Here is a 72,089-nt window from a genome sequence, read left to right on the forward strand (position 1 = left end):
ACAATACTTCACATACTGTTTTAACACCACTCCTTCTACAGTACATGACTATTGTCCGTATGAATTAGTTTTTGGAAAAACACCAAACATGTTTCAGCAGTTCACAAATGTAGACCAAATCACTCCATTATATAACATAGATAACTACGCTAGAGAAGTAAGATTTAGGCTAGAAGTAGCACATAAAAGAGCTCGCAATATGATAGATATAGCTAAAATTAAGCAAAAAACATTTTATGATAAAAATAGTTTAGATCACAATTTTAGCATAGGCAATTTAGTTTTACTTAGGAATGAAGTGGCCCATAAACTGGAACCCCAATATTGTGGGCCTTATACCATTAAATCAATAGATAATAAAAATAATGTTACTATAGTCGATAATCTTTAAAATCTTTAAAAGAACAAATAGTTCACAAAAATAGGCTTAAGATTTATCAACAATAAGTAGTTTTAAAGACGCGTCTAAACTTAGAAAATTAATACAATATATACATATATATAAAATTAAGATTACTCTTATGTACATATTTTTATCTTAACAATTCAATGTAAAAGAATGTTCATACACAAAAAAGTTGTATGAGCATTCTTCTGAAGAAGGGAGGTGTAGTATGATTATAAGTCGGATATGCCTTAACATTAATATTCATAAACATTTATTGTTTTGTTTTGGTTTTAAAATAATTTATTGTTCACTTATGCATTCACTTTGCTGTGCCGTTTAAATAGTACCATATTTCTTAAAAGGTTCATTACACTTGAAACTAAACGCAAACATAGCTAAATGAATGCTATGTGCGGTACAAAAAATACGTGCGGCAAATAGCACAAACACACTCACTTAACCGACGCACCGCACACACACGCGTTATCGGATTTAAACCAAACTTCACACAAACCTTTGCCAAAGCAACACCAACAATATGTGAAACTTTCATTGTTTTCCTTAAACGCGTTGCTGAGATTACCCCGGACAAATGCACACTTTTTTTCGGCTTAATTTTTATATATATAGATGCGCATATACAGTGTCGAACAAAACAAATTGAGCTCATTCATACTTCGATGTAATTATATTTTCCTAATGTGAAATGTCACTTCAAATATAAATTAAATACCCAGAAATTAAGAGGAACTATTCATTTCTTGAACGCATAAAAAAACTTAACAAATAGTTTACTTCATAAAAATATATGCGTAAAAAACAATACATATGCGATATTTAGAGCGAGAAAACATATTGGAATAACAATAATTAACTAATATTTTATAGCATAACCATTATTTTTTACAACTTCACTACATCTTTTTGGCATGGAAGCTATTAGATTGTTGATAACATCAAGTGGAATATCCAAACAGGCTTGTTTAGCAGCTTCAAATAGCTTATTTTTGTCCCCATTTACTCCTTGCCTGTCTATCCTCCTATCGAGTACCTCCCAAAGGTTCTCAATTGGATTGAGGTCCGGGGATTGTGCTGGCCACTCGAGCATATTGATTTTTCCCGATGCGATCCAATTTGCTACCAACTTCGAGGTGTGCTTTGGGTCGTAATCTTGTTGGAACGACCACGAAAGTGGCATATTCCACTCAACATGGAGAAGCATCACGCTCTCTAGTATATTTTGGTATACAAACCTATCCAAAATTCCATCTTTTAAATGGAGAGGTCCAACACCAAACCCAGAAAAACAACCCCATACCATAATACCACCTGCGCCATGCTTAACCGTACCTTTGCAGTATCGAGGATCTCAACGAGGCTTTTTTGCTACTCTATAACTGTTCAGTCCACCTGCACATGCTCTGCGTTGTACAGCTCGGTTGCTAACCTTTAAGTTCAGCTCTTTAACTATTCTTGCTGCCGACTTCTCTGGATCTTTCTTCAATTCTATCAATATTTTGGAGTCTTCGTGCTGTGTAGTACCTTTGGATCGTCCTCCATGGTGAAGAGTTTCAACACTTTCAGTTTCTCGGAATTTTTTTATAATGAAACTAACTGTTGATTATTTCATTGCGAACTTTTGACAAATATCATTTTGCGATAAACCGTTCTTGTGGTCGTTTATAATCATTTTTTTTTTCAATTGAACTGAATGTTTTTTCCCCGCCATTAGCACGTTTGTTTAATAAAAGTAGAGAATTCTAGAATGCTCAATAGGAAACTACTACTGACTTATTCCAACGCTCACATTGACCACAATAAAAACAAAGTATCTTAGTACACATGGCTTCTACAGTAGCACAAAAATAACGGAATTTTAGTCGCCTACTTCGACAAACTGAGACGAGTCCAATATGTTTTGTCGCACTGGATATTGTATATGCTTGCCTTTTTTCGCATATAATGTAATACAGTCTTATCTTAGAAAATATTTTTTATGGTTTCATATAACAACTGGTTGCATTTCCTTTCTGTGATATTTCTTATTTAATATAATATTTGCAAGAGTAAAAAAGAAATAGCTTCACTAGAAGGTATCAGTCCAATATGTTTTGTTCGACACTGTATGTCTATATGATGTGCATGTGCACTTAAATATATATACTATATATATATAATTGGCGCGCACACCCGGTTTGGCTGTTTGGCCGAGCTCCTCCTCCTATTTGTGGTGTGCGTCTTGATGTTGTTCCACAAATGGAGGGACCTACATATTCAAGCCGACTCCGAACGGCAAATATTTGACGTGATAACGTCTTATAATTCGCTTTAGCCGGCTGCACGCACGAAAAAATGTGTCGTTACCTTGCTCATTTGTCGTTACCTTGCTCATTGTCGTTACCTTGAATGAACTGCAAGCGAAAGCGCGGAACGAACGACAAAGCAAACAAAGCAAACGAACGGCAACGTTCGACATCTTGCTCTCTCCTACTTAAGTAAGCGTACATATGCATGTATATGCGCATATGTACATATAAAAATTCACGTATTTGTATTTGCATATGTCTTCTTATTGATTATTATTAATTTGATTTACTTAAAGAATTTAAAATAAAACCAAGTTTGTTAATAATACCTGTTGTTTTAATGTTATTATTATAAATTTTTTTATTATATATTATATGAAGGAAAAAATGTATGGTAATATTTACCACATACCTTATAAGATATGTTGTATACTAATATATGTATATAAACATGCATATACATATACAATTTCGCGCAATTTTCAAAAAGAACAAATCTTTATGTAAAGATGCATACAAATCATATGGACATATCAAATATACGAATCTATTCCGTACGCAAGCAAATGTAAGCTAATGTGCTTGAACTGCAAGCGAGAGCGCGGAATGAACGACAAAGAGCACAATCGGCCCCCGCGTTCGGCAACGTTCGACATCTGGCTCTGTCCTACTTGAGTGAGCATATATATGTATGTATATGTATGTATATGCGCATTTGTATATAAATTCACATACTTGTATTTGCATATGCCTTCTTCCTGTGTGCATGGTAATGAACCATTTCTCTGTTGAGAATAGGACGATGGTAGAAAAAGTAGGAAATGGAAGGGAGTGTTTCGAGTGTAAAGTGTCTTGAAAAAGGCAAATCAATGATGGTGCCTGTTAGTGCTGTTGACTTATTAACGTCTGATGCACAATTGAAATTGAAGATATCTTTCATGAATTTGATAAATGTTTCGTCATTTTCCACGTTTATGTAAATGTAACTTGACCTATTCCATTGCAATTCCATTTACCTCCTCCTCTATATCCATACAAAATATCTATCAAACAAATAAAATTAAAATTTTGTTTTGAAAATTGCAACCATTCCATCAATATTTTCTTATGACGTTGTCACGTTAAACTATCGTCAGTAAACCGACTTTACAGACAACCTCTTTTTTTTACGAGGAGCTTTTTCATGGAAGAAATACACTCGGAGGTTTGCCATTGCTTGCCGAGGGGCGACCGCTATTACAAAAATGCTTTTCTTAATTTTGATGTTTCACCAAGATTCGAACCTACGTTCTCTGTGAATTCCGAATGGTAGTCACGCACCAACCCATTCGGATACGGGGCCCGCCGCATGTGCACTTGCCACAGAAAATAATATTACGGTAAAACTTCTCAAGAAATCCAGCGCGCATTCATAGGCACAGTGCACAGTCATACGCACATCATTGTAGTAACCTTCAGATATGTGCAGTAACCTTCAAATATGTACAGGAACCTTCAAATACTCTGATTTCAGAGTAAGTTTCTAACCTTGCAGATATATATTCATTTGTTTTCGTGCACTTTTTATCAATTGAAGAACTACATACGTAAAGTAATATACTAATTAACTATTTACTTACTATCGGAGAACATAAAATAATTGTTTCGAAATTTGAAATGTCCGACACAGAACTTTTTTTATAAGATACTTCTTGTTTTCTTCTCCAACTTACTGTATGTTCATGCGCTCACTTGACGCACAGCAGCTGCGGTTGTCGAGCATTTAGAAGACACATTTACATACCCACCATTTATTGGTACAAACATATATATGAGTCGCGACCATTCGACATGACAAAAATTCAATATTTACCAAATATTGGCAAATAATTCTTCGCAAAATATTCCAATATTGAATGTTTTTGAATAGTCGAGAAAATTGGCTAATGGGCGGCTCGTTTAATGAATGCAAGTACTTTGCTCTTAGAACTATTAGCTCGAAGTTATCAATACATTTTTTGATGATGAGTTTTTCTTGTATTGTACAATAGTTGAATCTGTTGCTGTTTCACTCATAAAAACAAAATTAAAAGGGAATGCCAGAAATCTCATAGACAGAGAAACAACAATTTCTGAAATAATTACAAAACTTAACAGGTCGCTTAAAGGAGAATCGGTAGAAGTATTAGCTGCAAAAATAATGAGTATCAGACAGAACAACAAATCAGCTAATAGTTATTGTAATGAGATAGAAGCTCTTACAAAAACCTTAGAAAGTGCCTATATCACAGATGGGTTGTCGGCAGAACTTGCAAGCAGATACTCGACACAAACTGCAGTAAAAGCATTGACCAAAAACTGCAGCATTGAAAAGGTCAAATTAATAATGGAAGATGGCCATTTTACAAATATGAACGATGCGATAAGCAAATTCATTGGTAGCTGTACTGAAGCTACAGGACAACAAAACACAATACTACATTTTGGTCAACGACCATTCAATGGACGATTTGCAAGAAATGGAAGGTTCCAAAGAAGAAACAACTTCCCCAGAAATCAAAATCGTTCAAATTTTGATAATTTAGGAAATAATAATCAAAATAGAAATCGTTACGACAAGGCAGACCAAATTTCAACCGGAACATGACACACAATGTACGAGTTGCCCAATCGGACGAAAACAACTCGGAAAACTAATCTACTCCTCTAAGATACATACGCTTAACCTTAACTTTAGTATTTTTGTACAACTTAAAATAGCAGATTTAAATACAAACATTACACTACTTGTAGATACTGGTGCAGAAATATCACTCTTAAAATTCAATAAATCCACTTTTCAAAAAATAAACACAAAACACATTACAGCATTAAGCGGTATAGGGCAAAGCAAAATCAGTTCTATTGGTACAATATTTTTTGATTTAAAATTTACGAACTTTTTAATTCCACATAAATTTCACGTTATCCCAGATAACTTTCCAATCCCATGTGATGGTATAATAGGCATGGATTTCATGAAAAAATTCAATTGTGTATTAGACTTTACTCAAAATTACGATGCTCTAATTCTGAGACCAGACAATTTAACACAAATTATAGAAATACCAATAACAACAACATGTAACGACGAAATAATTATTCCCGCAAGGTCACAAGTTATACGAAAAATAAACTTACCTAATACCTTGGATGAGGCACTGATTCCAAATCAAGAACCACACCCTGGAATATTTATAGCCAATACCTTGGTAAAATCTGACAACGCCTATATCCGCATTTTAAATACAAATTATAATACAGTATATTTAAAGCAAAGCACCATTTTAACTGAAAATGTTTCGGATTACGACATAATAAACAATGACACAGGTAATGCACAAAGAAAAACGGATATTCTCAACAAATTTACAAAAAAATTTCCTAAAACATACGAAAAACAATTCACAAACCTATGTTCCGAATACAGTGACATATTTGGGTCAGAAACAGAAACAATAACAACAAATAATTTTTATAAGCAAAAGTTAATGGTTAAAGACAAACAGCTGGTATACATAAAGAACTACCGTATACCCCACACACATAAGGATGAAATTGAGAGACAAGTAAACAAACTTATAGAAGACAAAATAGTCGAATCATCATTTTCAGAATACAATAGTCCAATACTATTGGTACCAAAAAAGTCTCTACCGAACTCAGTTGAAAAAAGATGGAGATTAGTAATCGACTACAGACAAATCAACAAAAAATTAATTGCAGATAAATTCCCGTTACAGAGAATAAATGACATTTTAGACCAACTCGGAAGGGCAAAGTATTTTTCATGTCTCGATCTAATGACTGGATTTCATCAAATAGAACTTGATAAAAATTCAAGAAATTTAACATCTTTTTCAACCAACAACGGTTCATACAGATTTACTAGACTACCATATGGCTTAAAGGTAGCACCTAATTCATTCCAAAGAATGATGACAATTGCTTTCAGTGCTTTAAAACCAGAGCAAGCTTTCTTATATATGGATGACTTAGTAGTCCTTGGTTGCTCTGAAAAACATATGCTTTCAAACTTGAAAAATGTTTTCGATTTATGTAGAACACATAATCTAAAATTACACCCTGAAAAATGTTCATTTTTTATGCATGAAGTAACCTACCTCGGGCATAAATGTACAAACAATAAGTACTCGGTAATAAAAAATTATCCTACACCCACAGACGGAGATAGTGCAAAAAGGTTCGTCGCCCTTTGCAACTACTACCGCAGGTTTATTAAAAACTTCGCTGAATATTCAAGACACCTAACAAGGTTATCAAAAAAGGGAGTTGCTTTCGAATGGACAAAAGAATGCAATGATGCATTTGTGCACGTCAAAAGGGCATTAATGAGTCCTACATTGTTACAATATCCCGACTTTAAAAAACCATTTTGCTTAACAACAGACGCAAGCAAATACGCGTGTGGTGCAGTACTTACTCAGGAATATGAAGGAAAACATTTACCAGTAGCATATGCCTCCAAAAGTTTCACAAAAGGAGAAAGCAACAAGTCGACAATTGAACAAGAGTTAGCTGCCATACACTGAGCAATAACTCATTTCAGACCTTATATCTATGGTACAAAGTTTTTAGTTAGAACCGATCACAGACCCCTGTCTTACCTGTTCTCAATGAAGAATCCAAGTTCAAAACTAACACGAATGAGACTTGATTTAGAAGAGTATGATTTCGTAGTAGAATATCTTAGAGGAAAAGATAATCACGTTGCGGACGCTTTGTCTCGCATTACAATCAATGACTTAAAAGGAATAAATGAAAAGAATCAAAATATATACAAAATAGTGACTAGATCAATGTCGAAAAATAACAGCAGTCAAACTACACAGCAGCACAGTAAAACATATGATAAGCCCAAAATATATGTCCCAATTAATAACACTGACGTCAGGAAATACAATAAATTAAAGATTACACCCACACGATGTTACATCAAACGAGGAAAACCTATAACGGCATATATAAAAATTGATGACTTATATGTTAATGGGAAAATTGACTTAGGACAATTCTTCTCTAGGCTCGACGAAGTGGCCGACAAATATGGCATTAATAATTTACAAGTGGCACCCAGCCAGAAAATTTTCGAATTTGTCTCGATTAATGATTTTAAAAATAAGGGCAATATGATATTAAATAAAGTAAAAGTAGCGCTACTGAATGAGGTGACCCACATTAATGATGCTAAAACTGTAATGGACATTCTAAAAAGATACCACGATGACCCTATAGAAGGCGGTCATTGCGGAATTTTCAGAACACTTATGAAAATTAAAAGACATTACTTCTGGAATAAAATGTCAAAAGATGTTGCTAAGTACGTAAAAACTTGCGAAAAATGCCAGAAAACCAAAATAACAAAGCATTTAAAAACCAATGACTATAACACCAACACCTACAGGTATATTTGATACAGTTATTGTAGACACAATAGGCCCACTACCTACAACAATTAATGGCAATACTTATGCAGTCACAATAATATGCGACATGACAAAATATTTAGTCACGATACCCATCCAAGACAAAAATGCCAAGACAGTTGCGAAAGCAATATTTGAAAAGTTTATTCCTACCTACGGTCCAATGAAGACGTTCATTTCGGACATGGGTACAGAATACAAAAATTCAATACTAACAGAGCTATGTGAATTGCTAAAAATAGAGAAACTTAATTCAACTGTTTACCACCACCAAACACTAGGAGTAATAGAAAGATCACATAAAACTTTCAATCATTACATATCGATTGACAAAAACGACTGGGATGAGTGGCTACAATACTTCACATACTGTTTTAACACCACTCCTTCTACAGTACATGACTATTGTCCGTATGAATTAGTTTTTGGAAAAACACCAAACATGTTTCAGCAGTTCACAAATGTAGACCAAATCACTCCATTATATAACATAGATAACTACGCTAGAGAAGTAAGATTTAGGCTAGAAGTAGCACATAAAAGAGCTCGCAATATGATAGATATAGCTAAAATTAAGCAAAAAACATTTTATGATAAAAATAGTTTAGATCACAATTTTAGCATAGGCAATTTAGTTTTACTTAGGAATGAAGTGGCCCATAAACTGGAACCCCAATATTGTGGGCCTTATACCATTAAATCAATAGATAATAAAAATAATGTTACTATAGTCGATAATCTTTAAAATCTTTAAAAGAACAAATAGTTCACAAAAATAGGCTTAAGATTTATCAACAATAAGTAGTTTTAAAGACGCGTCTAAACTTAGAAAATTAATACAATATATACATATATATAAAATTAAGATTACTCTTATGTACATATTTTTATCTTAACAATTCAATGTAAAAGAATGTTCATACACAAAAAAGTTGTATGAGCATTCTTCTGAAGAAGGGAGGTGTAGTATGATTATAAGTCGGATATGCCTTAACATTAATATTCATAAACATTTATTGTTTTGTTTTGGTTTTAAAATAATTTATTGTCCACTTATGCATTCACTTTGCTGTGCCGTTTAAATAGTACCATGTTTCTTAAAAGGTTCATTACACTTGAAACTAAACGCAAACATAGCTAAATGAATGCTATGTGCGGTACAAAAAATACGTGCGGCAAATAGCACAAACACACTCACTTAACCGACGCACCGCACACACACGCGCTATCGGATTTAAACCAAACTTCACACAAACCTTTGCCAAAGCAACACCAACAATATGTGAAACTTTCATTGTTTTCCTTAAACGCGTTGCTGAGATTACCCCGGACAAATGCACACTTTTTTTCGGCTTAATTTTTATATATATAGATGCGCATATACAGTGTCGAACAAAACAAATTGAGCTCATTCATACTTCGATGTAATTATATTTTCCTAATGTGAAATGTCACTTTAAATATAAATTAAATACCCAGAAATTAAGAGGAACTATTCATAAAAAAACTTAACAAATAGTTTACTTCATAAAAATATATGCGTAAAAAACAATACATATGCGATATTTAGAGCGAGAAAACATATTGGAATAACAATAATTAACTAATATTTTATAGCATAACCATTATTTTTTACAACTTCACTACATCTTTTTGGCATGGAAGCTATTAGATTGTTGATAACATCAAGTGGAATATCCAACCAGGCTTGTTTAGCAGCTTCAAATAGCTTATTTTTGTCCCCATTTACTCCTTGCCTGTCTATCCTCCTATCGAGTACCTCCCAAAGGTTCTCAATTGGATTGAGGTCCGGAGATTGTGCTGGCCACTCGAGCATATTGATTTTTCCCGATGCGATCCAATTTGCTACCAACTTCGAGGTGTGCTTTGGGTCGTAATCTTGTTGGAACGACCACGAAAGTGGCATATTCCACTCAACATGGAGAAGCATCACGCTCTCTAGTATATTTTGGTATACAAACCTATCCAAAATTCCATCTTTTAAATGGAGAGGTCCAACACCAAACCCAGAAAAACAACCCCATACCATAATACCACCTGCGCCATGCTTAACCGTACCTTTGCAGTATCGAGGATCTCAACGAGGCTTTTTTGCTACTCTATAACTGTTCAGTCCACCTGCACATGCTCTGCGTTGTACAGCTCGGTTGCTAACCTTTAAGTTCAGCTCTTTAACTATTCTTGCTGCCGACTTCTCTGGATCTTTCTTCAATTCTATCAATATTTTGGAGTCTTCGTGCTGTGTAGTACCTTTGGATCGTCCTCCATGGTGAAGAGTTTCAACACTTTCAGTTTCTCGGAATTTTTTTATAATGAAACTAACTGTTGATTATTTCATTGCGAACTTTTGACAAATATCATTTTGCGATAAACCGTTCTTGTGGTCGTTTATAATCATTTTTTTTTTTTCAATTGAACTGAATGTTTTTTCCCCGCCATTAGCACGTTTGTTTAATAAAAGTAGAGAATTCTAGAATTCTCAATAGGAAACTACTACTGACTTATTCCAACGCTCACATTGACCACAATAAAAACAAAGTATCTTAGTACACATGGCTTCTACAGTAGCACAAAAATAACGGAATTTGAGTCGCCTACTTCGACAAACTGAGACGAGTCCAATATGTTTTGTCGCACTGGATATTGTATATGCTTGCCTTTTTTCGCATATAATGTAATACAGTCTTATCTTAGAAAATATTTTTTATGTTTTCATATAACAACTGGTTGCATTTCCTTTCTGTGATATTTCTTATTTAATATAATATTTGCAAGAGTAAAAAAGAAATAGCTTCACTAGAAGGTATCAGTCCAATATGTTTTGTTCGACACTGTATGTCTATATGATGTGTATATGCATGTGCACTTAAATATATATACTATATATATATAATTGGCGCGCACACCCGGTTTGGCTGTTTGGCCGAGCTCCTCCTCCTATTTGTGGTGTGCGTCTTGAGTTGTTCCACAAATGGAGGGACCTACATATTCAAGCCGACTCCGAACGGCAAATATTTTGACGTGATAACGTCTTATAATTCGCTTTAGCCGGCTGCACGCACGAAAAAATGTGTCGTTACCTTGCTCATTTGTCGTTACCTTGCTCATTGTCGTTACCTTGAATGAACTGCAAGCGAAAGCGCGGAACGAACGACAAAGCAAACAAAGCAAACGAACGGCAACGTTCGACATCTTGCTCTCTCCTACTTAAGTAAGCGTACATATGCATGTATATGCGCATATGTACATATAAAAATTCACGTATTTGTATTTGCATATGTCTTCTTATTGATTATTATTAATTTGATTTACTTAAAGAATTTAAAATAAAACCAAGTTTGTTAATAATACCTGTTGTTTTAATGTTATTATTATAAATTTTTTTATTATATATTATATGAAGGAAAAAATGTATGGTAATATTTACCACATACCTTATAAGATATGTTGTATACTAATATATGTATATAAACATGCATATACATATACAATTTCGCGCAATTTTCAAAAAGAACAAATCTTTATGTAAAGATGCATACAAATCATATGGACATATCAAATATACGAATCTATTCCGTACGCAAGCAAATGTAAGCTAATGTGCTTGAACTGCAAGCGAGAGCGCGGAATGAACGACAAAGAGCACAATCGGCCCCCGCGTTCGGCAACGTTCGACATCTGGCTCTGTCCTACTTGAGTGAGCATATATATGTATGTATATGTATGTATATGCGCATTTGTATATAAATTCACATACTTGTATTTGCATATGCCTTCTTCCTGAACCATTTCTCTGTTGAGAATAGGACGATGGTAGAAAAAGTAGGAAATGGAAGGGAGTGTTTCGAGTGTAAAGTGTCTTGAAAAAGGCAAATCAATGATGGTGCCTGTTAGTGCTGTTGACTTATTAACGTCTGATGCACAATCGAAATTGAAGATATCTTTCATGAATTTGATAAATGTTTCGTCATTTTTCACGTTTATGTAAATGTAACTTGACCTATTCCATTGCAATTCCATTTACCTCCTCCTCTATATCCATACAAAATATCTATCAAACAAATAAAATTAAAATTTTGTTTTGAAAATTGCAACCATTCCATCAATATTTTCTTATGACGTTGTCACGTTAAACTATCGTCAGTAAACCGACTTTACAGACAACCTCTTTTTTTTACGAGGAGCTTTTTCATGGAAGAAATACACTCGGAGGTTTGCCATTGCTTGCCGAGGGGCGACCGCTATTACAAAAATGCTTTTCTTAATTTTGATGTTTCACCAAGATTCGAACCTACGTTCTCTGTGAATTCCGAATGGTAGTCACGCACCAACCCATTCGGATACGGGGCCCGCCGCATGTGCACTTGCCACAGAAAATAATATTACGGTAAAACTTCTCAAGAAATCCAGCGCGCATTCATAGGCACAGTGCACAGTCATACGCACATCATTATAGTAACCTTCAGATATGTGCAGTAACCTTCAAATATGTACAGGAACCTTCAAATACTCTGATTTCAGAGTAAGTTTCTAACCTTGCAGATATATATGCATTTGTTTTCGTGCACTTTTTATCAATTGAAGAACTAAATACGTAAAGTAATATACTAATTAACTATTTACTTACTATCGGAGAACATAAAATAATTGTTTCGAAATTTGAAATGTCCGACACAGAACTTTTTTTATAAGATACTTCTTGTTTTCTTCTCCAACTTACTGTATGTTCATGCGCTCACTTGACGCACGGCAGCTGCGGTTGTCGAGCATTTAGAAGACACATTTACATACCCACCATTTATTGGTACAAACATATATATGAGTCGCGACCATTCGACATGACAAAAATTCAATATTTACCAAATATTGGCAAATAATTCTTCGCAAAATATTCCAATATTGAATGTTTTTGAATAGTCGAGAAAATTGGCTAATGGGCGGCTCGTTTAATGAATGCAAGTACTTTGCTCTTAGAACTATTAGCTCGAATTTATCAATACATTTTTTGATGATGAGTTTTTCTTGTATTGTACAATAGTTGAATCTGTTGCTGTTTCACTCATAAAAACAAAATTAAAAGGGAATGCCAGAAATCTCATAGACAGAGAAACAACAATTTCTGAAATAATTACAAAACTTAACAGGTCGCTTAAAGGAGAATCGGTAGAAGTAATTATTAGCTGCAAAAATAATGAGTATCAGACAGAACAACAAACCAGCTAATAGTTATTGTAATGAGATAGAAGCTCTTACAAAAACCTTAGAAAGTGCCTATATCACAGATGGGTTGTCGGCAGAACTTGCAAGCAGATACTCGACACAAACTGCAGTAAAAGCATTGACCAAAAACTGCAGCATTGAAAAGGTCAAATTAATAATGGAAGCTGGCCATTTTACAAATATGAACGATGCGATAAGCAAATTCATTGGTAGCTGTACTGAAGCTACAGGACAACAAAACACAATACTACATTTTGGTCAACGACCATTCAATGGACGATTTGCAAGAAATGGAAGGTTCCAAAGAAGAAACAACTTCCCCAGAAATCAAAATCGTTCAAATTTTGATAATTTAGGAAATAATAATCAAAATAGAAATCGTTACGACAAGGCAGACCAAATTTCAACCGGAACATGACACACAATGTACGAGTTGCCCAATCGGACGAAAACAACTCGGAAAACTAATCTACTCCTCTAAGATACATACGCTTAACCTTAACTTTAGTATTTTTGTACAACTTAAAATAGCAGATTTAAATACAAACATTACACTACTTGTAGATACTGGTGCAGAAATATCACTCTTAAAATTCAATAAATCCACTTTTCAAAAAATAAACACAAAACACATTACAGCATTAAGCGGTATAGGGCAAAGCAAAATCAGTTCTATTGGTACAATATTTTTTGATTTAAAATTTACGAACTTTTTAATTCCACATAAATTTCACGTTATCCCAGATAACTTTCCAATCCCATGTGATGGTATAATAGGCATGGATTTCATGAAAAAATTCAATTGTGTATTAGACTTTACTCAAAATTACGATGCTCTAATTCTGAGACCAGACAATTTAACACAAATTATAGAAATACCAATAACAACAACATGTAACGACGAAATAATTATTCCCGCAAGGTCAGAAGTTATACGAAAAATAAACTTACCTAATACCTTGGATGAGGCACTGATTCCAAATCAAGAACCACACCCTGGAATATTTATAGCCAATACCTTGGTAAAATCTGACAACGCCTATATCCGCATTTTAAATACAAATTATAATACAGTATCTTTAAAGCAAAGCACCATTTTAACTGAAAATGTTTCTGATTACGACATAATAAACAATGACACAGGTAATGCACAAAGAAAAACGGATATTCTCAACAAATTTACAAAAAAATTTCCTAAAACATACGAAAAACAATTCACAAACCTATGTTCCGAATACAGTGACATATTTGGGTCAGAAACAGAAACAATAACAACAAATAATTTTTATAAGCAAAAGTTAATGGTTAAAGACAAACAGCTGGTATACATAAAGAACTACCGTATACCCCACACACATAAGGATGAAATTGAGAGACAAGTAAACAAACTTATAGTAGACAAAATAGTCGAATCATCATTTTCAGAATACAATAGTCCAATACTATTGGTACCAAAAAAGTCTCTACCGAACTCAGTTGAAAAAAAATACCAGTCTAACGGTTAGACTTGATAGAAGTGAAACCTTCCGTAAACAAACTGAGAGAGAATAAGACGAAAGCAGCATTAGGAGCGGGATAATTATAGATTCATTATAATATTGCTATAAAGTTCATATTTTATTTTCTTCATTTTATCATTATTCATCCTCAATGTTTTCAATTTCAACAAATGATACGAGTGGCTTATGATAGATAAAATATGATACAAATGCTTTGGTTTCGATGTTGTCAAAAAAAATACCCAAACGGACCGAAGAAACAGACTTACAAATTTCTTCCATTTTCGTCTACTTGTATTCATATAAAAATTTATGTCTCTTCCCACCAAAGCTAAATGTATTAGTATATTTTTTCTTGTATTTATTCAAGGCTGAAATCCAAAAAACTGTTTTCAATAAATAATCAGAAATGTCCTACAATGCAAATTTCAAAAAAAAAAAAAATTTTATTTCTTGTGATTCGAACCAAAAATTTTGGATCGGAAGCTCACATTGCTAGCCGCTCGGCAATCGCGCCATACTGTCGGTGTTGGCCTAAAAGTTATTTAGTTCGTCGCTACGTTTATATGTAATTCGTTTCACTTTTTCCCAAATCACTCCCAACGATTCTAAAGAAGTTTTCACTTCAAAAATTAATGTACGAAATATTTATACCGATTCACTTAAACTGACTTTCAGTATCTAAACCAAAAATAGAAAAGCCAAAAAACTGTTTTCAATAAATAATCAGAAATGTCCTACAATGCAAATTTCAAAAAAAAAAATTCCATTTTCGTCTACATGTATTCATATAAAAATTTATGGCTCTTCCCACCAAAGCTAAATGTATTAGTATATTTTTTCTTGTATTTATTCAAGGCTGAAATCCCGGCGGTACTGCAATACCGGGTCAACCCGTGGCAGAGGCGGAGCAAGCCCATAAAACACTCCGCGCATTTCAAAAAATTAGTTTAACATTTGTTGTCCTCCGATGGAGGATCTATCAGATGTTAAGATGATAGGAACAGATACCACACTACCTACTTCAATAGATTTTCTAATAAGCCTTTTGAGAATTTACACGCTCACAAAAATTAATGTACGAAATATTTATACCGATTCACTTAAACTGACTTTCAGTATCTAAACCAAAAAACTGTTCAATAAATAATCAGAAATGTCCTACAATGCAAATTTCAAAAAAAAAAAAATTCCATTTTCGTCTACATGTATTCATATAAAAATTTATGGCTCTTCCCACCAAAGCTAAATGTATTAGTATATTTTTTCTTGTATTTATTCAAAGCCGAAATCCCGGCGGTACTGCAATACCGGGTCAACCCGTGGCAGAGAAGGAGCAAGCCCATAAAACACTCCGCCCATTTCCAAAAATCAGTTTAACATTTATTGTCCTCCGATGGAGGATCTATCAGATGTTAAGCTGATAACCACACTACCTAGTCAATACATTTTAAATAACAAACCTAATAAAACTTTTGAGAATTACACGCTCACAAAAATTATTTATATCAACATATAATATAACGCTTCGTAACTAAATAACTTTTAGGCCAGCGACGACAGCGTGGCGCGGTAGCCAAGCGACTAGCAATGTGAGCTTCCGATCCAAAATCCTTGGTTCAAATCACAAGAAAAAATAAAAGTTATTTTTATTTAGTTCGTCGCTACTTTTATATCAACATATAATATAACGCTTCGTAGCCAAGTTGGTCGCTTTTTTCGTTTCACTTTTCCTCAAATCACTCCCAACGATTCTAAAGAAGTTTTCACTTCAAAAAGATGGAGATTAGTAATCGACTACAGACAAATCAACAAAAAATTAATTGCAGATAAATTCCCGTTACAGAGAATAGATGACATTTTAGACCAACTCGGAAGGGCAAAGTATTTTTCATGTCTCGATCTAATGACTGGATTTCATCAAATAGAACTTGATAAAAATTCAAGAAATTTAACATCTTTTTCAACCAACAACGGTTCATACAGATTTACTAGACTACCATATGGCTTAAAGGTAGCACCTAATTCATTCCAAAGAATGATGACAATTGCTTTCAGTGCTTTAAAACCAGAGCAAGCTTTCTTATATATGGATGACTTAGTAGTCCTTGGTTGCTCTGAAAAACATATGATTTCAAACTTGAAAAATGTTTTCGATTTATGTAGAACACATAATCTAAAATTACACCCTGAAAAATGTTCATTTTTTATGCATGAAGTAACCTACCTCGGGCATAAATGTACAAACAAGGGGATACTTCCAGACGACAATAAGTACTCGGTAATAAAAAATTATCCTACACCCACAGACGGAGATAGTGCAAAAAGGTTCGTCGCCCTTTGCAACTACTACCGCAGGTTTATTAAAAACTTCGCTGAATATTCAAGACACCTAACAAGGTTATCAAAAAAGGGAGTTGCTTTCGAATGGACAAAAGAATGCAATGATGCATTTGTGTACGTCAAAAGGGCATTAATGAGTCCTACATTGTTACAATATCCCGACTTTAAAAAACCATTTTGCTTAACAACAGACGCAAGCAAATACGCGTGTGGTGCAGTACTTACTCAGGAATATGAAGGAAAACATTTACCAGTAGCATATGCCTCCAAAAGTTTCACAAAAGGAGAAAGCAACAAGTCGACAATTGAACAAGAGTTAGCTGCCATACACTGAGCAATAACTCATTTCAGACCTTATATCTATGGTACAAAGTTTTTAGTTAGAACCGATCACAGACCCCTGTCTTACCTGTTCTCAATGAAGAATCCAAGTTCAAAACTAACACGAATGGGACTTGATTTAGAAGAGTATGATTTCGTAGTAGAATATCTTAGAGGAAAAGATAATCACGTTGCGGACGCTTTGTCTCGCATTACAATCAATGACTTAAAAGGAATAAATGAAAAGAATCAAAATATATACAAAATAGTGACTAGATCAATGTCGAAAAATAACAGCAGTCAAACTACACAGCAGCACAGTAAAACATATGATAAGCCCAAAATATATGTCCCAATTAATAACACTGACGTCAGGAAATACAATAAATTAAAGATTACACCCACACGATGTTACATCAAACGAGGAAAACCTATAACGGCATATATAAAAATTGATGACTTATATGTTAATGGGAAAATTGACTTAGGACAATTCTTCTCTAGGCTCGACGAAGTGGCCGACAAATATGGCATTAATAATTTACAAGTGGCACCCAGCCAGAAAATTTTCGAATTTGTCTCGATTAATGATTTTAAAAATAAGGGCAATATGATATTAAATAAAGTAAAAGTAGCGCTACTGAATGAGGTGACCCACATTAATGATGCTAAAACTGTAATGGACATTCTAAAAAGATACCACGATGACCCTATAGAAGGCGGTCATTGCGGAATTTTCAGAACACTTATGAAAATTAAAAGACATTACTTCTGGAATAAAATGTCAAAAGATGTTGCTAAGTACGTAAAAACTTGCGAAAAATGCCAGAAAACCAAAATAACAAAGCATTTAAAAAAACCAATGACTATAACACCAACACCTACAGGTATATTTGATACAGTTATTGTAGACACAATAGGCCCACTACCTACAACAATTAATGGCAATACTTATGCAGTCACAATAATATGCGACATGACAAAATATTTAGTCACGATACCCATCCAAGACAAAAATGCCAAGACAGTTGCGAAAGCAATATTTGAAAAGTTTATTCTTACCTACGGTCCAATGAAGACGTTCATTTCGGACATGGGTACAGAATACAAAAATTCAATACTAACAGAGCTATGTGAATTGCTAAAAATAGAGAAACTTAATTCAACTGTTTACCACCACCAAACACTAGGAGTAATAGAAAGATCACATAAAACTTTCAATCATTACATATCGATTGACAAAAACGACTGGGATGAGTGGCTACAATACTTCACATACTGTTTTAACACCACTCCTTCTACAGTACATGACTATTGTCCGTATGAATTAGTTTTTGGAAAAACACCAAACATGTTTCAGCAGTTCACAAATGTAGACCAAATCACTCCATTATATAACATAGATAACTACGCTAGAGAAGTAAGATTTAGGCTAGAAGTAGCACATAAAAGAGCTCGCAATATGATAGATATAGCTAAAATTAAGCAAAAAACATTTTATGATAAAAATAGTTTAGATCACAATTTTAGCATAGGCAATTTAGTTTTACTTAGGAATGAAGTGGCCCATAAACTGGAACCCCAATATTGTGGGCCTTATACCATTAAATCAATAGATAATAAAAATAATGTTACTATAGTCGATAATCTTTAAAATCTTTAAAAGAACAAATAGTTCACAAAAATAGGCTTAAGATTTATCAACAATAAGTAGTTTTAAAGACGCGTCTAAACTTAGAAAATTAATACAATATATACATATAATTATATAAAATTAAGATTACTCTTATGTACATATTTTTATCTTAACAATTCAATGTAAAAGAATGTTCATACACAAAAAAGTTGTATGAGCATTCTTCTGAAGAAGGGAGGTGTAGTATGATTATAAGTCGGATATGCCTTAACATTAATATTCATAAACATTTATTGTTTTGTTTTGGTTTTAAAATAATTTATTGTCCACTTATGCATTCACTTTGCTGTGCCGTTTAAATAGTACCATGTTTCTTAAAAGGTTCATTACACTTGAAACTAAACGCAAACATAGCTAAATGAATGCTATGTGCGGTACAAAAAATACGTGCGGCAAATAGCACAAACACACTCACTTAACCGACGCACCGCACACACACGCGTTATCGGATTTAAACCAAACTTCACACAAACCTTTGCCAAAGCAACACCAACAATATGTGAAACTTTCATTGTTTTCCTTAAACGCGTTGCTGAGATTACCCCGGACAAATGCACACTTTTTTTCGGCTTAATTTTTATATATATAGATGCGCATATACAGTGTCGAACAAAACAAATTGAGCTCATTCATACTTCGATGTAATTATATTTTCCTAATGTGAAATGTCACTTTAAATATAAATTAAATACCCAGAAATTAAGAGGAACTATTCATAAAAAAACTTAACAAATAGTTTACTTCATAAAAATATATGCGTAAAAAACAATACATATGCGATATTTAGAGCGAGAAAACATATTGGAATAACAATAATTAACTAATATTTTATAGCATAACCATTATTTTTTACAACTTCACTACATCTTTTTGGCATGGAAGCTATTAGATTGTTGATAACATCAAGTGGAATATCCAACCAGGCTTGTTTAGCAGCTTCAAATAGCTTATTTTTGTCCCCATTTACTCCTTGCCTGTCTATCCTCCTATCGAGTACCTCCCAAAGGTTCTCAATTGGATTGAGGTCCGGAGATTGTGCTGGCCACTCGAGCATATTGATTTTTCCCGATGCGATCCAATTTGCTACCAACTTCGAGGTGTGCTTTGGGTCGTAATCTTGTTGGAACGACCACGAAAGTGGCATATTCCACTCAACATGGAGAAGCATCACGCTCTCTAGTATATTTTGGTATACAAACCTATCCAAAATTCCATCTTTTAAATGGAGAGGTCCAACACCAAACCCAGAAAAACAACCCCATACCATAATACCACCTGCGCCATGCTTAACCGTACCTTTGCAGTATCGAGGATCTCAACGAGGCTTTTTTGCTACTCTATAACTGTTCAGTCCACCTGCACATGCTCTGCGTTGTACAGCTCGGTTGCTAACCTTTAAGTTCAGCTCTTTAACTATTCTTGCTGCCGACTTCTCTGGATCTTTCTTCAATTCTATCAATATTTTGGAGTCTTCGTGCTGTGTAGTACCTTTGGATCGTCCTCCATGGTGAAGAGTTTCAACACTTTCAGTTTCTCGGAATTTTTTTATAATGAAACTAACTGTTGATTATTTCATTGCGAACTTTTGACAAATATCCTTTTGCGATAAACCGTTCTTGTGGTCGTTTATAATCATTTTTTTTTTTTTTCAATTGAACTGAATGTTTTTTCCCCGCCATTAGCACGTTTGTTTAATAAAAGTAGAGAATTCTAGAATTCTCAATAGGAAACTACTACTGACTTATTCCAACGCTCACATTGACCACAATAAAAACAAAGTATCTTAGTACACATGGCTTCTACAGTAGCACAAAAATAACGGAATTTTAGTCGCCTACTTCGACAAACTGAGACGAGTCCAATATGTTTTGTCGCACTGGATATTGTATATGCTTGCCTTTTTTCGCATATAATGTAATACAGTCTTATCTTAGAAAATATTTTTTATGTTTTCATATAACAACTGGTTGCATTTCCTTTCTGTGATATTTCTTATTTAATATAATATTTGCAAGAGTAAAAAAGAAATAGCTTCACTAGAAGGTATCAGTCCAATATGTTTTGTTCGACACTGTATGTCTATATGATGTGTATATGCATGTGCACTTAAATATATATACTATATATATATAATTGGCGCGCACACCCGGTTTGGCTGTTTGGCCGAGCTCCTCCTCCTATTTGTGGTGTGCGTCTTGAGTTGTTCCACAAATGGAGGGACCTACATATTCAAGCCGACTCCGAACGGCAAATATTTTGACGTGATAACGTCTTATAATTCGCTTTAGCCGGCTGCACGCACGAAAAAATGTGTCGTTACCTTGCTCATTTGTCGTTACCTTGCTCATTGTCGTTACCTTGAATGAACTGCAAGCGAAAGCGCGGAACGAACGACAAAGCAAACAAAGCAAACGAACGGCAACGTTCGACATCTTGCTCTCTCCTACTTAAGTAAGCGTACATATGCATGTATATGCGCATATGTACATATAAAAATTCACGTATTTGTATTTGCATATGTCTTCTTATTGATTATTATTAATTTGATTTACTTAAAGAATTTAAAATAAAACCAAGTTTGTTAATAATACCTGTTGTTTTAATGTTATTATTATAAATTTTTTTATTATATATTATATGAAGGAAAAAATGTATGGTAATATTTACCACATACCTTATAAGATATGTTGTATACTAATATATGTATATAAACATGCATATACATATACAATTTCGCGCAATTTTCAAAAAGAACAAATCTTTATGTAAAGATGCATACAAATCATATGGACATATCAAATATACGAATCTATTCCGTACGCAAGCAAATGTAAGCTAATGTGCTTGAACTGCAAGCGAGAGCGCGGAATGAACGACAAAGAGCACAATCGGCCCCCGCGTTCGGCAACGTTCGACATCTGGCTCTGTCCTACTTGAGTGAGCATATATATGTATGTATATGTATGTATATGCGCATTTGTATATAAATTCACATACTTGTATTTGCATATGCCTTCTTCCTGTGTGCATGGTAATGAACCATTTTTCTGTTGAGAATAGGACGATGATAGAAAAAGTAGGAAATGAAAGGGAGTGTTTCGAGTGTAAAGTGTCTTGAAAAAGGCAAATCAATGATGGTGCCTGTTAGTGCTGTTGACTTATTAACGTCTGATGCACAATCGAAATTGAAGATATCTTTCATGAATTTGATAAATGTTTCGTCATTTTTCACGTTTATGTAAATGTAACTTGACCTATTCCATTGCAATTCCATTTACCTCCTCCTCTATATCCATACAAAATATCTATCAAACAAATAAAATTAAAATTTTGTTTTGAAAATTGCAACCATTCCATCAATATTTTCTTATGACGTTGTCACGTTAAACTATCGTCAGTAAACCGACTTTACAGACAACCTCTTTTTTTTACGAGGAGCTTTTTCATGGAAGAAATACACTCGGAGGTTTGCCATTGCTTGCCGAGGGGCGACCGCTATTACAAAAATGCTTTTCTTAATTTTGATGTTTCACCAAGATTCGAACCTACGTTCTCTGTGAATTCCGAATGGTAGTCACGCACCAACCCATTCGGATACGGGGCCCGCCGCATGTGCACTTGCCACAGAAAATAATATTACGGTAAAACTTCTCAAGAAATCCAGCGCGCATTCATAGGCACAGTGCACAGTCATACGCACATCATTATAGTAACCTTCAGATATGTGCAGTAACCTTCAAATATGTACAGGAACCTTCAAATACTCTGATTTCAGAGTAAGTTTCTAACCTTGCAGATATATATGCATTTGTTTTCGTGCACTTTTTATCAATTGAAGAACTACATACGTAAAGTAATATACTAATTAACTATTTACTTACTATCGGAGAACATAAAATAATTGTTTCGAAATTTGAAATGTCCGACACAGAACTTTTTTTATAAGATACTTCTTGTTTTCTTCTCCAACTTACTGTATGTTCATGCGCTCACTTGACGCACAGCAGCTGCGGTTGTCGAGCATTTAGAAGACACATTTACATACCCACCATTTATTGGTACAAACATATATATGAGTCGCGACCATTCGACATGACAAAAATTCAATATTTACCAAATATTGGCAAATAATTCTTCGCAAAATATTCCAATATTGAATGTTTTTGAATAGTCGAGAAAATTGGCTAATGGGCGGCTCGTTTAATGAATGCAAGTACTTTGCTCTTAGAACTATTAGCTCGAATTTATCAATACATTTTTTGATGATGAGTTTTTCTTGTATTGTACAATAGTTGAATCTGTTGCTGTTTCACTCATAAAAACAAAATTAAAAGGGAATGCCAGAAATCTCATAGACAGAGAAACAACAATTTCTGAAATAATTACAAAACTTAACAGGTCGCTTAAAGGAGAATCGGTAGAAGTAATTATTAGCTGCAAAAATAATGAGTATCAGACAGAACAACAAACCAGCTAATAGTTATTGTAATGAGATAGAAGCTCTTACAAAAACCTTAGAAAGTGCCTATATCACAGATGGGTTGTCGGCAGAACTTGCAAGCAGATACTCGACACAAACTGCAGTAAAAGCATTGACCAAAAACTGCAGCATTGAAAAGGTCAAATTAATAATGGAAGCTGGCCATTTTACAAATATGAACGATGCGATAAGCAAATTCATTGGTAGCTGTACTGAAGCTACAGGACAACAAAACACAATACTACATTTTGGTCAACGACCATTCAATGGACGATTTGCAAGAAATGGAAGGTTCCAAAGAAGAAACAACTTCCCCAGAAATCAAAATCGTTCAAATTTTGATAATTTAGGAAATAATAATCAAAATAGAAATCGTTACGACAAGGCAGACCAAATTTCAACCGGAACATGACACACAATGTACGAGTTGCCCAATCGGACGAAAACAACTCGGAAAACTAATCTACTCCTCTAAGATACATACGCTTAACCTTAACTTTAGTATTTTTGTACAACTTAAAATAGCAGATTTAAATACAAACATTACACTACTTGTAGATACTGGTGCAGAAATATCACTCTTAAAATTCAATAAATCCACTTTTCAAAAAATAAACACAAAACACATTACAGCATTAAGCGGTATAGGGCAAAGCAAAATCAGTTCTATTGGTACAATATTTTTTGATTTAAAATTTACGAACTTTTTAATTCCACATAAATTTCACGTTATCCCAGATAACTTTCCAATCCCATGTGATGGTATAATAGGCATGGATTTCATGAAAAAATTCAATTGTGTATTAGACTTTACTCAAAATTACGATGCTCTAATTCTGAGACCAGACAATTTAACACAAATTATAGAAATACCAATAACAACAACATGTAACGACGAAATAATTATTCCCGCAAGGTCAGAAGTTATACGAAAAATAAACTTACCTAATACCTTGGATGAGGCACTGATTCCAAATCAAGAACCACACCCTGGAATATTTATAGCCAATACCTTGGTAAAATCTGACAACGCCTATATCCGCATTTTAAATACAAATTATAATACAGTATCTTTAAAGCAAAGCACCATTTTAACTGAAAATGTTTCTGATTACGACATAATAAACAATGACACAGGTAATGCACAAAGAAAAACGGATATTCTCAACAAATTTACAAAAAAATTTCCTAAAACATACGAAAAACAATTCACAAACCTATGTTCCGAATACAGTGACATATTTGGGTCAGAAACAGAAACAATAACAACAAATAATTTTTATAAGCAAAAGTTAATGGTTAAAGACAAACAGCTGGTATACATAAAGAACTACCGTATACCCCACACACATAAGGATGAAATTGAGAGACAAGTAAACAAACTTATAGTAGACAAAATAGTCGAATCATCATTTTCAGAATACAATAGTCCAATACTATTGGTACCAAAAAAGTCTCTACCGAACTCAGTTGAAAAAAAATACCAGTCTAACGGTTAGACTTGATAGAAGTGAAACCTTCCGTAAAACAAACTGAGAGAGAATAAGACGAAAGCAGCATTAGGAGCGGGATAATTATAGATTCATTATAATATTGCTATAAAGTTCATATTTTATTTTCTTCATTTTATCATTATTCATCCTCAATGTTTTCAATTTCAACAAATGATACGAGTGGCTTATGATAGATAAAATATGATACAAATGCTTTGGTTTCGATGTTGTCAAAAAAAATACCCAAACGGACCGAAGAAACAGACTTACAAATTTCTTCCATTTTCGTCTACTTGTATTCATATAAAAATTTATGTCTCTTCCCACCAAAGCTAAATGTATTAGTATATTTTTTCTTGTATTTATTCAAGGCTGAAATCCAAAAAACTGTTTTCAATAAATAATCAGAAATGTCCTACAATGCAAATTTCAAAAAAAAAAAATTTTATTTCTTGTGATTCGAACCAAAAATTTTGGATCGGAAGCTCACATTGCTAGCCGCTCGGCAATCGCGCCATACTGTCGGTGTTGGCCTAAAAGTTATTTAGTTCGTCGCTACGTTTATATGTAATTCGTTTCACTTTTTCCCAAATCACTCCCAACGATTCTAAAGAAGTTTTCACTTCAAAAATTAATGTACGAAATATTTATACCGATTCACTTAAACTGACTTTCAGTATCTAAACCAAAAATAGAAAAGCCAAAAAACTGTTTTCAATAAATAATCAGAAATGTCCTACAATGCAAATTTCAAAAAAAAAAATTCCATTTTCGTCTACATGTATTCATATAAAAATTTATGGCTCTTCCCACCAAAGCTAAATGTATTAGTATATTTTTTCTTGTATTTATTCAAGGCTGAAATCCCGGCGGTACTGCAATACCGGGTCAACCCGTGGCAGAGGCGGAGCAAGCCCATAAAACACTCCGCGCATTTCAAAAAATTAGTTTAACATTTGTTGTCCTCCGATGGAGGATCTATCAGATGTTAAGATGATAGGAACAGATACCACACTACCTACTTCAATAGATTTTCTAATAAGCCTTTTGAGAATTTACACGCTCACAAAAATTAATGTACGAAATATTTATACCGATTCACTTAAACTGACTTTCAGTATCTAAACCAAAAAACTGTTCAATAAATAATCAGAAATGTCCTACAATGCAAATTTCAAAAAAAAAAAAATTCCATTTTCGTCTACATGTATTCATATAAAAATTTATGGCTCTTCCCACCAAAGCTAAATGTATTAGTATATTTTTTCTTGTATTTATTCAAAGCCGAAATCCCGGCGGTACTGCAATACCGGGTCAACCCGTGGCAGAGAAGGAGCAAGCCCATAAAACACTCCGCCCATTTCCAAAAATCAGTTTAACATTTATTGTCCTCCGATGGAGGATCTATCAGATGTTAAGCTGATAACCACACTACCTAGTCAATACATTTTAAATAACAAACCTAATAAAACTTTTGAGAATTACACGCTCACAAAAATTATTTATATCAACATATAATATAACGCTTCGTAACTAAATAACTTTTAGGCCAGCGACGACAGCGTGGCGCGGTAGCCAAGCGACTAGCAATGTGAGCTTCCGATCCAAAATCCTTGGTTCAAATCACAAGAAAAAATAAAAGTTATTTTTATTTAGTTCGTCGCTACTTTTATATCAACATATAATATAACGCTTCGTAGCCAAGTTGGTCGCTTTTTTCGTTTCACTTTTCCTCAAATCACTCCCAACGATTCTAAAGAAGTTTTCACTTCAAAAAGATGGAGATTAGTAATCGACTACAGACAAATCAACAAAAAATTAATTGCAGATAAATTCCCGTTACAGAGAATAGATGACATTTTAGACCAACTCGGAAGGGCAAAGTATTTTTCATGTCTCGATCTAATGACTGGATTTCATCAAATAGAACTTGATAAAAATTCAAGAAATTTAACATCTTTTTCAACCAACAACGGTTCATACAGATTTACTAGACTACCATATGGCTTAAAGGTAGCACCTAATTCATTCCAAAGAATGATGACAATTGCTTTCAGTGCTTTAAAACCAGAGCAAGCTTTCTTATATATGGATGACTTAGTAGTCCTTGGTTGCTCTGAAAAACATATGCTTTCAAACTTGAAAAATGTTTTCGATTTATGTAGAACACATAATCTAAAATTACACCCTGAAAAATGTTCATTTTTTATGCATGAAGTAACCTACCTCGGGCATAAATGTACAAACAAGGGGATACTTCCAGACGACAATAAGTACTCGGTAATAAAAAATTATCCTACACCCACAGACGGAGATAGTGCAAAAAGGTTCGTCGCCCTTTGCAACTACTACCGCAGGTTTATTAAAAACTTCGCTGAATATTCAAGACACCTAACAAGGTTATCAAAAAAGGGAGTTGCTTTCGAATGGACAAAAGAATGCAATGATGCATTTGTGTACGTCAAAAGGGCATTAATGAGTCCTACATTGTTACAATATCCCGACTTTAAAAAACCATTTTGCTTAACAACAGACGCAAGCAAATACGCGTGTGGTGCAGTACTTACTCAGGAATATGAAGGAAAACATTTACCAGTAGCATATGCCTCCAAAAGTTTCACAAAAGGAGAAAGCAACAAGTCGACAATTGAACAAGAGTTAGCTGCCATACACTGAGCAATAACTCATTTCAGACCTTATATCTATGGTACAAAGTTTTTAGTTAGAACCGATCACAGACCCCTGTCTTACCTGTTCTCAATGAAGAATCCAAGTTCAAAACTAACACGAATGGGACTTGATTTAGAAGAGTATGATTTCGTAGTAGAATATCTTAGAGGAAAAGATAATCACGTTGCGGACGCTTTGTCTCGCATTACAATCAATGACTTAAAAGGAATAAATGAAAAGAATCAAAATATATACAAAATAGTGACTAGATCAATGTCGAAAAATAACAGCAGTCAAACTACACAGCAGCACAGTAAAACATATGATAAGCCCAAAATATATGTCCCAATTAATAACACTGACGTCAGGAAATACAATAAATTAAAGATTACACCCACACGATGTTACATCAAACGAGGAAAACCTATAACGGCATATATAAAAATTGATGACTTATATGTTAATGGGAAAATTGACTTAGGACAATTCTTCTCTAGGCTCGACGAAGTGGCCGACAAATATGGCATTAATAATTTACAAGTGGCACCCAGCCAGAAAATTTTCGAATTTGTCTCGATTAATGATTTTAAAAATAAGGGCAATATGATATTAAATAAAGTAAAAGTAGCGCTACTGAATGAGGTGACCCACATTAATGATGCTAAAACTGTAATGGACATTCTAAAAAGATACCACGATGACCCTATAGAAGGCGGTCATTGCGGAATTTTCAGAACACTTATGAAAATTAAAAGACATTACTTCTGGAATAAAATGTCAAAAGATGTTGCTAAGTACGTAAAAACTTGCGAAAAATGCCAGAAAACCAAAATAACAAAGCATTTAAAAAAACCAATGACTATAACACCAACACCTACAGGTATATTTGATACAGTTATTGTAGACACAATAGGCCCACTACCTACAACAATTAATGGCAATACTTATGCAGTCACAATAATATGCGACATGACAAAATATTTAGTCACGATACCCATCCAAGACAAAAATGCCAAGACAGTTGCGAAAGCAATATTTGAAAAGTTTATTCTTACCTACGGTCCAATGAAGACGTTCATTTCGGACATGGGTACAGAATACAAAAATTCAATACTAACAGAGCTATGTGAATTGCTAAAAATAGAGAAACTTAATTCAACTGTTTACCACCACCAAACACTAGGAGTAATAGAAAGATCACATAAAACTTTCAATCATTACATATCGATTGACAAAAACGACTGGGATGAGTGGCTACAATACTTCACATACTGTTTTAACACCACTCCTTCTACAGTACATGACTATTGTCCGTATGAATTAGTTATTGGAAAAACACCAAACATGTTTCAGCAGTTCACAAATGTAGACCAAATCACTCCATTATATAACATAGATAACTACGCTAGAGAAGTAAGATTTAGGCTAGAAGTAGCACATAAAAGAGCTCGCAATATGATAGATATAGCTAAAATTAAGCAAAAAACATTTTATGATAAAAATAGTTTAGATCACAATTTTAGCATAGGCAATTTAGTTTTACTTAGGAATGAAGTGGCCCATAAACTGGAACCCCAATATTGTGGGCCTTATACCATTAAATCAATAGATAATAAAAATAATGTTACTATAGTCGATAATCTTTAAAATCTTTAAAAGAACAAATAGTTCACAAAAATAGGCTTAAGATTTATCAACAATAAGTAGTTTTAAAGACGCGTCTAAACTTAGAAAATTAATACAATATATACATATATATAAAATTAAGATTACTCTTATGTACATATTTTTATCTTAACAATTCAATGTAAAAGAATGTTCATACACAAAAAAGTTGTATGAGCATTCTTCTGAAGAAGGGAGGTGTAGTATGATTATAAGTCGGATATGCCTTAACATTAATATTCATAAACATTTATTGTTTTGTTTTGGTTTTAAAATAATTTATTGTCCACTTATGCATTCACTTTGCTGTGCCGCTTAAATAGTACCATATTTCTTAAAAGGTTCATTACACTTGAAACTAAACGCAAACATAGCTAAATGAATGCTATGTGCGGTACAAAAAATACGTGCGGCAAATAGCACAAACACACTCACTTAACCGACGCACCGCACACACACGCGTTATCGGATTTAAACCAAACTTCACACAAATCTTTGCCAAAGCAACACCAACAATATGTGAAACTTTCATTGTTTTCCTTAAACGCGTTGCTGAGATTACCCCGGACAAATGCACACTTTTTTTCGGCTTAATTTTTATATATATAGATGCGCATATACAGTGTCGAACAAAACAAATTGAGCTCATTCATACTTCGATGTAATTATATTTTCCTAATGTGAAATGTCACTTCAAATATAAATTAAATACCCAGAAATTAAGAGGAACTATTCATTTCTTGAACGCATAAAAAAACTTAACAAATAGTTTACTTCATAAAAATATATGCGTAAAAAACAATACATATGCGATATTTAGAGCGAGAAAACATATTGGAATAACAATAATTAACTAATATTTTATAGCATAACCATTATTTTTTACAACTTCACTACATCTTTTTGGCATGGAAGCTATTAGATTGTTGATAACATCAAGTGGAATATCCAACCAGGCTTGTTTAGCAGCTTCAAATAGCTTATTTTTGTCCCCATTTACTCCTTGCCTGTCTATCCTCCTATCGAGTACCTCCCAAAGGTTCTCAATTGGATTGAGGTCCGGGGATTGTGCTGGCCACTCGAGCATATTGATTTTTCCCGATGCGATCCAATTTGCTACCAACTTCGAGGTGTGCTTTGGGTCGTAATCTTGTTGGAACGACCACGAAAGTGGCATATTCCACTCAACATGGAGAAGCATCACGCTCTCTAGTATATTTTGGTATACAAACCTATCCAAAATTCCATCTTTTAAATGGAGAGGTCCAACACCAAACCCAGAAAAACAACCCCATACCATAATACCACCTGCGCCATGCTTAACCGTACCTTTGCAGTATCGAGGATCTCAACGAGGCTTTTTTGCTACTCTATAACTGTTCAGTCCACCTGCACATGCTCTGCGTTGTACAGCTCGGTTGCTAACCTTTAAGTTCAGCTCTTTAACTATTCTTGCTGCCGACTTCTCTGGATCTTTCTTCAATTCTATCAATATTTTGGAGTCTTCGTGCTGTGTAGTACCTTTGGATCGTCCTCCATGGTGAAGAGTTTCAACACTTTCAGTTTCTCGGAATTTTTTTATAATGAAACTAACTGTTGATTATTTCATTGCGAACTTTTGACAAATATCCTTTTGCGATAAACCGTTCTTGTGGTCGTTTATAATCATTTTTTTTTTTCAATTGAACTGAATGTTTTTTCCCCGCCATTAGCACGTTTGTTTAATAAAAGTAGAGAATTCTAGAATTCTCAATAGGAAACTACTACTGACTTATTCCAACGCTCACATTGACCACAATAAAAACAAAGTATCTTAGTACACATGGCTTCTACAGTAGCACAAAAATAACGGAATTTTAGTCGCCTACTTCGACAAACTGAGACGAGTCCAATATGTTTTGTCGCACTGGATATTGTATATGCTTGCCTTTTTTCGCATATAATGTAATACAGTCTTATCTTAGAAAATATTTTTTATGTTTTCATATAACAACTGGTTGCATTTCCTTTCTGTGATATTTCTTATTTAATATAATATTTGCAAGAGTAAAAAAGAAATAGCTTCACTAGAAGGTATCAGTCCAATATGTTTTGTTCGACACTGTATGTCTATATGATGTGTATATGCATGTGCACTTAAATATATATACTATATATATATAATTGGCGCGCACACCCGGTTTGGCTGTTTGGCCGAGCTCCTCCTCCTATTTGTGGTGTGCGTCTTGATGTTGTTCCACAAATGGAGGGACCTACATATTCAAGCCGACTCCGAACGGCAAATATTTTGACGTGATAACGTCTTATAATTCGCTTTAGCCGGCTGCACGCACGAAAAAATGTGTCGTTACCTTGCTCATTTGTCGTTACCTTGCTCATTGTCGTTACCTTGAATGAACTGCAAGCGAAAGCGCGGAACGAACGACAAAGCAAACAAAGCAAACGAACGGCAACGTTCGACATCTTGCTCTCTCCTACTTAAGTAAGCGTACATATGCATGTATATGCGCATATGTACATATAAAAATTCACGTATTTGTATTTGCATATGTCTTCTTATTGATTATTATTAATTTGATTTACTTAAAGAATTTAAAATAAAACCAAGTTTGTTAATAATACCTGTTGTTTTAATGTTATTATTATAAATTTTTTTATTATATATTATATGAAGGAAAAAATGTATGGTAATATTTACCACATACCTTATAAGATATGTTGTATACTAATATATGTATATAAACATGCATATACATATACAATTTCGCGCAATTTTCAAAAAGAACAAATCTTTATGTAAAGATGCATACAAATCATATGGACATATCAAATATACGAATCTATTCCGTACGCAAGCAAATGTAAGCTAATGTGCTTGAACTGCAAGCGAGAGCGCGGAATGAACGACAAAGAGCACAATCGGCCCCCGCGTTCGGCAACGTTCGACATCTGGCTCTGTCCTACTTGGTTGGTTGGTTGGTTAGAGTGGTGATTCATCCAGAATCCAACTAGCGCTTCCGCACCATTTTGTTGCCACATCCTCGTTACCAAATTGTTTAACAGTTATTTGCAGCAGGACTATATCCAGTCTGTGCGGTTTAGGAACCTTATTAGGTTGTTGACGTCTACGCCAGACAGTTGCTCGAGACTCTCGAACAGCGGTTTGCCCAGGGTTAACATTCTGTCCTTCCATAGGGCAGGGCATTCACAGAGGAAATGGAAGATTGTTTCTTTTTCCTCCGGTTGTTTACAACTATGACAGTATGTGTTGTGAGGGATACCCATTTTGGCGGCTTGTTCTCCGATAGACCAGAAGCCAGTTATGACTGCCGTAAGTCTGCAGGTGTCCCGTCGTTTCATGTTTATTAATGTCAACGATTGCTTGAGGTTGTAGGTGGGCCATAACGTTCTGCTGATTTTGCATTTCGTCTGGTCTCTCCATCTACAATCTGCAATTCGAAGGTATTTTAGGGAAATTGCATTCTTGACCGCACCTAGTGGAGTGAGTACTGGTACTGCAAGAGCGCTATTCATGGCAGATCCCCCTCTTGCCAGTTCATCAGCTTTTTCGTTACCTTCTATGTTCCGGTGTCCCGGGACCCAAATCAAGGTTACTCTATGGTTTTCACTCAAGTTGGTGAGGCTATTCCTACTTTGCTCCACCACTTTAGAGGTTGTTATAGTCGCGTCCAGCGCCTGGATTGCGGCTTGGCTATCCGAAAGAATAGCGATATTGCCCTTAAAAGAAAAATCTGCGATTAGTAACCTACAGGCTTCCCCAATTGCTAGTACTTCCGCTTGGAAGACGCTGCTGGTATTAGGGAGACGCACAGATTTTTCAATTCCAAGTCTATGAGAATATATACCAGCTCCAACACCACAATCCATTTTACTGCCATCTGTATAGACTGTGGTATCGAAGTTGTTTAGAGAGAGTCCCTTATTCCATTCTTTTTTAGATGGAAAGAGTGTGGCAAAATTCCTATTGAACTTTACCATCGGGACGATGTAGTCAGTCCTCACCGAGGTTAACTGAGTTTGTCGCAATAATAGACTAGCGTGACCATAAGTTTTTTCTTTCCAGCGACCCGCTTCATTTAACCTAAATGCACTCATGGTTGCCGTCTTCTTTATATGTAGGTCTATGGGAATAACGTGTGTCAGAGCATTGAGAGCCTCTCTGGGACATGATCTGATTGCACCGACCGTTATTGCACAGGCTGATCTTTGTATTCTGCCGAGTAATTTGGTATTGTACTCTCTCCCTAGAGCTTTCCACCATACTACCGAACCATACGATAGAATGGGTCGTATAACCGCCTTATACAACCATAATGTATTCCTCGGTTGAAGACCCCATCTTCTTCCAAGCATACGTTTGCAGGCATATAAAGCAATTTCTGCTTTCCTTACCCGTTCTTCGACGTTTAACTTCCAGCTAAGTTTGGAGTCCAGAATTACTCCTAAGTACTTTGCACTGGTTGATAGTGACAGAGTTTGTCCGTTGATGTTTGGTAGGGTGAAAGTTGGTACCTTGTATGTGGTGGTAAAAAGCATAAGTTCTGTTTTACGCGGGTTTAAACTTAGCCCACATCCTGTGGCCCAAGAGTTAAGCTCGCCTAACGCCCTTTGGATGATCCCACTGATCGTATTTGGGCACAGTCCTGACACCATTAACACCACATCATCAGCGTACGCCACCACTTTTACCCCACCTCCGTCAAGTTTTGTTAAGATTTTGCTGATCACACATAGCCAAAGAAGTGGAGATAATACTCCCCCTTGAGGAGTGCCCCCGTGGACCTTCTTGGTTATGTTGATATTACCCATATTAGCTTTGATGATCCTCGTTTCTAGCATGGAGATGACCCAGTTACTAATGCAACTGTCCACCTCCAGGTCTATCAACGCCCGTTGGATGGCATCTGTGCTAACATTGTTAAAGGCGCCTTCGATATCCAAGAATGCCGCCATGGTATAATGTTTGCTCTCTAGAGAGCCCTCTATTGTTCCGATAACCTCGTGTAGCGCCGTCTCCGTAGATTTGCCTTTAAGGTATGCGTGTTGTGCAGTTGATATACCAGAACTCTCCAAAGAGCTTCTGAGGTGCGTATCCAAAAGCCTTTCAAAAGTTTTTAACAGGAAAGACGAGAGACTGATTGGCCTGAAGTCTTTCGCTGATTCATGTCCTCTTCTACCTACTTTTGGTATGAAGACGACCTTGACTAGTTTCCAGCTGTCTGGAATATGGCCTAAGTTTAAACACGCTTTAAAAATTTCCTCTAGCCATGGTAGGATACAGTCCAAGGTTTCCTGTAACATCTTTGGAATGATCCCATCTGGCCCCGGAGATTTAAAGGGTGAGAAAGATTTGATTGCCCATGCAACTTTTTCTTTGGTAATGATTTCATTTGCAAGATGCTGTGGATTATATTGGCTCCGCCTAATGTTTCCCCTCTCACTTTCGTAAGCGCTGCATCCCGGAAAATGCGTGTTTAGCAGAAGCTCTAGCGATTCTTCTGCTGTAGCAGTCCAAGTTCCATCAGGTTTCTTGACCCAAGAAGCCATAGAGTGGTCTCTGGAAAGAACCCCTACTTGAGTGAGCATATATATGTATGTATATGCGCATTTGTATATAAATTCACATACTTGTATTTGCATATGCCTTCTTCCTGTGTGCATGGTTGGTTGGTTGGTTAGAGTGGTGATTCATCCAGAATCCAACTAGCGCTTCCGCACCATTTTGTTGCCACATCCTCGTTACCAAATTGTTTACCAGTTATTTGCAGCAGGACTATATCCAGTCTGTGCGGTTTAGGAACCTTATTAGGTTGTTGACGTCTAAGCCAGACAGCTGCTCGAGACTCCTGTGTGCATGGTAATGAACCATTTCTCTGTTGAGAATAGGACGATGGTAGAAAAAGTAGGAAATGAAAGGGAGTGTTTCGAGTGTATAGTGTCTTGAAAAAGGCAAATCAATGATGGTGCCTGTTAGTGCTGTTGACTTATTAACGTCTGATGCACAATCTAAATTGAAGATATCTTTCATGAATTTGATAAATGTTTCGTCATTTTTCACGTTTATGTAAATGTAACTTGACCTATTCCATTGCAATTCCATTTACCTCCTCCTCTATATCCATACAAAATATCTATCAAACAAATAAAATTAAAATTTTGTTTTGAAAATTGCAACCATTCCATCAATATTTTCTTATGACGTTGTCACGTTAAACTATCGTCAGTAAACCGACTTTACAGACAACCTCTTTTTTTTACGAGGAGCTTTTTCATGGAAGAAATACACTCGGAGGTTTGCCATTGCTTGCCGAGGGGCGACCGCTATTACAAAAATGCTTTTCTTAATTTTGATGTTTCACCAAGATTCGAACCTACGTTCTCTGTGAATTCCGAATGGTAGTCACGCACCAACCATTCGGATACGGGGCCCGCCGCATGTGCACTTGCCACAGAAAATAATATTACGGTAAAACTTCTCAAGAAATCCAGCGCGCATTCATAGGCACAGTGCACAGTCATACGCACATCATTATAGTAACCTTCAGATATGTGCAGTAACCTTCAAATATGTACAGGAACCTTCAAATACTCTGATTTCAGAGTAAGTTTCTAACCTTGCAGATATATATGCATTTGTTTTCGTGCACTTTTTATCAATTGAAGAACTACATACGTAAAGTAATATACTAATTAACTATTTACTTACTATCGGAGAACATAAAATAATTGTTTCGAAATTTGAAATGTCCGACACAGAACTTTTTTTATAAGATACTTCTTGTTTTCTTCTCCAACTTACTGTATGTTCATGCGCTCACTTGACGCACAGCAGCTGCGGTTGTCGAGCATTTAGAAGACACATTTACATACCCACCATTTATTGGTACAAACATATATATGAGTCGCGACCATTCGACATGACAAAAATTCAATATTTACCAAATATTGGCAAATAATTCTTCGCAAAATATTCCAATATTGAATGTTTTTGAATAGTCGAGAAAATTGGCTAATGGGCGGCTCGTTTAATGAATGCAAGTACTTTGCTCTTAGAACTATTAGCTCGAATTTATCAATACATTTTTTGATGATGAGTTTTTCTTGTATTGTACAATAGTTGAATCTGTTGCTGTTTCACTCATAAAAACAAAATTAAAAGGGAATGCCAGAAATCTCATAGACAGAGAAACAACAATTTCTGAAATAATTACAAAACTTAACAGGTCGCTTAAAGGAGAATCGGTAGAAGTAATTATTAGCTGCAAAAATAATGAGTATCAGACAGAACAACAAACCAGCTAATAGTTATTGTAATGAGATAGAAGCTCTTACAAAAACCTTAGAAAGTGCCTATATCACAGATGGGTTGTCGGCAGAACTTGCAAGCAGATACTCGACACAAACTGCAGTAAAAGCATTGACCAAAAACTGCAGCATTGAAAAGGTCAAATTAATAATGGAAGCTGGCCATTTTACAAATATGAACGATGCGATAAGCAAATTCATTGGTAGCTGTACTGAAGCTACAGGACAACAAAACACAATACTACATTTTGGTCAACGACCATTCAATGGACGATTTGCAAGAAATGGAAGGTTCCAAAGAAGAAACAACTTCCCCAGAAATCAAAATCGTTCAAATTTTGATAATTTAGGAAATAATAATCAAAATAGAAATCGTTACGACAAGGCAGACCAAATTTCAACCGGAACATGACACACAATGTACGAGTTGCCCAATCGGACGAAAACAACTCGGAAAACTAATCTACTCCTCTAAGATACATACGCTTAACCTTAACTTTAGTATTTTTGTACAACTTAAAATAGCAGATTTAAATACAAACATTACACTACTTGTAGATACTGGTGCAGAAATATCACTCTTAAAATTCAATAAATCCACTTTTCAAAAAATAAACACAAAACACATTACAGCATTAAGCGGTATAGGGCAAAGCAAAATCAGTTCTATTGGTACAATATTTTTTGATTTAAAATTTACGAACTTTTTAATTCCACATAAATTTCACGTTATCCCAGATAACTTTCCAATCCCATGTGATGGTATAATAGGCATGGATTTCATGAAAAAATTCAATTGTGTATTAGACTTTACTCAAAATTACGATGCTCTAATTCTGAGACCAGACAATTTAACACAAATTATAGAAATACCAATAACAACAACATGTAACGACGAAATAATTATTCCCGCAAGGTCAGAAGTTATACGAAAAATAAACTTACCTAATACCTTGGATGAGGCACTGATTCCAAATCAAGAACCACACCCTGGAATATTTATAGCCAATACCTTGGTAAAATCTGACAACGCCTATATCCGCATTTTAAATACAAATTATAATACAGTATCTTTAAAGCAAAGCACCATTTTAACTGAAAATGTTTCTGATTACGACATAATAAACAATGACACAGGTAATGCACAAAGAAAAACGGATATTCTCAACAAATTTACAAAAAAATTTCCTAAAACATACGAAAAACAATTCACAAACCTATGTTCCGAATACAGTGACATATTTGGGTCAGAAACAGAAACAATAACAACAAATAATTTTTATAAGCAAAAGTTAATGGTTAAAGACAAACAGCTGGTATACATAAAGAACTACCGTATACCCCACACACATAAGGATGAAATTGAGAGACAAGTAAACAAACTTATAGTAGACAAAATAGTCGAATCATCATTTTCAGAATACAATAGTCCAATACTATTGGTACCAAAAAAGTCTCTACCGAACTCAGTTGAAAAAAAATACCAGTCTAACGGTTAGACTTGATAGAAGTGAAACCTTCCGTAAAACAAACTGAGAGAGAATAAGACGAAAGCAGCATTAGGAGCGGGATAATTATAGATTCATTATAATATTGCTATAAAGTTCATATTTTATTTTCTTCATTTTATCATTATTCATCCTCAATGTTTTCAATTTCAACAAATGATACGAGTGGCTTATGATATATTAGATAAAATATGATACAAATGCTTTGGTTTCGATGTTGTCAAAAAAAATACCCAAACGGACCGAAGAAACAGACTTACAAATTTCTTCCATTTTCGTCTACTTGTATTCATATAAAAATTTATGTCTCTTCCCACCAAAGCTAAATGTATTAGTATATTTTTTCTTGTATTTATTCAAGGCTGAAATCCAAAAAACTGTTTTCAATAAATAATCAGAAATGTCCTACAATGCAAATTTCAAAAAAAAAAAAAATTTTATTTCTTGTGATTCGAACCAAAAATTTTGGATCGGAAGCTCACATTGCTAGCCGCTCGGCAATCGCGCCATACTGTCGGTGTTGGCCTAAAAGTTATTTAGTTCGTCGCTACGTTTATATGTAATTCGTTTCACTTTTTCCCAAATCACTCCCAACGATTCTAAAGAAGTTTTCACTTCAAAAATTAATGTACGAAATATTTATACCGATTCACTTAAACTGACTTTCAGTATCTAAACCAAAAATAGAAAAGCCAAAAAACTGTTTTCAATAAATAATCAGAAATGTCCTACAATGCAAATTTCAAAAAAAAAAATTCCATTTTCGTCTACATGTATTCATATAAAAATTTATGGCTCTTCCCACCAAAGCTAAATGTATTAGTATATTTTTTCTTGTATTTATTCAAGGCTGAAATCCCGGCGGTACTGCAATACCGGGTCAACCCGTGGCAGAGGCGGAGCAAGCCCATAAAACACTCCGCGCATTTCAAAAAATTAGTTTAACATTTGTTGTCCTCCGATGGAGGATCTATCAGATGTTAAGATGATAGGAACAGATACCACACTACCTACTTCAATAGATTTTCTAATAAGCCTTTTGAGAATTTACACGCTCACAAAAATTAATGTACGAAATATTTATACCGATTCACTTAAACTGACTTTCAGTATCTAAACCAAAAAACTGTTCAATAAATAATCAGAAATGTCCTACAATGCAAATTTCAAAAAAAAAAAATTCCATTTTCGTCTACATGTATTCATATAAAAATTTATGGCTCTTCCCACCAAAGCTAAATGTATTAGTATATTTTTTCTTGTATTTATTCAAAGCCGAAATCCCGGCGGTACTGCAATACCGGGTCAACCCGTGGCAGAGAAGGAGCAAGCCCATAAAACACTCCGCCCATTTCCAAAAATCAGTTTAACATTTATTGTCCTCCGATGGAGGATCTATCAGATGTTAAGCTGATAACCACACTACCTAGTCAATACATTTTAAATAACAAACCTAATAAAACTTTTGAGAATTACACGCTCACAAATATTATTTATATCAACATATAATATAACGCTTCGTAACTAAATAACTTTTAGGCCAGCGACGACAGCGTGGCGCGGTAGCCAAGCGACTAGCAATGTGAGCTTCCGATCCAAAATCCTTGGTTTAAATCACAAGAAAAAATAAAAGTTATTTTTATTTAGTTCGTCGCTACTTTTATATCAACATATAATATAACGCTTCGTAGCCAAGTTGGTCGCTTTTTTCGTTTCACTTTTCCTCAAATCACTCCCAACGATTCTAAAGAAGTTTTCACTTCAAAAAGATGGAGATTAGTAATCGACTACAGACAAATCAACAAAAAATTAATTGCAGATAAATTCCCGTTACAGAGAATAGATGACATTTTAGACCAACTCGGAAGGGCAAAGTATTTTTCATGTCTCGATCTAATGACTGGATTTCATCAAATAGAACTTGATAAAAATTCAAGAAATTTAACATCTTTTTCAACCAACAACGGTTCATACAGATTTACTAGACTACCATATGGCTTAAAGGTAGCACCTAATTCATTCCAAAGAATGATGACAATTGCTTTCAGTGCTTTAAAACCAGAGCAAGCTTTCTTATATATGGATGACTTAGTAGTCCTTGGTTGCTCTGAAAAACATATGCTTTCAAACTTGAAAAATGTTTTCGATTTATGTAGAACACATAATCTAAAATTACACCCTGAAAAATGTTCATTTTTTATGCATGAAGTAACCTACCTCGGGCATAAATGTACAAACAAGGGGATACTTCCAGACGACAATAAGTACTCGGTAATAAAAAATTATCCTACACCCACAGACGGAGATAGTGCAAAAAGGTTCGTCGCCCTTTGCAACTACTACCGCAGGTTTATTAAAAACTTCGCTGAATATTCAAGACACCTAACAAGGTTATCAAAAAAGGGAGTTGCTTTCGAATGGACAAAAGAATGCAATGATGCATTTGTGTACGTCAAAAGGGCATTAATGAGTCCTACATTGTTACAATATCCCGACTTTAAAAAACCATTTTGCTTAACAACAGACGCAAGCAAATACGCGTGTGGTGCAGTACTTACTCAGGAATATGAAGGAAAACATTTACCAGTAGCATATGCCTCCAAAAGTTTCACAAAAGGAGAAAGCAACAAGTCGACAATTGAACAAGAGTTAGCTGCCATACACTGAGCAATAACTCATTTCAGACCTTATATCTATGGTACAAAGTTTTTAGTTAGAACCGATCACAGACCCCTGTCTTACCTGTTCTCAATGAAGAATCCAAGTTCAAAACTAACACGAATGGGACTTGATTTAGAAGAGTATGATTTCGTAGTAGAATATCTTAGAGGAAAAGATAATCACGTTGCGGACGCTTTGTCTCGCATTACAATCAATGACTTAAAAGGAATAAATGAAAAGAATCAAAATATATACAAAATAGTGACTAGATCAATGTCGAAAAATAACAGCAGTCAAACTACACAGCAGCACAGTAAAACATATGATAAGCCCAAAATATATGTCCCAATTAATAACACTGACGTCAGGAAATACAATAAATTAAAGATTACACCCACACGATGTTACATCAAACGAGGAAAACCTATAACGGCATATATAAAAATTGATGACTTATATGTTAATGGGAAAATTGACTTAGGACAATTCTTCTCTAGGCTCGACGAAGTGGCCGACAAATATGGCATTAATAATTTACAAGTGGCACCCAGCCAGAAAATTTTCGAATTTGTCTCGATTAATGATTTTAAAAATAAGGGCAATATGATATTAAATAAAGTAAAAGTAGCGCTACTGAATGAGGTGACCCACATTAATGATGCTAAAACTGTAATGGACATTCTAAAAAGATACCACGATGACCCTATAGAAGGCGGTCATTGCGGAATTTTCAGAACACTTATGAAAATTAAAAGACATTACTTCTGGAATAAAATGTCAAAAGATGTTGCTAAGTACGTAAAAACTTGCGAAAAATGCCAGAAAACCAAAATAACAAAGCATTTAAAAACCAATGACTATAACACCAACACCTACAGGTATATTTGATACAGTTATTGTAGACACAATAGGCCCACTACCTACAACAATTAATGGCAATACTTATGCAGTCACAATAATATGCGACATGACAAAATATTTAGTCACGATACCCATCCAAGACAAAAATGCCAAGACAGTTGCGAAAGCAATATTTGAAAAGTTTATTCTTACCTACGGTCCAATGAAGACGTTCATTTCGGACATGGGTACAGAATACAAAAATTCAATACTAACAGAGCTATGTGAATTGCTAAAAATAGAGAAACTTAATTCAACTGTTTACCACCACCAAACACTAGGAGTAATAGAAAGATCACATAAAACTTTCAATCATTACATATCGATTGACAAAAACGACTGGGATGAGTGGCTACAATACTTCACATACTGTTTTAACACCACTCCTTCTACAGTACATGACTATTGTCCGTATGAATTAGTTATTGGAAAAACACCAAACATGTTTCAGCAGTTCACAAATGTAGACCAAATCACTCCATTATATAACATAGATAACTACGCTAGAGAAGTAAGATTTAGGCTAGAAGTAGCACATAAAAGAGCTCGCAATATGATAGATATAGCTAAAATTAAGCAAAAAACATTTTATGATAAAAATAGTTTAGATCACAATTTTAGCATAGGCAATTTAGTTTTACTTAGGAATGAAGTGGCCCATAAACTGGAACCCCAATATTGTGGGCCTTATACCATTAAATCAATAGATAATAAAAATAATGTTACTATAGTCGATAATCTTTAAAATCTTTAAAAGAACAAATAGTTCACAAAAATAGGCTTAAGATTTATCAACAATAAGTAGTTTTAAAGACGCGTCTAAACTTAGAAAATTAATACAATATATACATATAATTATATAAAATTAAGATTACTCTTATGTACATATTTTTATCTTAACAATTCAATGTAAAAGAATGTTCATACACAAAAAAGTTGTATGAGCATTCTTCTGAAGAAGGGAGGTGTAGTATGATTATAAGTCGGATATGCCTTAACATTAATATTCATAAACATTTATTGTTTTGTTTTGGTTTTAAAATAATTTATTGTCCACTTATGCATTCACTTTGCTGTGCCGTTTAAATAGTACCATATTTCTTAAAAGGTTCATTACACTTGAAACTAAACGTAAACATAGCTAAATGAATGCTATGTGCGGTACAAAAAATACGTGCGGCAAATAGCACAAACACACTCACTTAACCGACGCACCGCACACACACGCGTTATCGGATTTAAACCAAACTTCACACAAATCTTTGCCAAAGCAACACCAACAATATGTGAAACTTTCATTGTTTTCCTTAAACGCGTTGCTGAGATTACCCCGGACAAATGCACACTTTTTTTCGGCTTAATTTTTATATATATAGATGCGCATATACAGTGTCGAACAAAACAAATTGAGCTCATTCATACTTCGATGTAATTATATTTTCCTAATGTGAAATGTCACTTCAAATATAAATTAAATACCCAGAAATTAAGAGGAACTATTCATTTCTTGAACGCATAAAAAAACTTAACAAATAGTTTACTTCATAAAAATATATGCGTAAAAAACAATACATATGCGATATTTAGAGCGAGAAAACATATTGGAATAACAATAATTAACTAATATTTTATAGCATAACCATTATTTTTTACAACTTCACTACATCTTTTTGGCATGGAAGCTATTAGATTGTTGATAACGTCAATTGGAATATCCAACCAGGCTTGTTTAGCAGCTTCAAATAGCTTATTTTTGTCCCCATTTACTCCTTGCCTGTCTATCCTCCTATCGAGTACCTCCCAAAGGTTCTCAATTGGATTGAGGTCCGGGGATTGTGCTGGCCACTCGAGCATATTGATTTTTCCCGATGCGATCCAATTTGCTACCAACTTCGAGGTGTGCTTTGGGTCGTAATCTTGTTGGAACGACCACGAAAGTGGCATATTCCACTCAACATGGAGAAGCATCACGCTCTCTAGTATATTTTGGTATACAAACCTATCCAAAATTCCATCTTTTAAATGGAGAGGTCCAACACCAAACCCAGAAAAACAACCCCATACCATAATACCACCTGCGCCATGCTTAACCGTACCTTTGCAGTATCGAGGATCTCAACGAGGCTTTTTTGCTACTCTATAACTGTTCAGTCCACCTGCACATGCTCTGCGTTGTACAGCTCGGTTGCTAACCTTTAAGTTCAGCTCTTTAACTATTCTTGCTGCCGACTTCTCTGGATCTTTCTTCAATTCTATCAATATTTTGGAGTCTTCGTGCTGTGTAGTACCTTTGGATCGTCCTCCATGGTGAAGAGTTTCAACACTTTCAGTTTCTCGGAATTTTTTTATAATGAAACTAACTGTTGATTATTTCATTGCGAACTTTTGACAAATATCCTTTTGCGATAAACCGTTCTTGTGGTCGTTTATAATCATTTTTTTTTTCAATTGAACTGAATGTTTTTTCCCCGCCATTAGCACGTTTGTTTAATAAAAGTAGAGAATTCTAGAATTCTCAATAGGAAACTACTACTGACTTATTCCAACGCTCACATTGACCACAATAAAAACAAAGTATCTTAGTACACATGGCTTCTACAGTAGCACAAAAATAACGGAATTTTAGTCGCCTACTTCGACAAACTGAGACGAGTCCAATATGTTTTGTCGCACTGGATATTGTATATGCTTGCCTTTTTTCGCATATAATGTAATACAGTCTTATCTTAGAAAATATTTTTTATGGTTTCATATAACAACTGGTTGCATTTCCTTTCTGTGATATTTCTTATTTAATATAATATTTGCAAGAGTAAAAAAGAAATAGCTTCACTAGAAGGTATCAGTCCAATATGTTTTGTTCGACACTGTATGTCTATATGATGTGTATATGCATGTGCACTTAAATATATATACTATATATATATAATTGGCGCGCACACCCGGTTTGGCTGTTTGGCCGAGCTCCTCCTCCTATTTGTGGTGTGCGTCTTGATGTTGTTCCACAGATGGAGGGACCTACATATTCAAGCCGACTCCGAACGGCAAATAATTTGACGTGATAACGTCTTATAATTCGCTTTAGCCGGCTGCACGCACGAAAAAATGTGTCGTTACCTTGCTCATTTGTCGTTACCTTGCTCATTGTCGTTACCTTGAATGAACTGCAAGCGAAAGCGCGGAACGAACGACAAAGCAAACAAAGCAAACGAACGGCAACGTTCGACATCTTGCTCTCTCCTACTTAAGTAAGCGTATATATGCATGTATATGCGCATATGTACATATAAAAATTCACGTATTTGTATTTGCATATGTCTTCTTATTGATTATTATTAATTTGATTTACTTAAAGAATTTAAAATAAAACCAAGTTTGTTAATAATACCTGTTGTTTTAATGTTATTATTATTAATTTTTTTATTATATATGAAGGAAAAAATTTATGGTAACATTTACCACATACCTTATAAGATATGTTGTATACTAATATATGTATATAAACATGCATATACATATACAATTTCGCGCAATTTTCAAAAAGAACAAATCTTTATGTAAAGATGCATACAAATCATATGGACATATCAAATATACGAATCTATTCCGTACGCAAGCAAATGTAAGCTAATGTGCTTGAACTGCAAGCGAGAGCGCGGAATGAACGACAAAGAGCACAATCGGCCCCCGCGTTCGGCAACGTTCGACATCTGGCTCTGTCCTACTTGAGTGAGCATATATATGTATGTATATGCGCATTTGTATATAAATTCACATACTTGTATTTGCATATGCCTTCTTCCTGTGTGCATGGTAATGAACCATTTCTCTGTTGAGAATAGGACGATGGTAGAAAAAGTAGGAAATGAAAGGGAGTGTTTCGAGTGTAAAGTGTCTTGAAAAAGGCAAATCAATGATGGTGCCTGTTAGTGCTGTTGACTTATTAACGTCTGATGCACAATCGAAATTGAAGATATCTTTCATGAATTTGATAAATGTTTCGTCATTTTTCACGTTTATGTAAATGTAACTTGACCTATTCCATTGCAATTCCATTTACCTCCTCCTCTATATCCATACAAAATATCTATCAAACAAATAAAATTAAAATTTTGTTTTGAAAATTGCAACCATTCCATCAATATTTTCTTATGACATTGTCACGTTAAACTATCGTCAGTAAACCGACTTTACAGACAACCTCTTTTTTTTACGAGGAGCTTTTTCATGGAAGAAATACACTCGGAGGTTTGCCATTGCTTGCCGAGGGGCGACCGCTATTACAAAAATGCTTTTCTTAATTTTGGTGTTTCACCAAGATTCGAACCTACCACAGAAAATAATATTACGGTAAAACTTCTCAAGAAATCCAGCGCGCATTCATAGGCACAGTGCACAGTCATACGCACATCATTGTAGTAACCTTCAGATATGTGCAGTAACCTTCAAATATGTACAGGAACCTTCAAATACTCTGATTTCAGAGTAAGTTTCTAACCTTGCAGATATATATGCATTTGTTTTCGTGCACTTTTTATCAATTGAAGAACTACATACGTAAAGTAATATACTAATTAACTATTTACTTACTATCGGAGAACATAAAATAATTGTTTCGAAATTTGAAATGTCCGACACAGAACTTTTTTTATAAGATACTTCTTGTTTTCTTCTCCAACTTACTGTATGTTCATGCGCTCACTTGACGCACAGCAGCTGCGGTTGTCGAGCATTTAGAAGACACATTTACATACCCACCATTTATTGGTACAAACATATATATGAGTCGCGACCATTCGACATGACAAAAATTCAATATTTACCAAATATTGGCAAATAATTCCTCGCAAAATATTCCAATATTGAATGTTTTTGAATAGTCGAGAAAATTGGCTAATGGGCGGCTCGTTTAATGAATGCAAGTACTTTGCTCTTAGAACTATTAGCTCGAATTTATCAATACATTTTTTGATGATGAGTTTTTCTTGTATTGTACAATAGTTGAATCTGTTGCTGTTTCACTCATAAAAACAAAATTAAAAGGGAATGCCAGAAATCTCATAGACAGAGAAACAACAATTTCTGAAATAATTACAAAACTTAACAGGTCGCTTAAAGGAGAATCGGTAGAAGTATTAGCTGCAAAAATAATGAGTATCAGACAGAACAACAAACCAGCTAATAGTTATTGTAATGAGATAGAAGCTCTTACAAAAACCTTAGAAAGTGCCTATATCACAGATGGGTTGTCGGCAGAACTTGCAAGCAGATACTCGACACAAACTGCAGTAAAAGCATTGACCAAAAACTGCAGCATTGAAAAGGTCAAATTAATAATGGAAGATGGCCATTTTACAAATATGAACGATGCGATAAGCAAATTCATTGGTAGCTGTACTGAAGCTACAGGACAACAAAACACAATACTACATTTTGGTCAACGACCATTCAATGGACGATTTGCAAGAAATGGAAGGTTCCAAAGAAGAAACAACTTCCCCAGAAATCAAAATCGTTCAAATTTTGATAATTTAGGAAATAATAATCAAAATAGAAATCGTTACCGACAAGGCAGACCAAATTTCAACCGGAACATGACACACAATGTACGAGTTGCCCAATCGGACGAAAACAACTCGGAAAACTAATCTACTCCTCTAAGATACATACGCTTAACCTTAACTTTAGTATTTTTGTACAACTTAAAATAGCAGATTTAAATACAAACATTACACTACTTGTAGATACTGGTGCAGAAATATCACTCTTAAAATTCAATAAATCCACTTTTCAAAAAATAAACACAAAACACATTACAGCATTAAGCGGTATAGGGCAAAGCAAAATCAGTTCTATTGGTACAATATTTTTTGATTTAAAATTTACGAACTTTTTAATTCCACATAAATTTCACGTTATCCCAGATAACTTTCCAATCCCATGTGATGGTATAATAGGCATGGATTTCATGAAAAAATTCAATTGTGTATTAGACTTTACTCAAAATTTCGATGCTCTAATTCTGAGACCAGACAATTTAACACAAATTATAGAAATACCAATAACAACAACATGGAACGACGAAATAATTATTCCCGCAAGGTCAGAAGTTATACGAAAAATAAACTTACCTAATACCTTGGATGAGGCACTGATTCCAAATCAAGAACCACACCCTGGAATATTTATAGCCAATCCCTTGGTAAAATCTGACAACGCCTATATCCGCATTTTAAATACAAATTATAATACAGTATCTTTAAAGCAAAGCACCATTTTAACTGAAAATGTTTCTGATTACGACATAATAAACAATGACACAGGTAATGCACAAAGAAAAACGGATATTCTCAACAAATTTACAAAAAAATTTCCTAAAACATACGAAAAACAATTCACAAACCTATGTTCCGAATACAGTGACATATTTGGGTCAGAAACAGAAACAATAACAACAAATAATTTTTATAAGCAAAAGTTAATGGTTAAAGACAAACAGCTGGTATACATAAAGAACTACCGTATACCCCACACACATAAGGATGAAATTGAGAGACAAGTAAACAAACTTATAGAAGACAAAATAGTCGAATCATCATTTTCAGAATACAATAGTCCAATACTATTGGTAACAAAAAAGTCTCTACCGAACTCAGTTGAAAAAAGATGGAGATTAGTAATCGACTACAGACAAATCAACAAAAAATTAATTGCAGATAAATTCCCGTTACAGAGAATAGATGACATTTTAGACCAACTCGGAAGGGCAAAGTATTTTTCATGTCTCGATCTAATGACTGGATTTCATCAAATAGAACTTGATAAAAATTCAAGAAATTTAACATCTTTTTCAACCAACAACGGTTCATACAGATTTACTAGACTACCATATGGCTTAAAGGTAGCACCTAATTCATTCCAAAGAATGATGACAATTGCTTTCAGTGCTTTAAAACCAGAGCAAGCTTTCTTATATATGGATGACTTAGTAGTCCTTGGTTGCTCTGAAAAACATATGCTTTCAAACTTGAAAAATGTTTTCGATTTATGTAGAACACATAATCTAAAATTACACCCTGAAAAATGTTCATTTTTTATGCATGAAGTAACCTACCTCGGGCATAAATGTACAAACAAGGGGATACTTCCAGACGACAATAAGTACTCGGTAATAAAAAATTATCCTACACCCACAGACGGAGATAGTGCAAAAAGGTTCGTCGCCTTTTGCAACTACTACCGCAGGTTTATTAAAAACTTCGCTGAATATTCAAGACACCTAACAAGGTTATCAAAAAAGGGAGTTGCTTTCGAATGGACAAAAGAATGCAATGATGCATTTGTGTACGTCAAAAGGGCATTAATGAGTCCTACATTGTTACAATATCCCGACTTTAAAAAACCATTTTGCTTAACAACAGACGCAAGCAAATACGCGTGTGGTGCAGTACTTACTCAGGAATATGAAGGAAAACATTTACCAGTAGCATATGCCTCCAAAAGTTTCACAAAAGGAGAAAGCAACAAGTCGACAATTGAACAAGAGTTAGCTGCCATACACTGAGCAATAACTCATTTCAGACCTTATATCTATGGTACAAAGTTGTTAGTTAGAACCGATCACAGACCCCTGTCTTACCTGTTCTCAATGAAGAATCCAAGTTCAAAACTAACACGAATGGGACTTGATTTATATTACGTTTCCACCAAAAGCAAACACCGTGTTTGCAGGAGTTGTGTTTGGGAGAACTGTCAACTGTTTCCACCGAAATGTGTTTGCAAAGTGTATGGTCTTTGGTATGGTAAGCAGATTTATGATACATTATTTTGCGGCGACAGCACAGCGCGATAGCCCAGCGGCTAGCAATGTGGGCTTCCGATCCGAAATCCTTGGTTCGAATCACAAAAAAAATTTTTTTTTTTTATACATTTATTTCATTTTGTTTTATGATATGTTTATGAGCAGATTTTTTTCATGGCAGAAATACACTCGGAGGTTTGCCATTGCCTGCCGAGGGGCGACCGCTATTAGAAAAATGTTTTTATTAATTTTGCTTTCACCGAGATTCGAACCAACGACCTCTCTGTGAATTCCGAATGGTGATCACGCACCAACCCACTCGGCTACGGCGGCCGTCAATCAAATGTCATATTGACAAATTGCAATCATTGTTGCCATGTTTCGATAAGAATGCAATAATAAATGAGGAAAATGAGCAACATTGCCACCACTTAATAATTAAATTAGACCCAAACCCAACAAAACACGCTTTAAATTAGACGCAAACCCACAAAACACGCTTTGAAAGTGAGTTTAGGTATGGAGTTGTGTTTTAATTTTGTATGGGATTTGACAGGAGTTTTGTTTCGTGTTTGCGCTAAGAACACGATAGCGGCAGAGAACACGATAGCGGCTGCGGTGGAAACTTAGCATTAGAAGAGTATGATTTCGTAGTAGAATATCTTAGAGGAAAAGATAATCACGTTGCGGACGCTTTGTCTCGCATTACAATCAATGACTTAAAAGGAATAAATGAAAAGAATCAAAATATATACAAAATAGTGACTAGATCAATGTCGAAAAATAACAGCAGTCAAACTACACAGCAGCACAGTAAAACATATGATAAGCCCAAAATATATGTCCCAATTAATAACACTGACGTCAGGAAATACAATAAATTAAAGATTACACCCACACGATGTTACATCAAACGAGGAAAACCTATAACGGCATATATAAAAATTGATGACTTATACTATATGTTAATGGGAAAATTGACTTAGGACAATTCTTCTCTAGGCTCGACGAAGTGGCCGACAAATATGGCATTAATAATTTACAAGTGGCACCCAGCCAGAAAATTTTCGAATTTGTCTCGATTAATGATTTTAAAAATAAGGGCAATATGATATTAAATAAAGTAAAAGTAGCGCTACTGAATGAGGTGACCCACATTAATGATGCTAAAACTGTAATGGACATTCTAAAAAGATACCACGATGACCCTATAGAAGGCGGTCATTGCGGAATTTTCAGAACACTTATGAAAATTAAAAGACATTACTTCTGGAATAAAATGTCAAAAGATGTTGCTAAGTACGTAAAAACTTGCGAAAAATGCCAGAAAACCAAAATAACAAAGCATTTAAAAACCAATGACTATAACACCAACACCTACAGGTATATTTGATACAGTTATTGTAGACACAATAGGCCCACTACCTACAACAATTAATGGCAATACTTATGCAGTCACAATAATATGCGACATGACAAAATATTTAGTCACGATACCCATCCAAGACAAAAATGCCAAGACAGTTGCGAAAGCAATATTTGAAAAGTTTATTCTTACCTACGGTCCAATGAAGACGTTCATTTCGGACATGGGTACAGAATACAAAAATTCAATACTAACAGAGCTATGTGAATTGCTAAAAATAGAGAAACTTAATTCAACTGTTTACCACCACCAAACACTAGGAGTAATAGAAAGATCACATAAAACTTTCAATCATTACATATCGATTGACAAAAACGACTGGGATGAGTGGCTACAATACTTCACATACTGTTTTAACACCACTCCTTCTACAGTACATGACTATTGTCCGTATGAATTAGTTTTTGGAAAAACACCAAACATGTTTCAGCAGTTCACAAATGTAGACCAAATCACTCCATTATATAACATAGATAACTACGCTAGAGAAGTAAGATTTAGGCTAGAAGTAGCACATAAAAGAACTCGCAATATGATAGATATAGCTAAAATTAAGCAAAAAACATTTTATGATAAAAATAGTTTAGATCACAATTTTAGCATAGGCAATTTAGTTTTACTTAGGAATGAAGTGGCCCATAAACTGGAACCCCAATATTGTGGGCCTTATACCATTAAATCAATAGATAATAAAAATAATGTTACTATAGTCGATAATCTTTAAAATCTTTAAAAGAACAAATAGTTCACAAAAATAGGCTTAAGATTTATCAACAATAAGTAGTTTTAAAGACGCGTCTAAACTTAGAAAATTAATACAATATATACATATAATTATATAAAATTAAGATTACTCTTATGTACATATTTTTATCTTAACAATTCAATGTAAAAGAATGTTCATACACAAAAAAGTTGTATGAGCATTCTTCTGAAGAAGGGAGGTGTAGTATGATTATAAGTCGGATATGCCTTAACATTAATATTCATAAACATTTATTGTTTTGTTTTGGTTTTAAAATAATTTATTGTCCACTTATGCATTCACTTTGCTGTGCCGTTTAAATAGTACCATATTTCTTAAAAGGTTCATTACACTTGAAACTAAACGCAAACATAGCTAAATGAATGCTATGTGCGGTACAAAAAATACGTGCGGCAAATAGCACAAACACACTCACTTAACCGACGCACCGCACACACACGCGTTATCGGATTTAAACCAAACTTCACACAAACCTTTGCCAAAGCAACACCAACAATATGTGAAACTTTCATTGTTTTCCTTAAACGCGTTGCTGAGATTACCCCGGACAAATGCACACTTTTTTTCGGCTTAATTTTTATATATATAGATGCGCATATACAGTGTCGAACAAAACAAATTGAGCTCATTCATACTTCGATGTAATTATATTTTCCTAATGTGAAATGTCACTTTAAATATAAATTAAATACCCAGAAATTAAGAGGAACTATTCATAAAAAAACTTAACAAATAGTTTACTTCATAAAAATATATGCGTAAAAAACAATACATATGCGATATTTAGAGCGAGAAAACATATTGGAATAACAATAATTAACTAATATTTTATAGCATAACCATTATTTTTTACAACTTCACTACATCTTTTTGGCATGGAAGCTATTAGATTGTTGATAACATCAAGTGGAATATCCAACCAGGCTTGTTTAGCAGCTTCAAATAGCTTATTTTTGTCCCCATTTACTCCTTGCCTGTCTATCCTCCTATCGAGTACCTCCCAAAGGTTCTCAATTGGATTGAGGTCCGGAGATTGTGCTGGCCACTCGAGCATATTGATTTTTCCCGATGCGATCCAATTTGCTACCAACTTCGAGGTGTGCTTTGGGTCGTAATCTTGTTGGAACGACCACGAAAGTGGCATATTCCACTCAACATGGAGAAGCATCACGCTCTCTAGTATATTTTGGTATACAAACCTATCCAAAATTCCATCTTTTAAATGGAGAGGTCCAACACCAAACCCAGAAAAACAACCCCATACCATAATACCACCTGCGCCATGCTTAACCGTACCTTTGCAGTATCGAGGATCTCAACGAGGCTTTTTTGCTACTCTATAACTGTTCAGTCCACCTGCACATGCTCTGCGTTGTACAGCTCGGTTGCTAACCTTTAAGTTCAGCTCTTTAACTATTCTTGCTGCCGACTTCTCTGGATCTTTCTTCAATTCTATCAATATTTTGGAGTCTTCGTGCTGTGTAGTACCTTTGGATCGTCCTCCATGGTGAAGAGTTTCAACACTTTCAGTTTCTCGGAATTTTTTTATAATGAAACTAACTGTTGATTATTTCATTGCGAACTTTTGACAAATATCCTTTTGCGATAAACCGTTCTTGTGGTCGTTTATAATCATTTTTTTTTTTTTTTCAATTGAACTGAATGTTTTTTCCCCGCCATTAGCACGTTTGTTTAATAAAAGTAGAGAATTCTAGAATTCTCAATAGGAAACTACTACTGACTTATTCCAACGCTCACATTGACCACAATAAAAACAAAGTATCTTAGTACACATGGCTTCTACAGTAGCACAAAAATAACGGAATTTTAGTCGCCTACTTCGACAAACTGAGACGAGTCCAATATGTTTTGTCGCACTGGATATTGTATATGCTTGCCTTTTTTCGCATATAATGTAATACAGTCTTATCTTAGAAAATATTTTTTATGTTTTCATATAACAACTGGTTGCATTTCCTTTCTGTGATATTTCTTATTTAATATAATATTTGCAAGAGTAAAAAAGAAATAGCTTCACTAGAAGGTATCAGTCCAATATGTTTTGTTCGACACTGTATGTCTATATGATGTGTATATGCATGTGCACTTAAATATATATACTATATATATATAATTGGCGCGCACACCCGGTTTGGCTGTTTGGCCGAGCTCCTCCTCCTATTTGTGGTGTGCGTCTTGATGTTGTTCCACAAATGGAGGGACCTACATATTCAAGCCGACTCCGAACGGCAAATATTTTGACGTGATAACGTCTTATAATTCGCTTTAGCCGGCTGCACGCACGAAAAAATGTGTCGTTACCTTGCTCATTTGTCGTTACTTTGCTCATTGTCGTTACCTTGAATGAACTGCAAGCGAAAGCGCGGAACGAACGACAAAGCAAACAAAGCAAACGAACGGCAACGTTCGACATCTTGCTCTCTCCTACTTAAGTAAGCGTACATATGCATGTATATGCGCATATGTACATATAAAAATTCACGTATTTGTATTTGCATATGTCTTCTTATTGATTATTATTAATTTGATTTACTTAAAGAATTTAAAATAAAACCAAGTTTGTTAATAATACCTGTTGTTTTAATGTTATTATTATAAATTTTTTTATTATATATGAAGGAAAAAATGTATGGTAATATTTACCACATACCTTATAATATATGTTGTATACTTATATATGTATATAAACATGCATATACATATACAATTTCGCGCAATTTTCAAAAAGAACAAATCTTTATGTAAAGATGCATACAAATCATATGGACATATCAAATATAGGAATGTATTCCGTACGCAAGCAAATGTAAGCTAATGTGCTTGAACTGCAAGCGAGAGCGCGGAATGAACGACAAAGAGCACAATCGGCCCCCGCGTTCGGCAACGTTCGACATCTGGCTCTGTCCTACTTGAGTGAGCATATATATGTATGTATATGTATGTATATGCGCATTTGTATATAAATTCACATACTTGTATTTGCATATGCCTTCTTCCTGAACCATTTCTCTGTTGAGAATAGGACGATGATAGAAAAAGTAGGAAATGAAAGGGAGTGTTTCGAGTGTAAAGTGTCTTGAAAAAGGCAAATCAATGATGGTGCCTGTTAGTGCTGTTGACTTATTAACGTCTGATGCACAATCGAAATTGAAGACATCTTTCATGAATTTGATAAATGTTTCGTCATTTTTCACGTTTATGTAAATGTAACTTGACCTATTCCATTGCAATTCCATTTACCTCCTCCTCTATATCCATACAAAATATCTATCAAACAAATAAAATTAAAATTTTGTTTTGAAAATTGCAACCATTCCATCAATATTTTCTTATGACGTTGTCACGTTAAACTATCGTCAGTAAACCGACTTTACAGACAACCTCTTTTTTTTACGAGGAGCTTTTTCATGGAAGAAATACACTCGGAGGTTTGCCATTGCTTGCCGAGGGGCGACCGCTATTACAAAAATGCTTTTCTTAATTTTGATGTTTCACCAAGATTCGAACCTACGTTCTCTGTGAATTCCGAATGGTAGTCACGCACCAACCCATTCGGATACGGGGCCCGCCGCATGTGCACTTGCCACAGAAAATAATATTACGGTAAAACTTCTCAAGAAATCCAGCGCGCATTCATAGGCACAGTGCACAGTCATACGCACATCATTATAGTAACCTTCAGATATGTGCAGTAACCTTCAAATATGTACAGGAACCTTCAAATACTCTGATTTCAGAGTAAGTTTCTAACCTTGCAGATATATATGCATTTGTTTTCGTGCACTTTTTATCAATTGAAGAACTACATACGTAAAGTAATATACTAATTAACTATTTACTTACTATCGGAGAACATAAAATAATTGTTTCGAAATTTGAAATGTCCGACACAGAACTTTTTTTATAAGATACTTCTTGTTTTCTTCTCCAACTTACTGTATGTTCATGCGCTCACTTGACGCACAGCAGCTGCGGTTGTCGAGCATTTAGAAGACACATTTACATACCCACCATTTATTGGTACAAACATATATATGAGTCGCGACCATTCGACATGACAAAAATTCAATATTTACCAAATATTGGCAAATAATTCCTCGCAAAATATTCCAATATTGAATGTTTTTGAATAGTCGAGAAAATTGGCTAATGGGCGGCTCGTTTAATGAATGCAAGTACTTTGCTCTTAGAACTATTAGCTCGAATTCATCAATACATTTTTTGATGATGAGTTTTTCTTGTATTGTACAATAGTTGAATCTGTTGCTGTTTCACTCATAAAAACAAAATTAAAAGGGAATGCCAGAAATCTCATAGACAGAGAAACAACAATTTCTGAAATAATTACAAAACTTAACAGGTCGGTTAAAGGAGAATCGGTAGAAGTATTAGCTGCAAAAATAATGAGTATCAGACAGAACAACAAACCAGCTAATAGTTATTGTAATGAGATAGAAGCTCTTACAAAAACCTTAGAAAGTGCCTATATCACAGATGGGTTGTCGGCAGAACTTGCAAGCAGATACTCGACACAAACTGCAGTAAAAGCATTGACCAAAAACTGCAGCATTGAAAAGGTCAAATTAATAATGGAAGATGGCCATTTTACAAATATGAACGATGCGATAAGCAAATTCATTGGTAGCTGTACTGAAGCTACAGGACAACAAAACACAATACTACATTTTGGTCAACGACCATTCAATGGACGATTTGCAAGAAATGGAAGGTTCCAAAGAAGAAACAACTTCCCCAGAAATCAAAATCGTTCAAATTTTGATAATTTAGGAAATAATAATCAAAATAGAAATCGTTACCGACAAGGCAGACCAAATTTCAACCGGAACATGACACACAATGTACGAGTTGCCCAATCGGACGAAAACAACTCGGAAAACTAATCTACTCCTCTAAGATACATACGCTTAACCTTAACTTTAGTATTTTTGTACAACTTAAAATAGCAGATTTAAATACAAACATTACACTACTTGTAGATACTGGTGCAGAAATATCACTCTTAAAATTCAATAAATCCACTTTTCAAAAAATAAACACAAAACACATTGCAGCATTAAGCGGTATAGGGCAAAGCAAAATCAGTTCTATTGGTACAATATTTTTTGATTTAAAATTTACGAACTTTTTAATTCCACATAAATTTCACGTTATCCCAGATAACTTTCCAATCCCATGTGATGGTATAATAGGCATGGATTTCATGAAAAAATTCAATTGTGTATTAGACTTTACTCAAAATTACGATGCTCTAATTCTGAGACCAGACAATTTAACACAAATTATAGAAATACCAATAACAACAACATGGAACGACGAAATAATTATTCCCGCAAGGTTAGAAGTTATACGAAAAATAAACTTACCTAATACCTTGGATGAGGCACTGATTCCAAATCAAGAACCACACCCTGGAATATTTATAGCCAATACCTTGGTAAAATCTGACAACGCCTATATCCGCATTTTAAATACAAATTATAATACAGTATCTTTAAAGCAAAGCACCATTTTAACTGAAAATGTTTCTGATTACGACATAATAAACAATGACACAGGTAATGCACAAAGAAAAACGGATATTCTCAACAAATTTAGAAAAAAATTTCCTAAAACATACGAAAAACAATTCACAAACCTATGTTCCGAATACAGTGACATATTTGGGTCAGAAACAGAAACAATAACAACAAATAATTTTTATAAGCAAAAGTTAATGGTTAAAGACAATCAGCTGGTATACATAAAGAACTACCGTATACCCCACATACATAAGGATGAAATTGAGAGACAAGTAAACAAACTTATAGAAGACAAAATAGTCGAATCATCATTTTCAGAATACAATAGTCCAATACTATTGGTACCAAAAAAGTCTCTACCGAACTCAGTTGAAAAAAGATGGAGATTAGTAATCGACTACAGACAAATCAACAAAAAATTAATTGCAGATAAATTCCCGTTACAGAGAATAGATGACATTTTAGACCAACTCGGATCTAATGACTGGATTTCATCAAATAGAACTTGATAAAAATTCAAGAAATTTAACATCTTTTTCAACCAACAACGGTTCATACGGATTTACTAGACTACCATATGGCTTAAAGGTAGCACCTAATTCATTCCAAAGAATGATGACAATTGCTTTCAGTGCTTTAAAACCAGAGCAAGCTTTCTTATATATGGATGACTTAGTAGTCCTTGGTTGCTCTGAAAAACATATGCTTTCAAACTTGAAAAATGTTTTCGATTTATGTAGAACACATAATCTAAAATTACACCCTGAAAACTGTTAATTTTTATGCATGAAGTAACCTACCTCGGGCATAAATGTACAAACAAGGGGATACTTCCAGACGACAATAAGTACTCGGTAATAAAAAATTATCCTACACCCACAGACGGAGATAGTGCAAAAAGGTTCGTCGCCTTTTGCAACTACTACCGCAGGTTTATTAAAAACTTCGCTGAATATTCAAGACACCTAACAAGGTTATCAAAAAAGGGAGTTGCTTTCGAATGGACAAAAGAATGCAATGATGCATTTGTGTACGTCAAAAGGGCATTAATGAGTCCTACATTGTTACAATATCCCGACTTTAAAAAACCATTTTGCTTAACAACAGACGCAAGCAAATACGCGTGTGGTGCAGTACTTACTCAGGAATATGAAGGAAAACATTTACCAGTAGCATATGCCTCCAAAAGTTTCACAAAAGGAGAAAGCAACAAGTCGACAATTGAACAAGAGTTAGCTGCCATACACTGAGCAATAACTCATTTCAGACCTTATATCTATGGTACAAAGTTGTTAGTTAGAACCGATCACAGACCCCTGTCTTACCTGTTCTCAATGAAGAATCCAAGTTCAAAACTAACACGAATGGGACTTGATTTAGAAGAGTATGATTTCGTAGTAGAATATCTTAGAGGAAAAGATAATCACGTTGCGGACGCTTTGTCTCGCATTACAATCAATGACTTAAAAGGAATAAATGAAAAGAATCAAAATATATACAAAATAGTGACTAGATCAATGTCGAAAAATAACAGCAGTCAAACTACACAGCAGCACAGTAAAACATATGATAAGCCCAAAATATATGTCCCAATTAATAACACTGACGTCAGGAAATACAATAAATTAAAGATTACACCCACACGATGTTACATCAAACGAGGAAAACCTATAACGGCATATATAAAAATTGATGACTTATATGTTAATGGGAAAATTGACTTAGGACAATTCTTCTCTAGGCTCGACGAAGTGGCCGACAAATATGGCATTAATAATTTACAAGTGGCACCCAGCCAGAAAATTTTCGAATTTGTCTCGATTAATGATTTTAAAAATAAGGGCAATATGATATTAAATAAAGTAAAAGTAGCGCTACTGAATGAGGTGACCCACATTAATGATGCTAAAACTGTAATGGACATTCTAAAAAGATACCACGATGACCCTATAGAAGGCGGTCATTGCGGAATTTTCAGAACACTTATGAAAATTAAAAGACATTACTTCTGGAATAAAATGTCAAAAGATGTTGCTAAGTACGTAAAAACTTGCGAAAAATGCCAGAAAACCAAAATAACAAAGCATTTAAAAACCAATGACTATAACACCAACACCTACAGGTATATTTGATACAGTTATTGTAGACACAATAGGCCCACTACCTACAACAATTAATGGCAATACTTATGCAGTCACAATAATATGCGACATGACAAAATATTTAGTCACTATACCCATCCAAGACAAAAATGCCAAGACAGTTGCGAAAGCAATATTTGAAAAGTTTATTCTTACCTACGGTCCAATGAAGACGTTCATTTCGGACATGGGTACAGAATACAAAAATTCAATACTAACAGAGCTATGTGAATTGCTAAAAATAGAGAAACTTAATTCAACTGTTTACCACCACCAAACACTAGGAGTAATAGAAAGATCACATAAAACTTTCAATCATTACATATCGATTGACAAAAACGACTGGGATGAGTGGCTACAATACTTCACATACTGTTTTAACACCACTCCTTCTACAGTACATGACTATTGTCCGTATGAATTAGTTATTGGAAAAACACCAAACATGTTTCAGCAGTTCACAAATGTAGACCAAATCACTCCATTATATAACATAGATAACTACGCTAGAGAAGTAAGATTTAGGCTAAAAGTAGCACATAAAAGAGCTCGCAATATGATAGATATAGCTAAAATTAAGCAAAAAACATTTTATGATAAAAATAGTTTAGATCACAATTTTAGCATAGGCAATTTAGTTTTACTTAGGAATGAAGTGGCCCATAAACTGGAACCCCAATATTGTGGGCCTTATACCATTAAATCAATAGATAATAAAAATAATGTTACTATAGTCGATAATCTTTAAAATCTTTAAAAGAACAAATAGTTCACAAAAATAGGCTTAAGATTTATCAACAATAAGTAGTTTTAAAGACGCGTCTAAACTTAGAAAATTAATACAATATATACATATAATTATATAAAATTAAGATTACTCTTATGTACATATTTTTATCTTAACAATTCAATGTAAAAGAATGTTCATACACAAAAAAGTTGTATGAGCATTCTTCTGAAGAAGGGAGGTGTAGTATGATTATAAGTCGGATATGCCTTAACATTAATATTCATAAACATTTATTGTTTTGTTTTGGTTTTAAAATAATTTATTGTCCACTTATGCATTCACTTTGCTGTGCCGTTTAAATAGTACCATATTTCTTAAAAGGTTCATTACACTTGAAACTAAACGCAAACATAGCTAAATGAATGCTATGTGCGGTACAAAAAATACGTGCGGCAAATAGCACAAACACACTCACTTAACCGACGCACCGCACACACACGCGTTATCGGATTTAAACCAAACTTCACACAAATCTTTGCCAAAGCAACACCAACAATATGTGAAACTTTCATTGTTTTCCTTAAACGCGTTGCTGAGATTACCCCGGACAAATGCACACTTTTTTTCGGCTTAATTTTTATATATATAGATGCGCATATACAGTGTCGAACAAAACAAATTGAGCTCATTCATACTTCGATGTAATTATATTTTCCTAATGTGAAATGTCACTTCAAATATAAATTAAATACCCAGAAATTAAGAGGAACTATTCATTTCTTGAACGCATAAAAAAACTTAACAAATAGTTTACTTCATAAAAATATATGCGTAAAAAACAATACATATGCGATATTTAGAGCGAGAAAACATATTGGAATAACAATAATTAACTAATATTTTATAGCATAACCATTATTTTTTACAACTTCACTACATCTTTTTGGCATGGAAGCTATTAGATTGTTGATAACATCAAGTGGAATATCCAACCAGGCTTGTTTAGCAGCTTCAAATAGCTTATTTTTGTCCCCATTTACTCCTTGCCTGTCTATCCTCCTATCGAGTACCTCCCAAAGGTTCTCAATTGGATTGAGGTCCGGGGATTGTGCTGGCCACTCGAGCATATTGATTTTTCCCGATGCGATCCAATTTGCTACCAACTTCGAGGTGTGCTTTGGGTCGTAATCTTGTTGGAACGACCACGAAAGTGGCATATTCCACTCAACATGGAGAAGCATCACGCTCTCTAGTATATTTTGGTATACAAACCTATCCAAAATTCCATCTTTTAAATGGAGAGGTCCAACACCAAACCCAGAAAAACAACCCCATACCATAATACCACCTGCGCCATGCTTAACCGTACCTTTGCAGTATCGAGGATCTCAACGAGGCTTTTTTGCTACTCTATAAGTGTTCAGTCCACCTGCACATGCTCTGCGTTGTACAGCTCGGTTGCTAACCTTTAAGTTCAGCTCTTTAACTATTCTTGCTGCCGACTTCTCTGGATCTTTCTTCAATTCTATCAATATTTTGGAGTCTTCGTGCTGTGTAGTACCTTTGGATCGTCCTCCATGGTGAAGAGTTTCAACACTTTCAGTTTCTCGGAATTTTTTTATAATGAAACTAACTGTTGATTATTTCATTGCGAACTTTTGACAAATATCCTTTTGCGATAAACCGTTCTTGTGGTCGTTTATAATCATTTTTTTTTTTCAATTGAACTGAATGTTTTTTCCCCGCCATTAGCACGTTTGTTTAATAAAAGTAGAGAATTCTAGAATTCTCAATAGGAAACTACTACTGACTTATTCCAACGCTCACATTGACCACAATAAAAACAAAGTATCTTAGTACACATGGCTTCTACAGTAGCACAAAAATAACGGAATTTTAGTCGCCTACTTCGACAAACTGAGACGAGTCCAATATGTTTTGTCGCACTGGATATTGTATATGCTTGCCTTTTTTCGCATATAATGTAATACAGTCTTATCTTAGAAAATATTTTTTATGGTTTCATATAACAACTGGTTGCATTTCCTTTCTGTGATATTTCTTATTTAATATAATATTTGCAAGAGTAAAAAAGAAATAGCTTCACTAGAAGGTATCAGTCCAATATGTTTTGTTCGACACTGTATGTCTATATGATGTGTATATGCATGTGCACTTAAATATATATACTATATATATATAATTGGCGCGCACACCCGGTTTGGCTGTTTGGCCGAGCTCCTCCTCCTATTTGTGGTGTGCGTCTTGATGTTGTTCCACAGATGGAGGGACCTACATATTCAAGCCGACTCCGAACGGCAAATAATTTGACGTGATAACGTCTTATAATTCGCTTTAGCCGGCTGCACGCACGAAAAAATGTGTCGTTACCTTGCTCATTTGTCGTTACCTTGCTCATTGTCGTTACCTTGAATGAACTGCAAGCGAAAGCGCGGAACGAACGACAAAGCAAACAAAGCAAACGAACGGCAACGTTCGACATCTTGCTCTCTCCTACTTAAGTAAGCGTATATATGCATGTATATGCGCATATGTACATATAAAAATTCACGTATTTGTATTTGCATATGTCTTCTTATTGATTATTATTAATTTGATTTACTTAAAGAATTTAAAATAAAACCAAGTTTGTTAATAATACCTGTTGTTTTAATGTTATTATTATTAATTTTTTTATTATATATGAAGGAAAAAATTTATGGTAACATTTACCACATACCTTATAAGATATGTTGTATACTAATATATGTATATAAACATGCATATACATATACAATTTCGCGCAATTTTCAAAAAGAACAAATCTTTATGTAAAGATGCATACAAATCATATGGACATATCAAATATACGAATCTATTCCGTACGCAAGCAAATGTAAGCTAATGTGCTTGAACTGCAAGCGAGAGCGCGGAATGAACGACAAAGAGCACAATCGGCCCCCGCGTTCGGCAACGTTCGACATCTGGCTCTGTCCTACTTGAGTGAGCATATATATGTATGTATATGCGCATTTGTATATAAATTCACATACTTGTATTTGCATATGCCTTCTTCCTGTGTGCATGGTAATGAACCATTTCTCTGTTGAGAATAGGACGATGGTAGAAAAAGTAGGAAATGAAAGGGAGTGTTTCGAGTGTAAAGTGTCTTGAAAAAGGCAAATCAATGATGGTGCCTGTTAGTGCTGTTGACTTATTAACGTCTGATGCACAATCGAAATTGAAGATATCTTTCATGAATTTGATAAATGTTTCGTCATTTTTCACGTTTATGTAAATGTAACTTGACCTATTCCATTGCAATTCCATTTACCTCCTCCTCTATATCCATACAAAATATCTATCAAACAAATAAAATTAAAATTTTGTTTTGAAAATTGCAACCATTCCATCAATATTTTCTTATGACATTGTCACGTTAAACTATCGTCAGTAAACCGACTTTACAGACAACCTCTTTTTTTTACGAGGAGCTTTTTCATGGAAGAAATACACTCGGAGGTTTGCCATTGCTTGCCGAGGGGCGACCGCTATTACAAAAATGCTTTTCTTAATTTTGGTGTTTCACCAAGATTCGAACCTACCACAGAAAATAATATTACGGTAAAACTTCTCAAGAAATCCAGCGCGCATTCATAGGCACAGTGCACAGTCATACGCACATCATTGTAGTAACCTTCAGATATGTGCAGTAACCTTCAAATATGTACAGGAACCTTCAAATACTCTGATTTCAGAGTAAGTTTCTAACCTTGCAGATATATATGCATTTGTTTTCGTGCACTTTTTATCAATTGAAGAACTACATACGTAAAGTAATATACTAATTAACTATTTACTTACTATCGGAGAACATAAAATAATTGTTTCGAAATTTGAAATGTCCGACACAGAACTTTTTTTATAAGATACTTCTTGTTTTCTTCTCCAACTTACTGTATGTTCATGCGCTCACTTGACGCACAGCAGCTGCGGTTGTCGAGCATTTAGAAGACACATTTACATACCCACCATTTATTGGTACAAACATATATATGAGTCGCGACCATTCGACATGACAAAAATTCAATATTTACCAAATATTGGCAAATAATTCCTCGCAAAATATTCCAATATTGAATGTTTTTGAATAGTCGAGAAAATTGGCTAATGGGCGGCTCGTTTAATGAATGCAAGTACTTTGCTCTTAGAACTATTAGCTCGAATTTATCAATACATTTTTTGATGATGAGTTTTTCTTGTATTGTACAATAGTTGAATCTGTTGCTGTTTCACTCATAAAAACAAAATTAAAAGGGAATGCCAGAAATCTCATAGACAGAGAAACAACAATTTCTGAAATAATTACAAAACTTAACAGGTCGCTTAAAGGAGAATCGGTAGAAGTATTAGCTGCAAAAATAATGAGTATCAGACAGAACAACAAACCAGCTAATAGTTATTGTAATGAGATAGAAGCTCTTACAAAAACCTTAGAAAGTGCCTATATCACAGATGGGTTGTCGGCAGAACTTGCAAGCAGATACTCGACACAAACTGCAGTAAAAGCATTGACCAAAAACTGCAGCATTGAAAAGGTCAAATTAATAATGGAAGATGGCCATTTTACAAATATGAACGATGCGATAAGCAAATTCATTGGTAGCTGTACTGAAGCTACAGGACAACAAAACACAATACTACATTTTGGTCAACGACCATTCAATGGACGATTTGCAAGAAATGGAAGGTTCCAAAGAAGAAACAACTTCCCCAGAAATCAAAATCGTTCAAATTTTGATAATTTAGGAAATAATAATCAAAATAGAAATCGTTACCGACAAGGCAGACCAAATTTCAACCGGAACATGACACACAATGTACGAGTTGCCCAATCGGACGAAAACAACTCGGAAAACTAATCTACTCCTCTAAGATACATACGCTTAACCTTAACTTTAGTATTTTTGTACAACTTAAAATAGCAGATTTAAATACAAACATTACACTACTTGTAGATACTGGTGCAGAAATATCACTCTTAAAATTCAATAAATCCACTTTTCAAAAAATAAACACAAAACACATTACAGCATTAAGCGGTATAGGGCAAAGCAAAATCAGTTCTATTGGTACAATATTTTTTGATTTAAAATTTACGAACTTTTTAATTCCACATAAATTTCACGTTATCCCAGATAACTTTCCAATCCCATGTGATGGTATAATAGGCATGGATTTCATGAAAAAATTCAATTGTGTATTAGACTTTACTCAAAATTTCGATGCTCTAATTCTGAGACCAGACAATTTAACACAAATTATAGAAATACCAATAACAACAACATGGAACGACGAAATAATTATTCCCGCAAGGTCAGAAGTTATACGAAAAATAAACTTACCTAATACCTTGGATGAGGCACTGATTCCAAATCAAGAACCACACCCTGGAATATTTATAGCCAATACCTTGGTAAAATCTGACAACGCCTATATCCGCATTTTAAATACAAATTATAATACAGTATCTTTAAAGCAAAGCACCATTTTAACTGAAAATGTTTCTGATTACGACATAATAAACAATGACACAGGTAATGCACAAAGAAAAACGGATATTCTCAACAAATTTACAAAAAAATTTCCTAAAACATACGAAAAACAATTCACAAACCTATGTTCCGAATACAGTGACATATTTGGGTCAGAAACAGAAACAATAACAACAAATAATTTTTATAAGCAAAAGTTAATGGTTAAAGACAAACAGCTGGTATACATAAAGAACTACCGTATACCCCACACACATAAGGATGAAATTGAGAGACAAGTAAACAAACTTATAGAAGACAAAATAGTCGAATCATCATTTTCAGAATACAATAGTCCAATACTATTGGTACCAAAAAAGTCTCTACCGAACTCAGTTGAAAAAAGATGGAGATTAGTAATCGACTACAGACAAATCAACAAAAAATTAATTGCAGATAAATTCCCGTTACAGAGAATAGATGACATTTTAGACCAACTCGGAAGGGCAAAGTATTTTTCATGTCTCGATCTAATGACTGGATTTCATCAAATAGAACTTGATAAAAATTCAAGAAATTTAACATCTTTTTCAACCAACAACGGTTCATACAGATTTACTAGACTACCATATGGCTTAAAGGTAGCACCTAATTCATTCCAAAGAATGATGACAATTGCTTTCAGTGCTTTAAAACCAGAGCAAGCTTTCTTATATATGGATGACTTAGTAGTCCTTGGTTGCTCTGAAAAACATATGCTTTCAAACTTGAAAAATGTTTTCGATTTATGTAGAACACATAATCTAAAATTACACCCTGAAAAATGTTCATTTTTTATGCATGAAGTAACCTACCTCGGGCATAAATGTACAAACAAGGGGATACTTCCAGACGACAATAAGTACTCGGTAATAAAAAATTATCCTACACCCACAGACGGAGATAGTGCAAAAAGGTTCGTCGCCTTTTGCAACTACTACCGCAGGTTTATTAAAAACTTCGCTGAATATTCAAGACACCTAACAAGGTTATCAAAAAAGGGAATTGCTTTCGAATGGACAAAAGAATGCAATGATGCATTTGTGTACGTCAAAAGGGCATTAATGAGTCCTACATTGTTACAATATCCCGACTTTAAAAAACCATTTTGCTTAACAACAGACGCAAGCAAATACGCGTGTGGTGCAGTACTTACTCAGGAATATGAAGGAAAACATTTACCAGTAGCATATGCCTCCAAAAGTTTCACAAAAGGAGAAAGCAACAAGTCGACAATTGAACAAGAGTTAGCTGCCATACACTGAGCAATAACTCATTTCAGACCTTATATCTATGGTACAAAGTTGTTAGTTAGAACCGATCACAGACCCCTGTCTTACCTGTTCTCAATGAAGAATCCAAGTTCAAAACTAACACGAATGGGACTTGATTTAGAAGAGTATGATTTCGTAGTAGAATATCTTAGAGGAAAAGATAATCACGTTGCGGACGCTTTGTCTCGCATTACAATCAATGACTTAAAAGGAATAAATGAAAAGAATCAAAATATATACAAAATAGTGACTAGATCAATGTCGAAAAATAACAGCAGTCAAACTACACAGCACCACAGTAAAACATATGATAAGCCCAAAATATATGTCCCAATTAATAACACTGACGTCAGGAAATACAATAAATTAAAGATTACACCCACACGATGTTACATCAAACGAGGAAAACCTATAACGGCATATATAAAAATTGATGACTTATATGTTAATGGGAAAATTGACTTAGGACAATTCTTCTCTAGGCTCGACGAAGTGGCCGACAAATATGGCATTAATAATTTACAAGTGGCACCCAGCCAGAAAATTTTCGAATTTGTCTCGATTAATGATTTTAAAAATAAGGGCAATATGATATTAAATAAAGTAAAAGTAGCGCTACTGAATGAGGTGACCCACATTAATGATGCTAAAACTGTAATGGACATTCTAAAAAGATACCACGATGACCCTATAGAAGGCGGTCATTGCGGAATTTTCAGAACACTTATGAAAATTAAAAGACATTACTTCTGGAATAAAATGTCAAAAGATGTTGCTAAGTACGTAAAAACTTGCGAAAAATGCCAGAAAACCAAAATAACAAAGCATTTAAAAACCAATGACTATAACACCAACACCTACAGGTATATTTGATACAGTTATTGTAGACACAATAGGCCCACTACCTACAACAATTAATGGCAATACTTATGCAGTCACAATAATATGCGACATGACAAAATATTTAGTCACGATACCCATCCAAGACAAAAATGCCAAGACAGTTGCGAAAGCAATATTTGAAAAGTTTATTCTTACCTACGGTCCAATGAAGACGTTCATTTCGGACATGGGTACAGAATACAAAAATTCAATACTAACAGAGCTATGTGAATTGCTAAAAATAGAGAAACTTAATTCAACTGTTTACCACCACCAAACACTAGGAGTAATAGAAAGATCACATAAAACTTTCAATCATTACATATCGATTGACAAAAACGACTGGGATGAGTGGCTACAATACTTCACATACTGTTTTAACACCACTCCTTCTACAGTACATGACTATTGTCCGTATGAATTAGTTTTTGGAAAAACACCAAACATGTTTCAGCAGTTCACAAATGTAGACCAAATCACTCCATTATATAACATAGATAACTACGCTAGAGAAGTAAGATTTAGGCTAGAAGTAGCACATAAAAGAACTCGCAATATGATAGATATAGCTAAAATTAAGCAAAAAACATTTTATGATAAAAATAGTTTAGATCACAATTTTAGCATAGGCAATTTAGTTTTACTTAGGAATGAAGTGGCCCATAAACTGGAACCCCAATATTGTGGGCCTTATACCATTAAATCAATAGATAATAAAAATAATGTTACTATAGTCGATAATCTTTAAAATCTTTAAAAGAACAAATAGTTCACAAAAATAGGCTTAAGATTTATCAACAATAAGTAGTTTTAAAGACGCGTCTAAACTTAGAAAATTAATACAATATATACATATAATTATATAAAATTAAGATTACTCTTATGTACATATTTTTATCTTAACAATTCAATGTAAAAGAATGTTCATACACAAAAAAGTTGTATGAGCATTCTTCTGAAGAAGGGAGGTGTAGTATGATTATAAGTCGGATATGCCTTAACATTAATATTCATAAACATTTATTGTTTTGTTTTGGTTTTAAAATAATTTATTGTCCACTTATGCATTCACTTTGCTGTGCCGTTTAAATAGTACCATATTTCTTAAAAGGTTCATTACACTTGAAACTAAACGCAAACATAGCTAAATGAATGCTATGTGCGGTACAAAAAATACGTGCGGCAAATAGCACAAACACACTCACTTAACCGACGCACCGCACACACACGCGTTATCGGATTTAAACCAAACTTCACACAAACCTTTGCCAAAGCAACACCAACAATATGTGAAACTTTCATTGTTTTCCTTAAACGCGTTGCTGAGATTACCCCGGACAAATGCACACTTTTTTTCGGCTTAATTTTTATATATATAGATGCGCATATACAGTGTCGAACAAAACAAATTGAGCTCATTCATACTTCGATGTAATTATATTTTCCTAATGTGAAATGTCAGTTTAAATATAAATTAAATACCCAGAAATTAAGAGGAACTATTCATAAAAAAACTTAACAAATAGTTTACTTCATAAAAATATATGCGTAAAAAACAATACATATGCGATATTTAGAGCGAGAAAACATATTGGAATAACAATAATTAACTAATATTTTATAGCATAACCATTATTTTTTACAACTTCACTACATCTTTTTGGCATGGAAGCTATTAGATTGTTGATAACATCAAGTGGAATATCCAACCAGGCTTGTTTAGCAGCTTCAAATAGCTTATTTTTGTCCCCATTTACTCCTTGCCTGTCTATCCTCCTATCGAGTACCTCCCAAAGGTTCTCAATTGGATTGAGGTCCGGAGATTGTGCTGGCCACTCGAGCATATTGATTTTTCCCGATGCGATCCAATTTGCTACCAACTTCGAGGTGTGCTTTGGGTCGTAATCTTGTTGGAACGACCACGAAAGTGGCATATTCCACTCAACATGGAGAAGCATCACGCTCTCTAGTATATTTTGGTATACAAACCTATCCAAAATTCCATCTTTTAAATGGAGAGGTCCAACACCAAACCCAGAAAAACAACCCCATACCATAATACCACCTGCGCCATGCTTAACCGTACCTTTGCAGTATCGAGGATCTCAACGAGGCTTTTTTGCTACTCTATAACTGTTCAGTCCACCTGCACATGCTCTGCGTTGTACAGCTCGGTTGCTAACCTTTAAGTTCAGCTCTTTAACTATTCTTGCTGCCGACTTCTCTGGATCTTTCTTCAATTCTATCAATATTTTGGAGTCTTCGTGCTGTGTAGTACCTTTGGATCGTCCTCCATGGTGAAGAGTTTCAACACTTTCAGTTTCTCGGAATTTTTTTATAATGAAACTAACTGTTGATTATTTCATTGCGAACTTTTGACAAATATCCTTTTGCGATAAACCGTTCTTGTGGTCGTTTATAATCATTTTTTTTTTTTTTCAATTGAACTGAATGTTTTTTCCCCGCCATTAGCACGTTTGTTTAATAAAAGTAGAGAATTCTAGAATTCTCAATAGGAAACTACTACTGACTTATTCCAACGCTCACATTGACCACAATAAAAACAAAGTATCTTAGTACACATGGCTTCTACAGTAGCACAAAAATAACGGAATTTTAGTCGCCTACTTCGACAAACTGAGACGAGTCCAATATGTTTTGTCGCACTGGATATTGTATATGCTTGCCTTTTTTCGCATATAATGTAATACAGTCTTATCTTAGAAAATATTTTTTATGTTTTCATATAACAACTGGTTGCATTTCCTTTCTGTGATATTTCTTATTTAATATAATATTTGCAAGAGTAAAAAAGAAATAGCTTCACTAGAAGGTATCAGTCCAATATGTTTTGTTCGACACTGTATGTCTATATGATGTGTATATGCATGTGCACTTAAATATATATACTATATATATATAATTGGCGCGCACACCCGGTTTGGCTGTTTGGCCGAGCTCCTCCTCCTATTTGTGGTGTGCGTCTTGATGTTGTTCCACAAATGGAGGGACCTACATATTCAAGCCGACTCCGAACGGCAAATATTTTGACGTGATAACGTCTTATAATTCGCTTTAGCCGGCTGCACGCACGAAAAAATGTGTCGTTACCTTGCTCATTTGTCGTTACTTTGCTCATTGTCGTTACCTTGAATGAACTGCAAGCGAAAGCGCGGAACGAACGACAAAGCAAACAAAGCAAACGAACGGCAACGTTCGACATCTTGCTCTCTCCTACTTAAGTAAGCGTACATATGCATGTATATGCGCATATGTACATATAAAAATTCACGTATTTGTATTTGCATATGTCTTCTTATTGATTATTATTAATTTGATTTACTTAAAGAATTTAAAATAAAACCAAGTTTGTTAATAATACCTGTTGTTTTAATGTTATTATTATAAATTTTTTTATTATATATTATATGAAGGAAAAAATGTATGGTAATATTTACCACATACCTTATAAGATATGTTGTATACTAATATATGTACTATATATAAACATGCATATACATATACAATTTCGCGCAATTTTCAAAAAGAACAAATCTTTATGTAAAGATGCATACAAATCATATGGACATATCAAATATAGGAATGTATTCCGTACGCAAGCAAATGTAAGCTAATGTGCTTGAACTGCAAGCGAGAGCGCGGAATGAACGACAAAGAGCACAATCGGCCCCCGCGTTCGGCAACGTTCGACATCTGGCTCTGTCCTACTTGAGTGAGCATATATATGTATGTATATGTATGTATATGCGCATTTGTATATAAATTCACATACTTGTATTTGCATATGCCTTCTTCCTGAACCATTTCTCTGTTGAGAATAGGACGATGATAGAAAAAGTAGGAAATGAAAGGGAGTGTTTCGAGTGTAAAGTGTCTTGAAAAAGGCAAATCAATGATGGTGCCTGTTAGTGCTGTTGACTTATTAACGTCTGATGCACAATCGAAATTGAAG

At 34.4% G+C, this 72,089-nt stretch overlaps 3 non-coding genes and 3 pseudogenes across 3 annotated transcripts; all 6 read right to left on the minus strand.

The window, feature by feature from the left end:
* Nucleotides 1–15,748: 15,748 nt before the first annotated feature.
* Nucleotides 15,749–15,934, minus strand: LOC129250955 (U2 spliceosomal RNA; annotated as a pseudogene).
* A 240-nt stretch (nt 15,935–16,174) lies between these two features.
* Nucleotides 16,175–16,375, minus strand: LOC129250990 (U2 spliceosomal RNA). The gene has a single exon (XR_008582875.1). It is a non-coding gene; the product is annotated as a U2 spliceosomal RNA (small nuclear RNA).
* Nucleotides 16,376–26,080: 9,705 nt separating this feature from the next.
* On the minus strand, nt 26,081–26,266 carry LOC129250956 (U2 spliceosomal RNA; annotated as a pseudogene).
* Nucleotides 26,267–26,506: 240 nt separating this feature from the next.
* On the minus strand, nt 26,507–26,707 carry LOC129250991 (U2 spliceosomal RNA). The gene has a single exon (XR_008582876.1). It is a non-coding gene; the product is annotated as a U2 spliceosomal RNA (small nuclear RNA).
* Nucleotides 26,708–39,241: 12,534 nt separating this feature from the next.
* On the minus strand, nt 39,242–39,427 carry LOC129250957 (U2 spliceosomal RNA; annotated as a pseudogene).
* A 239-nt stretch (nt 39,428–39,666) lies between these two features.
* Nucleotides 39,667–39,867, minus strand: LOC129250993 (U2 spliceosomal RNA). The gene has a single exon (XR_008582877.1). It is a non-coding gene; the product is annotated as a U2 spliceosomal RNA (small nuclear RNA).
* Between the last annotated feature and the right edge of the window lie 32,222 nt (nt 39,868–72,089).

The sequence above is a fragment of the Anastrepha obliqua genome, chromosome 6 (assembly GCF_027943255.1).
Source record: "Anastrepha obliqua isolate idAnaObli1 chromosome 6, idAnaObli1_1.0, whole genome shotgun sequence".
Taxonomy (NCBI): Eukaryota; Metazoa; Arthropoda; class Insecta; order Diptera; family Tephritidae; genus Anastrepha; species Anastrepha obliqua.